Source organism: Notolepis coatsorum (genome assembly GCF_963971535.1).
Source record: "Notolepis coatsorum genome assembly, chromosome: 5".
Taxonomy (NCBI): domain Eukaryota; kingdom Metazoa; phylum Chordata; class Actinopteri; order Aulopiformes; family Paralepididae; genus Notolepis; species Notolepis coatsorum.
In genome coordinates this window covers 84,775,123-84,847,211 of record NC_140169.1, presented here as the reverse complement: position 1 = coordinate 84,847,211, position 72,089 = coordinate 84,775,123, and the positions used below count along the sequence as shown (strand labels likewise).

The window sequence follows — 72,089 nt, the reverse complement described above, 5'->3', positions numbered from 1 at the left end:
ACTCTGGCAGTCAAATAGCTGACACACGAATAAAAAAAGGTCTACATTAATAACCATAAATGGGAGACAAAAGGGAGTTTATTTACTTTGTGACACAATTGCCAAACAAATGCACTAGCCATCAATATCTTATGCCAAATGATTAGGGCCTATTACAAAATAAATCTAAAATAAATGACTGTATTTATCAATTAACAAGTCCGAGTCTGAATGCAGTCAATGCTCGAGTCCCAAGTTCAAGTCCGAGTCATGAGTGCTCAAGTCCAAGTCGAGTCACGAGCCCTGAAAATCAGTCCTGGACTCGAGTACTACAACACTGCCCACAGCACCCCATACTGACCCCCCCCAACCACCCTACTTCAACCACCCCCCCACCCCAGATAATTCCTATTTCTGAGTCTCTTCCGGAGAGAAAACAAGTGCACTTTCTGGGAAGAGTTAGATTGAAATACCATAGGTTGTTCTGTTTTGCACGTGTGAAACGCAATTTTACAGATCTGTCTGATTAAATCCTATGACTATTAGTCAACTAAGGACTTATTTAGTGTAGGACAGCTCTAAACACAAGTACTGCAAAATCATAATATGAGGCCTATGTAGAAAACGGCTGAGTAGAATATATTTTTTATTTGTGTTAACACTTTGACTGCCACTCACGGCTTTTCTCGGATTTACAATAGTTACGTTGAAAGCCACTCACGAGATTTCTCGGAATTCTTTTATTTTTATTTTTTTAGCGATCTGAAATCATATTAGCCTAGCCTACCCTAGCCTACCCAAAGGCCGCCGGCGATCAGATGTGAAAAAAGCGCCCCCTATCGTCTCCCAGATGACATCAGGGATTTTGGAATGGACTCAATGAAAATGGATGGGGGACAAAAATTATTCCAGTCCACATTTTCCAGTCCACTGATGCAGCCGGGGTTACCAGAGTTCATTCTGGAGACTCTGAGCCGCGGTAAGCATGAGATCTACTGTATACACGTTAGATCTATACACTTATCGATTTTTTCGAATGGTGATCAGGAATTGGAATATACCAGTTGGATACCATCTGATGTCAGGTAAGGAATCTATGTTATCAGTGTTAGGATAATCAGACTCGTTTTGATGAAGATATAAGCTTTTTTCTGATATGTGCTCCATCGGTTTCACTGTAAAATCCATGAGGAAATGAAAACGGCTATTATCAGCGCGTGCCTCGAATGTGCGTGCGTGTACGTATAATATTGATCATCTAGCGTTTATTTGAAAACGATTCATAAATAGGCCGACAAATATCAACGTTCTGGAATATTCCAGTAAAAGACGATTATCACAGAATGGCCCAGAATGGGCTGTTTTTTACCTCAAAACGGGTGCTTTTCAAAATGCTCTTAAACGGAAATGAAATGATAAAAAACCAATCTGCCTTGACAGCACTGACTGGAAAATGATTCTTTGATAAGCGACGGGCAGATTAGACACATAGCCATAATTTAAAACATAGATTAGGCGATATTAACGTTAACATTAGCGCCGATGGTGGCATTCATGCACTAAGTCGTGCGCCCCCTGGTGGCACTGAAAGTGTTAATAATTGATGCAATGCACAGAAGACCAATCATTTTCATTTATTTATAACTTTTATAAGGATGGAAAAACACCTATATAGTGGATTGCCAAATCTTGGATACACTACTACAGTATCACAATTCTGTCAACTGTCAACAACTGAACTCTAGCACTGAAGAACCAAATAACTCAAGTTTTTAAATATTCTGGACAACCCATGTATTTACAATTGTAAAGTCTATCCAAATGAATGTGATATATCAACAGAGTACTCAACCTCTTTAACTATGAATGAACACAACACTAACTTACCATCTTTAGATAATAAAGTACTCAACCTATAGTCTATGAATGATCACAACACTCTGACTCACCATTTTTCTGTTCTTCTGAAACTTAAAGAGGAGTTAAATGGTTTATTTACTAAGGCACTTGTAATAACTTGTAATAATGGTTTACTCTCGTAAATAGCTGGTCAAGCGTCTGCCAAAGAGTCGCTCTGGGAAGATAATGCATTGGGTTCTGCGGAAGGTGGATCAAGACACAGACAAAATTGGGGAATGGGAGAAAAGGTGAAAAGGCAAAAATATATATAATTTCTTAGTTTTTACCATATTATAACATAGATAATATAATTTGGTTTTCCAATATAATTCAGTCTGATATCACATCTTTTTATTCTCATCTTTCATCTTATTTTTTTTAATACAATTGTCATGCATACTACTTTATTCAAAATGGTCTTTTCTCATCCAATTTCCATTACATCTTTGTAATACTGCCACAATGTACAATTTATATATGTATATTCAATTGTATTTATTATACCTTTCAGTTTTGTTTTTCCAAATGTTTTCTCATAATTATATGATAGTATCACCCAATAGCTTTCAGCGGCCAATAGTCGAATCACCATCGGAATGTCGAATCAAATTTTTCTAAAATTCTAATGCAAGATTGTACACCTGAATGGGTTACATACACATGTATAGTTGATGACGGTAGCGAGTAGTTGGTTTTTTTATTAGCCACAAATTATCCATCCATTCCATTAAAGTAAAAAGAAGTATATTTAAATGTGACAAATGTGCCATTGCAACAACAATGACAAACATAACAAACTCTGTGACTTTTGTGTAATCAGTAAAAAGTGTTTACTGTGCAAAGGTAAAGGTGCACTATGTAGTTTTGGGAGAGTCAGAGAAGTGATAACGATTCGAAGGTATATTTTCATACTAAACAATTTTTCATACAAACATGGTCTAGGATGACGTTTGGTTGTTTCGATTTTTGATGGCATTAACATAAAATAATTTGATAAATTATATGTATGATAAAATGTGTTTTGTAAACTAGATGCAGGCTCTGCAGATACAAATCCCTATCCCCTGAAACTGCACAGTAAACCTTTAAGTTAAAAGGTGCTACAGATAACATTTAGCCACTAGATGTCGCTCTAGAGCACCAGCATGTCATTTATCCAATCAGGTGCATTCCACGTGGGGGAATGAGAAGTAGGGAGAGGATACATGCCTGAATGTAAACAACAACAATCATTTTGGGCCCACAAAAATAATTTAAATGATAAATGTATTAACTCAATCAGCACCAGATGGCGCTGTGTACCGTGTGGTAAGAAGGCCACCGCTTTAAAGTATAGGAATACATGGCAGTGTTTGCAGGGCTCAAACTATATTATATATAATAGCTATGGATATAATACTATTGCCCATTTGACATCGAGTATCTATCGTTCAATTTGTGAAAAAAAAAAAAAATGTCATCCCTACATTCCCGTTTTATACCGTGGTGAATATGAGTATAGTTTTAGAGTAATCCTGTCTAATCCCAGAAAACTACGCCATGCAGCAATACGTGCATTTCACTCAAAACCGTGCTTTTTCTCGCCTGTATCAACAATCAATCTGAAATCAAGGCTATATTATCGGTATTATGTTTCATCATGAATGCATGAAAGGGTTCTCTCTTTGATCGTCACCAACGGAATACGTTACACACACACATACGCTCGGATCGCAGTGAAGGGATTCTTGGATCAACGCAAGATTGATACCATGCCGGTTCCGCTCGGATCAGATGGCTGCTTGATCTTTTCGAGCTCTGTGCTCTGTGTGTGTGTGGAGAGGAGATAGTAAAGTACTGCAGTCTATGTTTTTGGGAAATGTCAGTGAAGCAGAAATCATGTCCATTGTATCAAAGTCAAAGAATAAGACATCCATTGACAGTGATGGGATAGATATGATTATAGTGAAGAAGACAATTGATTGTATGATCAAACCTCTCTGTTATATTTGTAATCTTTCTTTTCAGACAGGTATTTTTCCAGACAGGATGAAGGTAGCAAAAGTGATCCCACTTTACAAAGTAGGAGATAAGCACAGCTTCACTAACTATTGACCAGTGTCATTGCTATCACAGTTCTCGAAAGTGCTTGAAAAACTGTTTTCGCATAAGTTAGATGGTTTTGTGGAAAAGAACAAACTGCTGAGCGAAAGCCAGTATGGCTTTAGGCAAAACAGATCAACAGCGACTGCCTTAATGAATATTATTGAAGAAATAACAACAGCAACAGATAAAAGGAAATTAACAATAGGGGTGTTTATTGATTTAAAAAAGGCATTTGATACCTTAGATCAGGGGTGGCCAACCAGTCAGAGACTAAGAGCCACAAAAAAATGACTGTGGTACCACAAAGAGCCACACCATATACCAGCGTTTCTCAACCTTTTTTTTCAGTCACGGCACCCTTCATGTGTTTATAGGTCTCACCCTCTGGCCTCTGAAGTTGCTAATGTCTTTTTTATTTGGGCCTCACAGGGTTAAAAGTACCCTGTGAGACCCACGGTTGCAAAATTACAAAATCACTTTTAGCCATTTAAAAAAACAATGTTTATTTAAAAAATGTTAAAGGGGAACTATTTTACAATTTCTTTCACTATTTGGGCACTTTTACACAATTCCTGTGAGTCTATGGAACACATAGGTTTTTTTCAAAAAAAATGCATTGTTTTGTATTTCTAATCAAGTACTCAAAAACCGCATTTTTCTACCTCAAGATCTTAAGCCGTTTTGAGGCTGGGCTCCAACCACTGTGTGGCCTGGTGCCAACTGCCACATCAACTGCCACATTATTATGCAGCTGAGAAATCTCTGACATCACAGATATGCACATTTTCAGATGACTCAGTTCAGTGAGGGTGAATATTGTGAGAGGAGAATTGGAAGAATTCGCCAATATGAGAATTAGAGACATATATCCTATTAATATAAGTCCACATAGCTAAGAAACAATGGTAAACACTGAAAAAAGCCATTTATAAGATAGTTCCCCTTTAAGCACATGTATAGTCAATTGGTCCTGTTGTTCAGCCTCACAATGCTATTTGATAGTAAATGTGTTTATATGTTCCACCCTCTGGCCTCTGAAGTTGCTAATTTCTTTTTAATTTGGGCCTCACAGGGTTAACCTCTTAAGCCCGAGATATACAGTAAAAGTGTATATTTTCAGCATTATGTTTGTTTACCAATTATTTTAACTGTTATTAGTGAAATATAAGATTATAGAAATCTCAGGGCATTGAGTCGGAAACCGGCGCATATTGACAGGAGGAAGTGGCACAGCCAAAAGTGAGTGTAGTCTTTTGAAGGAAGAGACTCAGGGCTTTCAAATTTCGAAAAACTACCCTACCCAGCTCACACCAGCCCCTGTCAATCATCCGACTTCTGGATTTACTTTTTAATTACTCTTATTTTTTGGGATTATCTCCCACAAACCTGAACGTTATTGCCATAAAACAGAACGCAGTTAGTTTCTCTACCTTTCTGTGAACGTCTTGCAAAAAACGGTGTTGCAATATGATGAAAAATGGTGGAGAAATTTACATTATAAAAAAGATGGCAGAATTCAGTACTGTATCTACAAAACCTTCTGTTTAATCATCTTCCCTTTATTCATTTGCTTAGATTTTTCAGGTCTGGTCAATTTTAGCATGGTGTTATTTACAGTCAAAGATAATTTTTTTTTTTAAATAGAATTGATATTCTCCTTTGGTTCATTACAATTTACTCAAGCCTAGTAACAGACACACTATTTCTGACACTGATCCATATATGTCCCTAGATTCAGATACCAAGAACATGCAAATGGACCATTTAAAAAAAAATTGTAAATGTTTATTCTACGTCCTTATGGAATGAGTGACATAAAAAAAAAAAAGTAAAAGTAAAGTAAAAAAAAAAAAAAAAAAAAAAATCTTTAATTTTTTTTTTATATGGATGGAAGAGCCGCACATTGACGGGCAAAGAGCCGCATGCGGCTCGCGAGCCGCGGGTTGGCCACCCCTGCCTTAGATCATAATATTCTAATTTCTAAATTACGCACATATGGTGTGAGAGGAATGGTTCTAGAATGGTTGAGTAGTTATCTCCACAATAGGCAACAATATGTGCAGTTGGCAGATGTCAAATCTGAGCTCATGAAAATTGAATGTGGGGTACCGCAAGGTTCGGTTTTGGGGCCCAAACTCTTTCTTTTATATATTAATGATGTTTGTGATGTTTCAAAACTATTACTGTTGTGAAGGATCAGATTAAACCGAATATATATATTTATTTATGGATATATATTTAATAGTATTTGTATATCGTTTGATATCCCCTGTATATTCCTTGTACAATATGCACTGAATATCCCTTTAGTCTACTAAACAGCCCATAATAGTTTCATTCTACCATTGGACGAGAACCTGGCGCCAGCAGCCATACCCCTAGGTTCAAGTTCAATCGTGCCAACCAACATGTCGTGGCAAGCCCGGTTCCGCGTAGGAATACGTCTGGCGAAATACGAATGGTACTATTTGTTCACAGCGCATATATATATGGCGCAAGTAAAGTAGAACTTTCTTTTAGTCCATTAGTTCTTTACCCTCCAACCTAGTAACAGACGCGAAGCCTCACCCACGACGCACGTGTGGTGCAGTAAGGCCTACTTGGCCTCAGAATAGGCATTGAGATATCGTGTGGATTAATAGTTGAATTGTCATAGTTTGGCACTATACCGTCGAGTTGGACGTATTTCTATTAAGCTAATAATAGTCTATTATGTATGGTGCATCGTTCGGTTAGAGTTATAAAGTGAGCAGCACCCCCATCGTTCCTGACGTTATCTGGAGTCTTAACCAGGCTGGGCAGACCACTTGTGGTGCTTGCATCCGAGGAGCTCCGGGCCAGGACGAGTGGACCTGTACATTGGATTACTTTACCCGGACGACGGCGAGCCTTCCACGGCTTGGATTATCTACATGCTTTGGGTGCTTTGATTATTCCATGGATAACGGCCAACACTGCTGAGTGTTGGAACTACCCCCCGGAGAGGAGTTCAGGTGAGACGGCGCTCTACACCAGTGAGGTCGCCTCACGTCTCTCCGTTGTGGACCGGCAGCTACCGTCCACCAGAGGGTCCAGCTGTATTCATCTGCGGACCGAGGTTCTGTGGGCATCGTGTTCAGGACTCTGAATTCTCCCAAGAAATCGTCGGCCAGATGGGATACCGCCAGCGGCTCTTCTAACCCCCCCTCCTACTGTCTTACAACCAGCGGGACCCCCCCCCCCCTTAGTGTATCCAGCTATAATCATTTAAGTACCATCGCTATAGTTCCCTAAAGAACCGGGTTGTATACTTACTCCCTGCGTAACCAGAGATTGGACATTCAATGTTGATTTACTTACGAATACTCATTTGCCATACAAGTGCATTTCAAATCATAAATGTCATCAAGTGAACGTTGTATATACCCTTTGCTATATAAAATATTCGATTTGTACATTTGTGTGGACTTCGTTTCATCAGGTGGGAAAGTGTTCATCATATCTATATCATGTACTGGATGGCCAGAAGTTAAAGTACAAGAGGTAGTGGTTTAATAATACCATACTTATCAATACAGTCAGGGAATTGTACCCCTCAGTTACAATTGGTCCTTCGAGCCGGAGGGTAACTAATGTAATATTAATATAGTGTTATTAATATTAAAATGGCCTATGATGAACACTCCACGAAACGGTCCTCCTAACGTAGAACGCCCGCAGCGCAGACGACAGCCACCCCAGTACTTAGAGGATTACGCTGTCAGTCAACTACCTAGCCTTCGACAAACGGTAAACGCGGTAAAAGTAGAAAGTAAAATTATGTCTGACCTTAACGACCAGGTTTCCCCGACCACAGAGGCCCTAGTAGGTTCTAATGTAACTGACCAAGCTCACGGTGGGGACCAGGAGGGAGCTGACATGCCTTTACCCCCCGCCAATACCGAAGAAGTAGTCCCCGACCAGCCCCGGGAGGAAGACAACCCTACAGAGAGAGAACTCTGCACGGAAGAAGAGGAGGAGAGCGCCGAGGAAATAGAGCTCCAGGACTCCCCCACGAGCGGCTCACCCAGGAGCGGCTCACCTCTACAACCGTCTTCCCCCAGCGAAGCGGAGAGGATGCTACAACAGGCGTTCCTCGTCAGCCTGACAGCCTCTACCGAACGCGATCGACTTCAGGGTGAACGCGATCGACTTCAGGGCGAACGCGATCGACTCCAAGCACAGCAACGGAGCGAAGAAGAGCGCATACGCCTGGAGATGAGACGCCTTCAGACGGAAGAGAATATGGCAAGAGACCGGGCCGACGCCCAGCGCGCCGCTGCCGGTGCCCAAAGAGAAGCAGATCTCACCAAGCGCGAAGTCGAGCGCGACAAGTTACAAGTGCAGCTAATGGAGCAGCTGATCCTCAAGGCAACACCCTCTCCCTCCGCCAGGGGTTCAAGGAACTCGTCGAGACAACAGTCAAGGGCAGCGTCTCCTAACCGAGCAAGCGACCCTGAACTTGACCAACAGACCAAGCCTATACCCCCCGCAGACCCCCTTCCCAGACCGGTCCAAGCGAGACCCAGCTACAAGGAAGGAGCGGCATACACTGCGGAGAAGCTAAATAAACGACTACAGGATCTGGAAGACCTGATAGAGGAAGAAGAGGGAGAGGAGGAGAACCAAGCCCGACGACAGCACAGTACTCCACCGGACCAGGAGGTCCAGTACAGCCCAGGCTATACCCCCGCGGCGCTGCGCTACAGACCCCCGACTCTATTCACGGGTGAGCACGACGCACGACCAGCCCCGAGGAATAGCACCTGGACCAGCGGGCCATGGTACCCTGTCGGTACCAGCCCACAGAGAGGCGCAAGAGGGGACTCGCCTAGGAGGTCTCTCCCCCAACGCTCGCCGATGTATCAGCCATCCACGGCGTCATACATTGCCACGCCGTCGTTTCCAGACTTCACCTATGAGAATCGAGCACAGTACACGGAGCTCCGGATGTGCTTAGAGACAATGATGGTGGATGTCGCTGATGAACGCCACAAGTATGCAATATTACTGAAGCACCTGAAAGTACCGCGAGCGCACAATATAGCGCTAGCCTATGCCACCTCTACGACCCCATACACCGCGGCCCTAGCAGCGCTGGACCAGAGATATGGACGTATATGGGATTACGTAATCCAAGAGATAAGGCATATTGATCGCCTACCCCCAGCAACAGACAATCGCTCATTAGACGACCTGTCAATCAAAGTGCAGTCCCTGGTAGGGATGCTGGGAGCGCAACGGGAAAAGGGCATGCATGAGCTATACGCCAACTCTAACGTCGAGAGGATTTTGGAGAAGCTGCCACCCGCAAGACAAGAGCGTTTTAGGCGGCAGAGGGACTACCGGGATCCTAACGGCCCCGAACCATCCCTCCTTGATCTAGCCGACTTCCTGGCGAGAGAAGTCAGCAGCTTACGACTGGATACGTTCGGGCGGAGCACGCCAAGCTCCAGAGAGGGACCCAGGAGAATAAATGATGGAAGAAGATCGGTGACTGTCATGCACCAATCAGAGTCAGTACCGAGCAGTAAGAGCCACAGTACCCCCTCGAGAAAAGAGAAGTGGAAGATGGTGTGCCCCTACTGTGAGAAAGAACACTGGCTGTCACAATGTGACCTGTTCACAAAGATGAATGCAGAAGAAGTGAGTCAATGGATAAAGTCCAACAGGCGCTGTTACCGATGTGCGCGCAGTCACATGGCAGCCGAATGCCGCCTAAAGAAAAGGTGCAGTCGGTGCGACGGAGCCCATCTAGACATACTACACGACAGTAACAGAAGACGGCCTTCACCTGCACCATCGAGCGGCACCAAGGCAAGTGTCATGTACATTGACCCCGCCAGCAGCAGCGGCGCCCAAGTGCTCTTAAAGGTATTCCGTGTGACATTGAGCTACCAAGATAAAGTCATGGACACTTACGCCGTCCTTGATGACGGGTCAGAGAAGACCCTTCTGCTCGCGTCCGCTGCGGCCCAGCTGGGACTGCGGGGGAGCGAGAACCAAATGACGATTCGGACAATAAGAAGAGATTTAAAGACGATAAAGGGCGAGAATGTCTCCTTCACTATCGCAGCAAACGGGCAGCCAGAGCGACGGTATAGGATTACAAATGCTTTCACCAGCCAAGAAATAGGACTATCGCAGTACACCTACCCCATCGCCAAGTTGATGGATAAATATGTGCACCTGCGTCAACTACCTATCCCGCTCATAGACGGCGCTACCCCGACCCTGCTGATAGGCTCCGACCATGCAGAACTCATAGTCCCGATTGACCGGGTCCATACAGGACCCCGAGGCTGTCCTGCAGCAGTCGAGACCCGCCTAGGGTGGACACTACAAGGCCCCCTCGCTAAATCTCTCAACCGAACAGCAGCCACTAGCTGCCTCCACTCCAGAACGACAGAAGAAGACACCACTCTCCTGCAGCATGTCGAGAGGCTATGGACACTAGAGACAATGCCCTTTAAGAACGAAAAGAAAGATATTCGTTCTAAAGAAGACATTTACGCCATCAACCTACTCGAGCAAGGGACAAAGAGAGTCACAGTCGGCGGAGTGATGAGATACGCAACTCCACTCCTGAGGCGAGAGGGAATGCCCACCTTTCACGCAAAGAAAGACGCCATGGAGCGCTATCTATTGAACACGGAGCGGCGCCTAGCCAAAGACCCCGCTCAAGAGGGTGTGTACCGCGCTGAGATTGAGAAGCTAATCACAGCGGGACACGTGACAAAGATTGACATTAAAGAGGCCGATCAGACGACCGAATCATGGTACGTGCCGCATCACAAGGTCCACCACAACGGCAAGGATCGCATTGTGTTTAACTGCAGCTACCAGATCGGATCCCAAAATCTGAATAAAGAGCTCTTGCCCGGCCCCACACTCGGCCCCTCCCTACTAGGCGTGCTACTGCGCTTCCGCCAGGACAGGGTGGCTATCAGCGGGGATATCAAAGGGATGTTCCTGCAGGTGGGACTAGTGGAGGAGGACAAGCCCCTGCTGCGGTTCCTATGGAGAGAGAGGATCGGAGATGAGAACCCAGCCATCTACCAGTGGGAAGTACTCCCCTTCGGAACCACATGCAGCCCGTGCTGTGCTACATTTGCACTACAGAAACACGTCGCAGAGGACCCAGCAGCAGATGAAGAGGTCCGACAAAGTGTGAAGAACAGTTTCTACGTGGACAACTGTTTACAAAGCGTTTCGACTCAAGAAGAAGCCGAGGCTCTCCTAATCAAGCTACGCGCCTCCCTGATCAAAGGCGGCTTTGATCTCAGGCAGTGGGCCAGCAGTGACCCGCACGTATTGCGCAGCCTCTCCCCCGCGGACAAGGCTGCCAGCAGCGAAACCTGGATGGCGACCATCCCAGGAGAAGCCCAAGAAATGACACTAGGACTAGTCTGGCGCTTCAAAACAGACTCGCTCCACTATAGACACAAACCCCTGACTCCAGAGCAGGGAAGGTCGACGGCGACACCGACCACCAGACGGAGTGTGTACAGAACACTCGCCAGACAATATGACCCGTTGGGATGTATTCTACCTTACACCACCAGGGCAAAGATGATTGTACGAGCACTATGGGACAAGGACCAGGGCTGGGACGACCCCATACCCGCACACCTTGCCTCAACATGGAGAGAGTGGGAGACGGAACTCCGCTCACTCCCAGGCGTCAATATACGCCGCAGCTACTTCCCATCCACAGTGAGGCCAGAGACATGCAAGATTGATCTACACGTCTTCAGCGACGCCTCCGAAGTAGCCTATGGATCGGTGGCCTACTTGCGTGCCCAAGAGAAGGGAGGAAAGATACACACTGCTTTCATCCTGGCTCGCTCAAGAATAGCCCCACGAAAGCAACAATCTATCCCGCGTCTAGAGCTCTGCGCAGCCCTAGCAGGAGCGCATCTAGCCACGTTAATCCAACGTGAACTCACCATTCTGGTGCACAGAACAATCTTGTGGTCAGATTCCACGACAGTACTCACATGGATCAAGTCTGATTCATGCAGATACAAAGTCTTCGTGGGAGTCAGAGTCACCGAGATTCAAGAGTTAACAGAAGCAGCGAGCTGGCGGTATGTGGACACCAAACACAACCCAGCTGACGTCATCACCCGGGGAATGTCTCTGGATGACCTCACCCGTCGCAACATCTACAGTGACGGACCAGAATTCCTCAAGCTCCCGGAAGAAGAGTGGCCTACGCCCACCCCACGGGAAGCAAGTAACGAGGAGGCTGAGAACAAGAAACCTATGTTCTGTGGACTGAGCACAGTCGCCTCCACAGACCCCAACATAGATGACTGCATTACCCTAGAGAGTGCGCAGCAAACGACATTCCTGTGGCACTACCCAGAGATTCAGTCCACCACTGACATTTCAGCAGCTGACTACGAAGAAGCAGAACTTCTTCTACTACAACGAGCCCAGAGAGACTCGTTCCCCGATGAGCTAGACTGTCTACAGGGAGGAAAGCCCGTCCCATCAGACAGCAGACTGCTCCACCTGGCACCCGAGAGTGACGCCCATAATCTCATCAGAGTGGGTGGTCGCCTGCGGAGAGCCCCCGATCTACCGGATGACATTAAGTACCCGATAGTCTTGAACAGCCGACACAAGGTCACAGAGCTGATCATAAAGAAATACGACGAGGATGTACACCACGCAGGAGCAGAGAGAGTCTTCGCGGAGATCAGACGTCGCTATTGGATACTTCAAGGAAGAGAAGCGGTGCGACGCGTCCAGCGAACCTGTCTAGACTGCCGAAAGTGGCGCGCGCAGCCCAGCATACCACGGATGGCTGACTTACCCCCCTGTCGCCTCCGACTCGGCGACAAGCCATTCCACTCCACAGGCATGGACTGTTTTGGCCCGTTGTATATAAAGAGAGGAAGAGGAACCGAGAAGCGGTGGGGTATTGTATTCAAATGCATGACCACCAGAGCGATACATATCGAGCTCCTTCCGACCATGAGCACAGACTCATTCCTTATGGCCTTCCGAAGATTCACATCACGGAAAGGAAAACCGTCTACATTGTTGTCTGATCACGGGACAAACTTCAAAGGCGGAGAAAGAGAGCTGAGAGAGAGCTTCCAAGCTATGGGCCCAGAACTTAAGACCCACCTAGCTCCATCCCAGATTGACTTCCAGTTTAATCCCCCGAACGCACCCCACTTCGGTGGAACCTGGGAACGAGAAGTACGTTCTATAAAGACAGCCCTGTATGCCGTGCTTGGGGCCCAGACTGTGGCGGAGGAAGTCCTAATGACAGTCCTCACGGAGATCGAGGGAGTATTGAACTCAAAACCCCTCGGTTACGTCTCCAGTGATGTAGCAGATGTCGACCCAGTCACCCCCAACACACTCTTAATGGGGCGGCTGGACCCCGCGCTACCCCAGACAATGTACAGGCCTGAAGAAGCGAACGGCCGAAGAATGTGGAGGTACAGTCAAGTACTAGCTGACAAGTTTTGGAGCAGCTTCCTACTCCACTACCTACCGTCTCTACAGACCCGCCAGAAGTGGGTAAAAGAGAGAGACAATTTGACAGAAGGAACAGTCGTCATGATTATCGACCAGTCACTACCCAGAGCTATGTGGCCGGCTGGCCGCGTAAGCAAAGTGATCACCGGTGCCGATGGCAAGGTCCGAGCAGCTGAAGTACTCGTCCAAGGGCGAACTTACACACGACCCGTGGCGAGGCTAATAGAACTGCCCCGACTCCCAGATACTATCGATGATGACCATGACCCCATGACTTTGTGAGTTGACTGACCCTTACAGCGGACCTTGAGTGGTAGACAGTGCGGTTAATCTGTCTCTGCTTAGCTAATTAGGTGGGACTAATTAGGGGGCGGCTGTTGTGAAGGATCAGATTAAACCGAATATATATATTTATTTATGGATATATATTTAATAGTATTTGTATATCGTTTGATATCCCCTGTATATTCCTTGTACAATATGCACTGAATATCCATTTAGTCTACTAAACAGCCCATAATAGTTTCATTCTACCATTGGACGAGAACCTGGCGCCAGCAGCCATACCCCTAGGTTCAAGTTCAATCGTGCCGACCAACATGTCGTGGCAAGCCCGGTTCCGCGTAGGAATACGTCTGGCGAAATACGAATGGTACTATTTGTTCACAGCGCATATATATATGGCGCAAGTAAAGTAGAACTTTCTTTTAGTCCATTAGTTCTTTACCCTCCAACCTAGTAACAGACGCGAAGCCTCACCCACGACGCACGTGTGGTGCAGTAAGGCCTACTTGGCCTCAGAATAGGCATTGAGATATCGTGTGGATTAATAGTTGAATTGTCATAGTTTGGCACTATACCGTCGAGTTGGACGTATTTCTATTAAGCTAATAATAGTCTATTATGTATGGTGCATCGTTCGGTTAGAGTTATAAAGTGAGCAGCACCCCCATCGTTCCTGACGTTATCTGGAGTCTTAACCAGGCTGGGCAGACCACTTGTGGTGCTTGCATCCGAGGAGCTCCGGGCCAGGACGAGTGGACCTGTACATTGGATTACTTTACCCGGATGACGGCGAGCCTTCCACGGCTTGGATTATCTACATGCTTTGGGTGCTTTGATTATTCCATGGATAACGGCCAACACTGCTGAGTGTTGGAACTACCCCCCGGAGAGGAGTTCAGGTGAGACGGCGCTCTACACCAGTGAGGTCGCCTCACGTCTCTCCGTTGTGGACCGGCAGCTACCGTCCACCAGAGGGTCCAGCTGTATTCATCTGCGGACGAGGTTCTGTGGGCATCGTGTTCAGGACTCTGAATTCTCCCAAGAAATCATCGGCCAGATGGGATACCGCCAGCGGCTCTTCTAACCCCCCCTCCTACTGTCTTACAACCAGCGGGACCCCCCCCCCCCCTTAGTGTATCCAGCTATAATCATTTAAGTACCATCGCTATAGTTCCCTAAAGAACCGGGTTGTATACTTACTCCCTGCGTAACCAGAGATTGGACATTCAATGTTGATTTACCTACGAATACTCATTTGCCATACAAGTGCATTTCAAATCATAAATGTCATCAAGTGAACGTTGTATATACCCTTTGCTATATAAAATATTCGATTTGTACATTTGTGTGGACTTCGTTTCATCAGGTGGGAAAGTGTTCATCATATCTATATCATGTACTGGATGGCCAGAAGTTAAAGTACAAGAGGTAGTGGTTTAATAATACCATACTCAGTTACAATTACAGTTTGTCTTGTTTGCTGATACCAATTTTTTTTGCTCTGGAAATAATTTAAAGGAACTAGCAGAATATATTGTGTATGAAATGACAAAGCTAAAGAAATGGTTTGATGTAAATAAGAATCACTGAATCTGAAAAAAACGAAATTTATGATTTTTGGCAATTGAAAACTAGATGGAGTTGATATAGAGAGAGTTAATGAATTTCGTTTTCTTGGTGTGATTATGGATGATAAATTAACATGGAAATCGCACATAGCACACGTTAAAAAAAAGATGTCCAAGAGTATTTTTGTTATGAATAAAGTAAAGGATGTGTTAGACTCGGGGTGTCAAACTCATTTTCACAGAGGGCCACATCAGCATTATGGTTGCCCTCAAAGGGCCAAAGACCGTATAAATGTTAATGTAATATAAAATAAATGTAGCTACACATTTACATATTGTTAAACATGGTGTTTCTGTATTTATTACTTATTCAAGTTATACATATTGCATATTCATTTGCATAAATATAAAAATATATGTTAGCTTATGTTATTTTAACAAATTATTTTAGTTTATCAGAACCCCATATTACTCCACCAATCAATGATCAAACCATTCAAGTAAATAACAAAGAAGAATATCATCAAATACAAGCTATGACATTAAGTTTGTTCAAAACCTTTTTGTCACAGTCAAGAGGGGCAGAACTAACAAGTGTGAGCTGCAAAGAACACGTGGGACAGATGTAGCAGATGTTACAAAATCAAATGGCTGCACACAACCTTGCAGAGGCCATACATCCAACTAATGGAAGATTTACATCTTGTTTACATCAGGGTCCCCCATTTTCAATTCGTAATGAAATTGCTATTATGTGTCTGCATGAACACACAACTGTAACTGTACTCAAAAATAACAAAATAAGGGTTGTCTCAGTTCACAACTATATTGGTCAAGTTTTGGGTGGGACTTGTTTGCATCCCTACAGCTTCTTATTCAATTGAGCGAGATGCTCGGTTATGTCACACAGCCAGCTTGCATCTGACAGTTCAGACAATATTTCTTCAACCCTTTGTTACCTATTCCGCCTGGATCTTTTTTGTATTTTGGGCTGTAAAATTGTCAAAGAATGTCTGAGGAGTAAGTGCTTTTGGCTTTTTTCCTTTGTTACCTCAGATGTTCAACATACATGTATGTGTAAGAATGTGTAATAACTAAAGCTGTCAAAGTTAAAGCTTTATTAACGCATTAACCCACAATTATTTTAACACTGCTATTTTTTAACCCAATATTAATGTACAAAAAAAAAAAAAAAAAAAAATTATCTGAGCTCTTGGGGGGCCACATCAAATGACGTGGCGGGCCGGATTTGGCCCGCGGGCCGTGAGTTTGACACCTATGTGTTAGAGTATGAGGCAATGAGAACACTCTACTGTTCACTCATCTCACCTTATATCAGTTATTGTATTGAAGTGTGGGGGAATACTTATAGGACCAATATAAAACCATTATATATACTACAGAAGAGGGCCATAAGAATCACACATAAAGTAAGTTATCGAGAACACACAAATACATTATTTATTAAATCTAGAATAATTAAACTTGAAGATATGGTTAAGTTACAAACAATGTTAATTATGTTTAGGGCAAGAAATAATACACTGCCAGAAAAACTACAAAATCTTTTTCATTTAGAAAGTGAGTTTAGTAGGAGAAAATACAATTTTAAACATCAGTTTGCACGTACCACACTTAAACAGATGTGTCCATCAGTTATTGGTGTAAAGTTGTGGAATTCTCTCCATAGCGAGCTTAAGGGAAGTAATAGTGTTTATCAATTAAAAAAAAATTATAAAAAATAAATATTTAGTCAGTATGAAAATCAAATGTGATATGAATAGTGAAATCTTTTCTTTTTTTTCTCTCTTTCTTTTATTCTTTATTATTATTATTATTATTTAATTTTTTCTTTGTTTAACTGTGGATTGTGAGTTTCTGTATAATGGTATAAATTATTATTTGTATAAATTAGGTTGTACGCCGACCATTAAAAAAATACTTTTTTAGTTTAGGAATAAGGGGTAGGTAACTATAAGATTTATTCTTCTTCCTGCTCCTTTTGTCCATGGAATGTTATTTATGATTGTGTAATGAACTCTGATTGTATGATTCCATGTGGCAAATAAAAACTCTGAATCTGAAAAAACTTAACATTAATATTGATAACGACGTTAATTTCACGCCATACGCTCACAGTATACATCGTAATTATGACCAAACAGATACCGAACCAGATTGGAACGTTAAATTAGGTGGACAGAGACTTTATCAGGGGTCTATTCCGAGTTGAACTAGAAGCTAGCACGCTGAAGCTAACTAATAGACTGGACTCGCTCCAAGAAGAAATAGCTAGCGCAACCATGCGGCTCTCGGGAGTGGAAGAGGAGATGGCCACGGTGAAGGCTAGCGCTGAGACCAACTCCACCGAAATCTCGGTTATATAAGAGAAGCTGCTTGGTTATGAACATAAGATGGCTGACCAGGGGGAGCTCCAGTAGCTCACCGCGTACCGCGAGTGCTATTTCGGCGCCGTGGACAACCGTGCTCGTCACGGATCTGGGGCTGAGCGCGTTCGAATCCCGGACGGCAGCCGTGCCTTTCCCAGAGTGTCTTCCCCCCCATCTGAACCCTTTCAGCCTGCTTCTGTCGGTCGAACTTGACCAAGTATGAATGCGATGAAAAAAGTGATAAACGCTAAAAAGAACCAGCTGACTGGTCAAAGTTTAAAAAAAAAAGATGGCTGACCAGACGACCGGAATAGAAGGTGCAACATCAGAATATGCGGCTTGCGCGAAAACTTCGAGGATGATGCGCCGATTCATTACCTAGAACGGATGATCCCCCATTGGTTTCCGACCGTCATCCTCCCGGAGATTGAGCGGGCGCATAGAATATACAGGAATGGTCCCCCGGAGAAGGGCAAACGTCCACGCGCCTTTATATTCTGCTGCCTGCGGTTCACTACACGCCAGACTATTCTCCAAGAGGCCAGGAAACACCCTCCAACTTAGATTCTCTGCAGATTTCAGCGACTACACCGCCGGGCGTCGCAGGGCCTTCTCTAAGGCTATGGGATTCGCTCGTGAGAAGGGCATCAAGGTTTACTTACTATACCCTGCAACTCTGAAAGTCAAGATGGGCCGCGGAGTTGTTTCCTGCAACCGCCTGTTCACGTCGCCGACCGAGGCGGAGAGTTTCCTTCGACGTGGCACGACGGCCCCCCCGGCCGAGGGAGGCGAGCTGGCCCCGGTGGAGCAGGCTACGGGCATCGGGGAATAACAGGCCCCGGAGCCTTGGTATGCTAAGTACGAGCTGTGCTTATTTTACGGCTCTCCAAGCTAACACTAACGTTACCACTCGCCTACCGCAGCTTTTCGGACCAACAGAACGGTAACACTCAAGGTTTATCTACGCTGTATTATTCCAGGAACGGGTATGCATACTGACTATTTTCAAGTGTAATTCAGACGACCTGTGTTTTTAACGTATCTGCTTTTTTATTGTCTGAACATTGAACTTCGCATAGATTGTTATGCATATTGTCTTTTTTCAAGTTTCACTCAGACAAACTGTGTTTCACAAGTTTCATTATTGTATTTATTATTTTATAATTCTTTGAGGAACAGAGGAGTAAACAAGTGACTCACTTGTTTACTCCTCTGTTCCTCAAAAAATTATAAATAGAATAATCCAAAGGCAGCTCTTCTCCTCTGGTCTGGTCTTACTTCTTACTTAGTCCTTTCCGTTAGTCTGTGTGCACACTGCACATCAGAACACCTGCACATCAGAACACTGAACATCAGAACACTGCACAACAGAAAAGAGTAACTTGTTTACTCCTGTTCCTCAAAAAAATTATTAAATAATAAATAGAATAATCCAAAGGCAGCTCTTCTCCTCTGGTCTGGTCTTATAGGCTCTTAGCTCTTAGTCATTTCTGTTAGTCTGTGTGCACACTGCACATCAGAAAATAATCACGTTTACTATCTGCTCCTCAAAAAAATTAAAGAATAAATAAAGGTATCCAAAGTCAGCAGAAGCCACTTCTCCTCTGGTCTGGTCCGCTTCTTCTGGGAAACAACAGAGTAGAATAGAATAGAGTAATTAGTCATTAATCTTCTAACATCAGATTTTTGCCAAGTTCAAAACACACATGTTTGTGTTACGGTTAATACTGTAGTCTTGAAACTGTCTTGGTCTAGAAAATACAAACACGACTAAACAAAATTATGTTAATATTAGCAGTTCTACAACTGATAAAAACAAGCTCTTAATGATTTAGATGATAATTCCTAATGAGTGACAGACAGTATAACACGTACATATCTGATCAGGAACATATCGGATATGTTACCTTATCTTTCCCATCTGTCCTTCTCAGTTCTCCAGTGGTTGTACACCTTGTCCAGGCTGATGGTGGTGGCACCGTCTGTGTCTGCTTGCAGCCTTGACTTGATTCGCATCAACTCGTCCGTCTATTTGCACAAACTGCACCAGCCATTCAGTCTTAACACATTCCCTGCCACCACTTTGATCATCTTATACCATTCTCTGCCAGTACTGTAAGTCTATGGAGATGTTCACCTTCTTTGCAGGGCTATAACTTTTTAAATTGTATTGCTAAATTGACATTACTATGGCCCATTCAACATCGATTATCTATCGTTCAGGATGTAGGAACGTTTTACTTTTTCATTCACACATTCATACGAAAATACCGTCTAGAGTATAAATATGTTTTTATCGTTTTCTGCAGTAATTCCTAGATTAGATTATCAAATGCCGTTTGATACCGATCAACGCTATATTAAAAATGTCAACTGTACATGGTCCTAAACGTTATGACTGATCATGCGCGGGTGAACGGGGGGGGGGGGGGGTCGTTTATAATTCCGTGATCGTCGTTAAATGCTTCATGTAGTATAGGTGATATATAGATCAGAGCAGTTTGTATGGATAATAATAATCAAAAACGTTGAAACTCACGGCAGCTTCCTCTTAGCGATGGGGGATGATACTGGAGCAAACAGATCCCAGTTATGTGATGGGGATCGAGGCGATCCATTTCCGGTTTGTATAATACTAATATACGCCCAAATCATGTGGATTATTGAGTTATGGCAACGATCCATATCCACGGTGTGTGTCTTGAGTCCCGCGACGATAAACGAGTGGCCTGACGGATTTAGGGGACGGACCGAGCTCCAACGAGCATATCCGGTTTGGCAACTCGCCGATCAGCCACCAGGTGGCAGTATTGAAGCGTTGCAGAGTTGTGCTGGCTCAGACAGCATCTGACAAGGCTCCGTGAGTGAAATATGAATACCATGGCGAAAATATGAAATATGATCAGAATAACGTTGTACGCCGTGATCTGGCAGAATTCGCATGAACTTGAAACCCGTTGTATGACGTTTCTGGCGGAGAAAGTGTTAAAAGAGAGCACTTTCCTCTCCTTACTTTGGCTGGGTTTGCGGTGTGAGTCGTGTAGGAGGCTGACTGACTAGTCGTCATTATTATTTTACTGTCTCGCACTCGCCCGTCCACTACGCTGCGGATTCAGGATGCGCCAAACGTTTAGGCAAATCACAGATGGCGATACTAAAACGTCTCTGTGGTGCCACGCAATAGGTTGGATCGTGTGAATTACGTGCATCCAAACAAACGTCTTTTATTTTTTTTACACAAACGTTTGTGCGCGACAGATTTCAGATGTGCACGGGAGCGTTTGGCCATGTGCGCGCACGCACAGCTTAGAGGGAACATTGCTCAAGACAGAGTTTCAAATGATGTGCAATACCGACCGCAAGGCGGCGGTATTGGATGTTTGCGATCTCAGACTCATTCCCAATGATAACACAGGCTCCCTCGATGGATTATGAATGGGAATATCGAATAAAAGAAATAACGATAGAAAACCTGACTTTTCTTGGGGTTGGCGAGTTAACCCGACTTTATTCGTGAGTGGCGTCCAATGAGTTAATCAATCATTTTGGAACATGGAGTGTTTTATTATAACAATGAGTGAGACATAGTGCAGTAACAACATCTTATGTAGCGATTGAAAAAAAATTTATAAAAAAAAGGATAATACACCATTTTAGTATACAGTATAGGCACATAAGAAAAAAACATTTTATCTTAAGATTTTCTATTTGAAATGAGGACCGTGTAGAGACTCAACCACACACACAATTATATGAAATAAACACATGTAGTGGTTGATTCTACAAGGTCTTCATTTGACACCACCCTGCAAATGAGGACCTTGTAGACCCAAGCGCTAAATTACATGTTTGTTCCATGTAATTGTACAGTATGTGGTTGAGTCTACATGGTCCACATTTCAAATGATCAGAAATCTGATGTTAGTGCATCAGTTCAACCAAAATTGTATTATATATATTCCCCCCCTTATCCAGAGTGCCATCTATCCATCCAGATACAGGGTTCCCGCAGGGTATTAAAAAGTCTTACATTTAATAATCCAAATTTTTGGCTTTAAAAAAGTCTTAAAATATGATTTTGATCAGGTCCTAATAATGTATTGGAATAGGAAGTTATTTCTATGTAGCGACAACTTCTCTGTAGAGTTTAAATGCGTTTGGGGGAATTGTCCAGGCTGCAAAGTAAACATTAAAATAAGATTAATATGGAAATAAATCAACATTATACAGCAGCCCCTGGTGAGAACTTATCAGAGAACACCCAGCTATAGCAACTGTGCCTAGCAACCAAACTTGAGCTAGCGTCAGTCAGAGCCTGAGGTAAAGAGAAATTCTGTTAGTGTGTTGCGATCATAAAACCTTAAAACCTTTACTTTTGTAACTATGGGGAAGTATTATTTGTAACATAGTAATTTTCCAGTATGGTCATGAAATAGGCATTACAAATGTCTCATGTATGAACTATTTTCTACTAAAATACACCCCAGTTCATTATTAACTCTAACATGCACTAATAATTCACCGTCCACCTCCTCCCACACTGTGCAACATCCTACCCCTCAAGTGCAATATCCACAGTGCAATACCCACTGTGATTATTTGTGTATTGTTATTTTGTATATTGTACAGTATTGTAACATTGTCTTATTGTATAGTATTTTATGTTTCTTGTATATTATTTTATGTTTCTGTATAGTATTTTATGTTTCTTTTATTACTTGCACCTTAAGTTTGAGTCCCAAATCTTGTTGTATGCAAATATAATGACAATAAAGTACAATCTAATCGAATCTAATTATGGCGGGTGTACTTCGGTAGAAAATAGTTCCAACATAAAACTGCTCACAAGAAAGTTTGTGTATTATCTGTAACCAGATCATGATTTCTGGACAGAGACATTGCTTTTGAGTTTTTCAAAATGTTGTGCCGTTTTGAGCTCCACAAACCGTGTGCCGTTCAGCTCCATTGTATTGGAGTGATGGCAGGTATCTCTACGGCAGATCTCTCCAAAACTAGGCAAATCACACCGAAACGATCTGGATGGATAGATAAGCACTCTAGGTAAGGGCCCTCTAACATTCAGGTCACAGGCAAAATTTTTGTTTGCTCCAGGGTTCAGCTCAGATACACTTCCCACAACCCTGATCCAAACAATATTTCACTGACGTTTCTATTTAAACAGAACGTTTCATGGAGGGGGTTAACGAGTCAAAATTAACAAGGTATTTTCATTGCAACATCGGTATTGTAAATTAATACAATAGATATACAGTACTTAGATACAATACTTAGATATTAGGTTTATCAGTTGATTTTACACTTACTGCAGCTGAAATACGGAAAATGTGCTATTTGCCGATTTATAAAAAGGTAAATTCAATAAAGCTCTTGTTTTAAATGAAAGCAAACAGGATTTACCCTCTCACACACAACAGCAATATGCGTTCTGTACATAGCAACATCATTGCAACATCATTTCAACATGACAACATAGACATTCTAAAAGTGTATTTCCCCTTGCAATGTTTGCCAATACAATAGTTAGTTAGTAGATCCTATATCAGCATCAAAAGGGGACACTACATCAATCCTCCTGGTTTGGTTCATGGACACACTAGATGGGTCATGTCATTTAGACCAAAAGCTCCCTCCTCCTGTTTAACCCTTACTTAACCAGGCATCTTGACACAGAACACATTGTTATTTGCAGTAATAGCCTGGGCAGGGTTACATTATACTGTAAATTCACACCTGGGAACTGCCCGCTCAGTGCAACCACACTCTGTTGGCCACTGAGCAGCTCCACTGGAGCAGTTGAGGGTTAAGTGCCTTGCTCAAAGGCACTTTAACATTTACATTTTCCATGGACAATGTTTTCCCAACAGCTCTGGGGGGGTTCCACCAGCGACCTTCCCGTCACAATGCGTCACATGCTGGCTTCTCTAATAATGAGGCTGCCGCCACTATTTCTTAACTTGGAGAGCTCCCAGCGCCCCTCTCCACACAGCTTCAACACGATGTCATGGTACTGGTAGGAACACAAACACACAGTATTCAAACTTAATTCAGACAAAATACATTATTTCTAACGCTTTTTCACATGCAGTAAAGACCCCATAAGCAAAACCACAAGTGTAAAAACGAGTTACAAATACAAGTTTTAGCACCGCTCTGTGCCTCCTCACGCAGCTTGTAACCAATGAAGTTGGACGACGTGACAAACGAGATAGTCGTGAGAGATGTTCAGTAATACATTTAGTCTCACAGCTATAGCGCTCTTCAACGTCTTTGAATGAAATGTGTGAACTACTGTGCGTTTAAGAACTGACCCAGGTTCAGTATGTACGAGTGCTTAGCGTACCTTCTCTAAGCTGCTGCGGTGTCCTAAACTGACCAGGGTCATCCCCTGCTGTTTACAGGCTCGGTACAGCTGGCCTTCTGTCTCCTCTGTTAGTGCACTGGTGGCCTCGTCCAACACTGGGGGAGACACCAACAACAACAACAACAACACCGTACAAATATTATACAAGAACGACACCGACACACAATGGTTGAAGGGAGCGAGGAGACGCAGAGATCTAAAATAAAGGCTCTTAAATGTTTTCATATCCTCTAAAACAGTGCTGGTGTTGTACACGATCAGGAGAACGTTCATCTACACATACAGTCGTCTACTACAGTGTGTGAAGGGAATTAGACGGATGTAGAACAGACCTGCGTATTTGGGCTGGAGGTAGAAGAGACGAGCAAAGCAGAGCCGCTGCATCTCCCCAGGAGACAAAACATCATACCTGCAATCAATCAATCAATCAATAAATCAAGCTGCATCTCCACAGGAGACAAGACATCATACCTGCAATCAATCAATCAATAAATCAAGCTGCATCTCCCCAGGAGACAAAATATCATACCTGCAAACAATCAATAAATCAATAAATCAAGCTGCATCTCCCCAGGGAGACAAAACATCATACCTGCAAACAATCAATAAATCAATAAATCAAGCTGCATCTCCCCAGGGAGACAAAACATCATACCTGAAAACAATCAATAAATCAAGCTGCATCTCCCCAGGGAGACAAAACATCATACCTGCAAACAATCAATAAATCAATAAATAAAGCTGCATCTCCCCAGGGAGACAAAACATCATACCTGCAAACAATCAATAAATCAAGCTGCATCTCCCCAGGGAGACAAAACATGATACCTGCAATCAATCAATCAATAAATCAAGCTGCATCTCCCCAGGGAGACAAAACATCATACCTGCAAGAAGCAATCAATCAATAAATCAAGCTGCATCTCCCCCATATGTATATTTCTCTCCCACCCACCCACCCCCTCCTAATGTACAGTCCCCTCCCCATTATGTATATACTCTGTCAGGATCTATGGGTAACAGTACTGTATATTTGAATACCGTTTATGTCACAAATGTATCAGTACTAAATACCTGTATGTCCCTATGCCATAAATGTATGTTGTGTATGTCATAATGTCAATATGAATTGAAAATGGGGGACCCTGATGTAAACAAGACAAACGTCTTTCTCTGGTCTGCATCCCCTTAACAATTGTGTGTATTGAGCCGTACTGTATTGTACCCATTCTGTAATCTGTTAAATAAAGTTTTCATTCATTCCCCAGGAGACAAAACATCATACCTGCAATCAATCAATCAACCAACCAACCAACAAACCAATCAAGCTTTATTTATATAGCTTATACAAATCTGCAATGCCACACACTTTACAAGCATCAAAATAAGGTATTTAAAATAAATTACAAGATCATGTAAAGTGTGTAAAATATACAATTAATGGAGGGTAAAGCCAGCGTATGAATATAATATATATTATAGTCTTACCAGTTCCAGTCCACTTTCTCATCCAGTCCTCCTGTCCTCTTCAGGAGACCAGACTGGAACAGAGGACAGATGTTACAGGTCTTCAGAATACACTTTCTTCTCCAAAGGACATGAAACAGACTTTGTTTTGCCACTTGGCCACATCAGTAAGAAGTTAATTCAGAATTTCATCTACTAATTTAACTTGTATGCAACGAAAGTAACTTTTTTTTTATCCACTTTTTCTCCTTATTTTTCTCCCATCCCAATTTCATGTTTCCAATTGTCCCCTCCTCTGTCTTGAACATTGCTCGACTATGCCCCCCACTGGTCGGTTGTAGAGAGGATAGAAGCCTTGCATCACGTGTCCCCTCCGGTACACGAGGAGGCAGCCTGTCACATCTTTTCACCTGCCAGCACGGACTCTCAGTGGCGAGGTGTAACGCGTGGGAGGCTCACACTACCCCCGCTACTTCCCGTCTCTGCTGTGCAGGCGTCCCCCAACCGACCTGTAGGAGTCGCTGTCCACAACGTCCAAATCCCCACCCATCGACTTCCACCCTCTAACGCTGCCAATTGAGTTAGTATGACGGCTGGGCCAAGCCGGAGGCAACGCTGACACCCGACGAACTGGCTACTTGTTAAAGTAATTTCATTTAAAACCTTTATTTATTCTCGAAGAGACATTGAGGTTTCCCTCCTTTCCAAAGCTGTCGAGATTATAGGCAAAAAAAACACAAAATAAAAGATAAAGGAAAATGTTATCAGTTTAGATAATTAGACATTGAATAAATAGGACAAAAACAGATGGAAAAAAACATCAAAATGAAAAACAGTTATGGTACGAGTATTGATTTTTAGTGTGAGTTGAAGATCATTCCAAGAAGATTAAACCTTAACCCTTTCACTGCCACACGACAGCCGGTTAACCCTTTCACTGTGCCACTACAGAAGGTTAGCCCTTTACTATCACACAACCGACGGCGATGCTCCATTATTAGCATCATTAGCTCCTGATGCTAATGATGGAGCATCGCCGTCGGTTGTGTGATAGTAAAGGGTTAACCTTCTGTCGTGTGGCAGTGACAGAGTTAATGGCTGACTTTCCAAGTTCCGTCTATCGCCAGTAATACATCTGAGAGCAGTGTCTAGACTAGAGCTTTAAGAGTAAATAGAGCAGCATTTCTATAAATCACATCTCCATAATCCAAGACAGCTTGAATGGCCCTCTTTCTGCTAATCATTGGGAAGCTGGTTCCGTTTCTGTACAAGAAGCACATTTTTCACCGCAGTTTACTGGCAAGATTGTCTATAATATATGGTATTAAATGTACGTTTCTCATTAAGCCAGATGCCAAGATAGTACTAACTAGTACAATTGATGGTAGACTTACAAGACAAAGAGATGTTTTATAAGCATTTGCCTAGTGGCTGGTAATAATTCCAAACACTTTGTCCCAGATACTACATAAATACATAGTACAACATATATACTAGGGCTGTCCCCGACTAATGATTTGGATGGTCGACTATGATTGGCCAAAATTTGCCGATAGTATATATTATAGAATATATACCGGTAATATTTTTAATATTTCTTTTAAATTTCTTTTAAATTTGTTATCATTCCATTTGGGCTGTGGGGGTGCTTAATGTCTGAAGGAGTCGACTGAAGGCTTCTTGTTCTCTGCAAAAGCATGAAATTGGTCCACTGATGGATACATCTTGATATTTGTCTAGTCGTGTGTTCATGATTAGATGGGTGAAATCCTCTTTCAGTGCCTCTGTGCCTGTTTTCGTAGGCAGTTAGCCTCTGGTATGCGTGCCATTAGCGTTAGCCACGCTTCTAGGCCTCTTTTCTTTTGGAAAGAATGATAATTTTTTTTATTTATTTTTTAATATTTTTTTTTTTTTTAATGTTATATTCGACTAAGAGGTTGGCCAGTCGACTACGGCTCATTTCGACCGATTAGTCGACTAATCGACTAATAGGGGTCAGCCCTAATACATATGTATTATTTTTTGCAATATATTTATAATAGAAGCAATATTCAACACATTTACTCACCACTCCTGCGAGTTCCAGGCATTGTATGATTCTCTCATCATCCACCGACCCTAGACGGGTCAATTAATGGTCAGTAGCAGCTCTTCCAGTAGTACAGTACTATTGTTAACCCTTTCACTACCACACTACCAAAGGGTTAACCCTTTCGCTGCCACACGACAAAGGGTTAACCCTTTCACTACCACACTACAGAAGGTTAACCCTTTCACTACCACACTACAGACGGTTAGTGAAAGGGTTAACACACATATCATTTAACATCCAGGCCCCAGTTTCCCAAAGAAACACATTTTGGCACCATTTTATGTTTGTCCATCAATGGCCCCAAGGTCATCTTAGCACTTAAACAGACACTGTAATGAAGGCTTTTGATGTGTGCCTGAATAAAAAGTGCAATGAAAGTATTTTGTAATTTTTTGCATTAAAAAAGGTGCATTTGATAACATTTGTATGTAGAGTAATCATAACAAATTTAATAAAAAAATATACATCCACAGAGATTTTAGAAAGGTACAGAATAAAAGTATTGCCCCCCCCCCCCTCCCAAATGATTGATTAATAAATTTATAATTTAAAATGTTTTGCCGGTCCAAAAATAATGTTGTTTACATTTTGCATGCATGCATCCCCACATGGAATGCACCTGATTGGATAAATTACATGCTGCTACTCTAGTGTGACATCTAGTGATGTCACCTCTAGCACATTTAACTTTAGAATGTTGCTTATTTCACTTTAGTAGAACTCGTCTCAGTCTTACCTCTATCTAAAGTCACCTACAAGTAAAGCTAATGACCACTGCTGCCCCTGTTGTTCGCTGTCAACGCCACCATTCCTCCCAGGTGGCAGGCTCCTCATTCACTTCCATTCATTTTGGGGACCACGTCTAAATATCATACTTCTGAAGTATAAACATACTACTGCTGTGCAGGTTTTAATAAAACACAATTCTGAGTCAAATATGTATTACTTTTGAAAAATAAAAGCAGGTTTTGAGTGTGCTGTGTATCTTTGCCTTGCATGGAATATTTGGAGAGTGGTTACCATGGTTACGTGATGCCTTTATGAAATAAAGATTCTAAACAGTCTGTGAAAAGTTGACACTTGGTCAAACTACACCTTAAGTGAGAAATAGTTCCTGATCATTTGAAAATGACAACATTACTTAAAAAAAACAAGTACCTTAGACACAGAAAAATATATTACACAGAATAATATTGCTGTATAGTTTGTTTATACTTCAGACATATTATAATTTAGACATGGTCCCCAAAATTAATGGCAGTGAATGAGGAGCCTGACATCTGGGAGGAATGATGGTGTTGACAGCAGTGGTGACTAGTTTACTATGTACAGTAGATTACTTTAGATGGAGGTAGGACTGCGGAAAGTAAGTTCTACTAAAGTAAAATATCCCTTTAACCCTTTCAAGTGAAAATGCCTTGGAACATTATCTCTGCATTCCATATTGAAATGATCGAAGTCTGTTGCTTTCAATGACCAGTAGCCATTGTTACTGTAAATCATCATTAGATGTAAACTTTATCTCTCATGTGAGATTGTACAGCTGGTGCTTCTGGGAAACCTGTGCCACTGATAAAAAACAATGATCCATATGCATGAGCCAAACATCAAACCCAGAGCATCACTACTATTCAAACACACTTCATGAATAAGCTCTGGAAGACCTCCTGCATCGTCCCGGTGCCCAAGAAGGGACGACCCAGCACCCTCAACGACTACAGGCCAGTCGCTCTGACGTCACACATCATGAAGACGTTCGAGAGACTGGTCCTGCAACACCTCAAGCCCCTGGTGTGTGACTCCCTCGACCCCCTGCAGTTTGCATACCAGGCAAACATCGGTATGCACACCTGGAGAAGCCGCGCAGCTCAGTGAGGATTATGTTCTTTGATTTCTCCAGTGCCTTCAACACCATCCAGCCGTCACTGCTAGCGGAGAAGCTCTCTGTGATGCAGCTGGAGCACGGCTTGGTGGCCTGGATCAAGGACTACCTCACTGAGAGACCGCAGTATGTCAGACTAAAGGACAGTCAGTCTGACGTACTGGTGAGCAACACCGGTGCCCCCCCCCAAGGAACTGTGCGGTCACCCTTCCTCTTCACCCTCTATACCTCAGACTTCTGTCACAACTCAAGTGGGTGCAACCCTGCAGAAGTTCTCTGACGACTCCTCCATCGTAAGCTACATCACCAACGATGATGAGGAGGAGTATAGAGCCCTGGTGGAGAGCTTTGTGGGGTGGAGCGACAGCAACCACCTCCAACTCAACACCAGTAAGACCAAGGAGCTGGTGGTGGACTTCCGGAGGGGCAATAAGAGGCCCCCCCCCCGATTCCCATCACCATCCGAGGGGAGGAGGTGGAGACATATAAGTTCCTTGGGGTACACCTGAACAATAAACTGGACTGGTCAGACAACACAGAGGCCCTCTACAGTAAGGGACAGAGCAGGCTGTTCTTCCTGAGGAGACTCAGGTCCTTCAATGTTTGCAATAGACTGCTGCAGTAATTTTACCAGTCTGTAGTGGCCAGCGTCCTCTTCTATGCTGTGGCATGCTGGGGGGGCTACACCAACTCGAGGGACACCAACAAGCTAAACAAGCTGGTGTGGAAGCCTAGCTCCGTGGTGGGAGTCGAGCTGGTCAGACTAGACGTGATGGCAGAGAGTGGGATGAGAAGGAAGTTGGCTGCCATCCTGGAGAATCCCTCCCACCCCCTCTACGACGAGCTAGTCAAGATGAGAAGCACATTCAGCCACAGACTCATACCCCCCCCCCCCCCGACACACAACTAACCGCCTCGGACAGTCCTTCATACCAGCGGCCATCAGGCTCCACAACAGACATCCAACTAGAACTAATAGGAACCCAAGGAGGACAATAACACTACCGTATGCATACTGCACCTTATGTGAATACTGCACCTTATGTGAATACTGTGATACTGTGAATACTGTATATTTCAGTTAGTTAGATAGTAAATTATAACACTAACTTATGCATACTGCACCTTATGTGACACTGTGAATACTGTATTTTTTCAGTTAGTTAGATAGTAAATTATATTGACTTATTTGTTTACACTGCTTGTGTTGTTTTTACTACCTGTACCCCCCATCCCCCATGCTGCTATGATGCCTGAATTTCCCCAAGGGAATCAATAAAGGAATATCTTATCTTATAAGGCCTGTGGGACCATTAGACTGGTATCATTATTATAAAGTGCATTCCCAGTGAGCCACTGCACCTCTTACCTGATACAGGGTAAATATCCTTCAATGGATAAATCACCTGTTGGAAAGAAACAACAGAGTTAAGTATAAGTCTTATTTGTCATCAGATTAATACACACACACACACATGCAATGGGCAACCCACAGGAACACACACACATGCACTGAGTCGCTGACTAAATGTTCTCTGCACCTCCCATCCCGTCGTCCTTCCCCCCAAGGGCAGCCGGGAGCAGACAAGGGCTGTGGCGAGCACCGCGCCCGGGGACCAATCCAAGTGCTCCTGTCCGTCTTCGTCAGGGACGCGACAGCGTTAGCAATCTGTTGTGCATGTTTTTCCATTGGGTTTATCTTATCGGGAGGGGTAACCCTTGCGAGCACGGGGAGAACATGTAAACTCCACACAGAAAGGCCCGGAGATACACCCCCCCCCCCCCCCCCCCCCCCCCCACCCCACCTGGGTACCTGGCAACGCAGCAACCTGGTCCCCAAGCGGGAATCAAACCCAGAACCTTCTAGCTGTGAGGTGACAGTGTTAACCCCTACACCACCGTGCCGCCAATAATTATATTTTTTTAAGCTTTACTCAAGTGCTCTTATTTGCGTTTTTGGAAAATGTGAAAGCCTCGACACAGTAAGTAAACTACAGTAGGGTAAACTACTTCTATGGAAGAACTACTTTGTTGTGCGGAAGGCTACCTGCTCGCGGAGTGTTCCGTCCGTCAGGTAGGGCTTCTGGGGGAGGAAGAGGATCCCTCTGGGGCCGAAGCACGTGACCATCTGAACGAAACCTGAAGAAGAGAACGGTATGGATGTTGTTTAGCAGGAATCACAAGTCACCCTGCCATCATCTCTCTCTCTCACTTATTCGACGTCCGTAAAGCTTTTCAACACCACGGGTCTTTCCATTCTTTTGAAGTCTAAATTCAAGAATTCAGTGCTTTGGAATAAAAAAGGCCCTGTACACGGTCTTCACTCTTTATTAACCCTTTCATTACCACACTACCAAAGGGCTAACCCTTTCACTGCGACACGACAAAGTATGAACCCTTTTAAGTGAAAGGGTTAAGATCAATGTTTACAAGGACTTTGGTCAGGTTATCTCTACAGGACTCATTAGGTGAATTAGTTATGATCAGCTAAGGCCTTGTAACGTGCCTAAAAGAAGTGATGATCTCAATCTTAATGTCCTTCTGGGCGATGGGATCTAGCGGAGTGTCTCCTCCTGCTCTCTCTGTTCCCTCTCTGTGTGTCTCCTCCTACTCTCTCTGTTCCCTCTCTGTGTGTCTCCTCCTACTCTCTCTGTTCCCTCTCTGTCTCCTCCTACTCTCTCTGTTCCCTCCTGTGTGTCTCCTCCTACTCTCTCTGTGTGTCTCCTCCTACTCTCTCTGTGTGTCTCCTCCTGCTCTCTCTGTTCCCTCCCTGTCTCCTCCTACTCTCTCTCTGTTCCCTCCCTGTCTCCTCCTACTCTCTCTGTTCCCTCCCTGTCTCCTCCTACTCTCTCTGTTCCCTCCCTGTCTCCTCCTACTCTCTCTGTTCCCTCCCTGTCTCCTCCTACTCTCTCTGTTCCCTCCCTGTCTCCTCCTACTCTCTCTGTTCCCTCCCTGTCTCCTCCTACTCTCTCTGTTCCCTCCCTGTGTGTCTCCTCCTACTCTCTCTGTTCCCTCCCTGTCTCCTCCTACTCTCTCTGTTCCCTCCCTGTGTGTCTCCTCCTACTCTCTCTGTTCCCTCCCTGTGTGTCTCATCCTACTCTCTCTGTTCCCTCCCTGTGTGTCTCCTCCTACTCTCTCTGTTCCCTCCCTGTGTGTCTCCTCCTACTCTCTCTGTTCCCTCCCTGTCTCCTCCTACTCTCTCTGTTCCCTCCCTGTGTGTCTCCTCCTACTCTCTCTGTTCCCTCCCTGTCTCCTCCTGCTCTCTCTGTTCCCTCTCTGTGTGTCTCCTCCTACTCTCTCTGTTCCCTCCCTGTCTCCTCCTACTCTCTCTGTTCCCTCCCTGTCTCCTCCTACTCTCTCTGTTCCCTCCCTGTGTGTCTCCTCCTACTCTCTCTGTTCCCTCCCTGTCTCCTCCTGCTCTCTCTGTTCCCTCTCTGTGTGTCTCCTCCTACTCGCTCTGTTCCCTCCCTGTCTCCTCCTACTCTCTCTATTCCCTCCCTGTCTCCTCCTACTCTCTCTGTTCCCTCCCTGTGTGTCTCCTCCTACTCTCTCTGTTCCCTCCCTGTGTGTCTCCTCCTACTCTCTCTATTCCCTCCCTGTCTCCTCCTACTCTCTCTGTTCCCTCTCTGTGTGTCTCCTCCTGCTCTCTCTATTCCCTCCCTGTCTCCTCCTACTCTCTCTGTTCCCTCCCTGTCTCCTCCTACTCTCTCTGTTCCCTCCCTGTCTCCTCCTACTCTCTCTGTTCCCTCCCTGTGTCTCCTCCTACTCTCTCTGTTCCCTCCCTGTGTGTCTCCTCCTACTCTCTCTGTTCCCTCCCTGTGTGTCTCCTCCTACTCTCTCTGTTCCCTCCCTGTCTCCTCCTACTCTCTCTGTTCCCTCCCTGTGTGTCTCCTCCTACTCTCTCTATTCCCTCCCTGTCTCCTCCTGCTCTCTCTGTTCCCTCCCTGTGTGTCTCCTCCTACTCTCTCTATTCCCTCCCTGTCTCCTCCTACTCTCTCTGTTCCCTCTCTGTGTGTCTCCTCCTGCTCTCTCTGTTCCCTCCCTGTCTCCTCCTACTCTCTCTGTTCCCTCTCTGTGTGTCTCCTCCTGCTCTCTCTGTTCCCTCCCTGTCTCCTCCTACTCTCTCTGTTCCCTCCCTGTCTCCTCCTACTCTCTCTGTTCCCTCCCTGTGTGTCTCCTCCTGCTCTCTCTGTTCCCTCCCTGTCTCCTCCTACTCTCTCTGTTCCCTCCCTGTCTCCTCCTACTCTCTCTGTTCCCTCTCTGTGTGTCTCCTCCGCGTGAATACCAAACCAAGCCGCATTTCTCGGAGACGCTCTCTGATTGGCCGACGCCCGTTTCTACACTGGTTAAGCTTAGGCACTCTTCGAAGTTGGTTAAGGTTAGAGTTTGTCTTAGAGCGTGACGGCAAGTTCTTTCGATGGTTAAGCTTAGGCACTCTTTCGAAGTTGGTTAAGGTTAGAGTTTGTCTTAGAGCATGGCGATAGAACGCCAGGTAGTTTGCAGGCTGTTTGACGAGGAAATATGCAAAGACACAGCTCGTCACGGATTGGGCAAACGCGTTAGTGGCCAATCAGAGAGCGTCAGTTAGGGTGCCCACCTGTCCCACGATTCGCAGGACAGTCCCGATATTGGGACGTTTGTCCCGCGTCCCGCTACAACAAAACAATGTCCCGCAATTCAAAGATAAAAAAATAAAAAATAAAATAAAAAAATTATCTTTCAAAGATTATTATTAAAATTTTTTTTTAAATGTTGTTAATTGAATGCCTCGTTCCAATACCCTCTTATATTTAAAATAAAAAAATCGGGCGACGTCACAAACCAATGTATTGCGCAGCCGAGCAATAGTATCCAGCTGCAGGACCACAGCACCGACACACTCAGGACCGCGACACTTTGCGGACCCACACTCTCCAGACCCTCGCTCCCATTGGCTGATTTGGGTCACGTGACCGTCCCACCCAATGGCTGAATTGTGGGTGCTGTGGTCCTGCAGCTGGATGCATCTCCAGCCGAGGCTGCAGAGCGGAGCAGCTCACTCGAGTCTCGCGAGTCGCGCTGTCTGTCACCTGTCCGAGCGAGGCCAGGGTAGCTGTATGTGTGACGTCAGTCACTCGAGTAGTCAGAAGAAAGACCGCCAATATTACTGATACAAGTTGTTTAGCTAGATAAGAAAAACAAGGAAATGGAGGCAAAAAAAAGAGACTGCTCATATAACAGAGACTGGGACAAGCAGTATACGTGGCTGAGATCCGTTTCAGATGATCCCCAAACTGGAGGAGAGGGGGACGTCACGTATAGTTGTTCAGAGGAGCGCCTCTTCAGCAAGTCTGGCCCGGCTATTATTGAGAACTGAATCAGAGGGTCGGTTTGTTATAATAACAGAATACACGGGGAGTATCGCCGGGACACTGTCCAGAGGGAAGGGGGCAATAGAATCCGGAGGCTAATATCCCCAAAACCGGAGGTGAGTTTAATAAGATTAATAACAAAATGAGCTATATATAGCCTACCGTCTGCGTCGAATATGATATAAAGGCATTTAAATAATAAATACATTTCTTTAATTTTAATTAGCAATAAAAAAAAAATTAAATACTTTTTTTGCCACTCCCCCCCCCCCCCCCCCCCCCCCCCCCCTACGTGTCCCGCATTGTCCCGCAAAAGCAGTGCTGCTGTCCTGCGACTGAGCCATTTTGACCTGGTCACCCTAGCGTCAGTCAGTGCCAATCAGAGAGCGTCTCCGAGAAATGCGGCTTGGTTTGGTATTCACGTGTCTCCTCCTGCTCTCTCTGTTCCCTCCCTGAGTGTCTCCTCCTGCTCTCTCTGTCCCCTCCCTGTGTGTCTCCTCCTGCTCTCTCTGTTCCCTCCCTGAGTGTCTCCTCCTACTCTCTCTGTTCCCTCCCTGTGTGTCTCCTCCTGCTCTCTCTGTTCCCTCCCTGTGTGTCTCCTCCTACTCTCTCTGTTCCCTCCCTGTGTGTCTCCTCCTGCTCTCTCTGTTCCCTCCCTGAGTGTCTCCTCCTGCTCTCTCTGTCCCCTCCCTGTGTGTCTCCTCCTGCTCTCTCTGTTCCCTCCCTGTGTGTCTCCTCCTACTCTCTCTGTTCCCTCCCTGTGTGTCTCCTCCTACTCTCTGTTCCCTCCCTGTGTGTCTCCTCCTACTCTCTCTGTCCCCTCCCTGTGTGTCTCCTCCTGCTCTCTCTGTTCCCTCCCTGAGTGTCTCCTCCTGCTCTCTCTGTCCCCTCCCTGTGTGTCTCCTCCTGCTCTCTCTGTTCCCTCCCTGAGTGTCTCCTCCTGCTCTCTCTGTCCCCTCCCTGTGTGTCTCCTCCTGCTCTCTCTGTTCCCTCCCTGTGTGTCTCCTCCTACTCTCTGTCCCCTCCCTGTGTGTCTCCTCCTGCTCTCTCTGTTCCCTCCCTGAGTGTCTCCTCCTACTCTCTCTGTTCCCTCCCTGTGTGTCTCCTCCTACTCTCTCTGTTCCCTCCCTGTGTGTCTCCTCCTACTCTCTCTGTTCCCTACCTGTCTCCTCCTACTCGCTCTGTTCCCTCCCTGTCTCCTCCTACTCTCTCTCTGTTCCCTCTCTGTGTGTCTCCTCCTACTCTCTCTCTGTTCCCTCCCTGTGTGTCTCCTCCTACTCTCTCTGTTCCCTCTCTGTGTGTCTCCTCCTACTCTCTCTCTGTTCCCTCCCTGAGTGTCTCCTCCTACTCTCTCTGTTCCCTCCCCGAGTGTCTCCTCCTGCTCTCTCTGTTCCCTCCCTGTGTGTCTCCTCCTACTCTCTCTGTTCCCTACCTGTCTCCTCCTACTCGCTCTGTTCCCTCTCTGTGTGTCTCCTCCTACTCTCTCTCTGTTCCCTCCCTGAGTGTCTCCTCCTGCTCTCTCTGTCCCCTCCCTGTATGTCTCCTCCTGCTCTCTCTGTTCCCTACCTGTCTCCTCCTACTCGCTCTGTTCCCTCCCTGTCTCCTCCTACTCTCTCTGTTCCCTCTCTGTGTGTCTCCTCCTACTCTCTCTCTGTTCCCTCCCTGTGTGTCTCCTCCTGCTCTCTCTGTTCCCTCCTGTGTCTCCTCCTCCTGCTCCCTGCTCTCTCACCACTATGCGCCTCCCACAGGCGGTTGAGCACCCTGAGCAGGGAGGTCTTCCCGGTGCCCGTGTTCCCCACCACCAGCAGGTGGCAGCCCTGCTTGATGGTCAGACTGAGATCCTCCACTAACAGCTTGTCTGAGTCGGGGGACTTGTACGACAGCCGGTCCAGGATGAAGGCCGTCTCCACTGGGCCCCCGTGGATATCCAGGTCACTGTGTGGGGGAGAGAGAGGGAGAGAGAGAGGGAGAGAGAGAGGGAAGAGAGAGAAGGGAAGAGAGAGAGGAGAGAGAGAAAGAGAAAGAGAGAGAGAGAGAGAGAGAGAGAGAGAGAGAGAGAGAGAGAGGGGAGGGAAGGGAGAGAGAGAGGTGAAGGGAGAGAGATAGAGGTAGAGGAAGGGAGAGAGAGAGGGGAGAGAGAGAGGGCGGAGGGAGAGAGGGAGGGAAGGGAGAGAGAGGGGAGAGAGAGAGAGAGGGAAGAGAGAGAGGGCGGAGGGAGAGAGGGAGGGAAGGGAGAGAGAGGGGAGAGAGAGGGATAGGAAGGAAGGGAAAGAGAGAGGGAGGTAAGGGAGAGAGAGGGGAAGGGAGGGAGAGAGGGGGAGAAATACACGTCAGTCACATCATTGACTGAGATGTTATTACGATGTCGATGACATTTCAAGAGCTGAAATATTCAATAACAGAACACTCATGATTACAAAATACAATACTTTTATTCTGCACCTTTCTAAAAAGCTCTGTGGATGTATTCTTTTATTTTATTAATTAATATCTTATTAAAGTTGAGTTTTTAAACACACACCCTCACACACCTTTTCTTATAAGAGTGTTCACAGATCAGATCATATGAATCGACTATACATTTGAAATGATGTCAATGACTAGTAAAGGATTTTCTAAAATGGACTCGGGCTTCGAATAACATCTCTTGTGCTCCAGGTGAAATGTCTGCTTCTATGCCGCATTGCCGTTTCACTGATTTGTCAAATCCCGTATGAGATCCTCCCGAGAGTGACAACACAGACTTCACAGAGAGTCCAGAACCTCCCCCACCTGTCGAAGTCGTAGGTGTCTCCCGAGGCCGGGTCGTAGTCACACTGCCTCCTCAAGACGTCATCCATCACCTCCCTCAGCTCCCCGATCCTGACGGGAACCAACGAAGAAGAAGAAGGAGGCGGGACCACATTCATCACCAAGAAGCGTTGTCACACACACACACACACCACACACCACACACACACACACACACACAGCAGAGTGACAGGACTCAGGTGCTACTGTACCTGTGGGTGTATCCTGCCACGTCTGACAGAGTGGTGGACAGGTCTATGAGCTGACTGAAGCCGTTGATCAGGTAGATACACACAAAGGCATTCTGGCGGAGAGATGGAGAGAAACACAAAGACACAGGAAAGAAGAGAAAGAGTTAGTGAAAGAGGAGAGGGGGGGGGGGGTAGTGAGAGAGAGAAAGTGACACTGAATTCCAACATTTTAAAAATATTGCCCAGGCTTCTAAAATCTGATAGACAGGGAGAAATGGACCCTCATCAGTGTTGGCTGATAAAGACGTCACTTTCTGCCACAACAAAAGGGACAACCAGTAAGACACAGACAGAGGCCTGGGCCCTCATTCATCAACGTGACGTAGAAAATGTTCTATTTCCATACTTAAGCACAGATCTTAGAATGTGTGCACGCACAAAAGAAACGGGATTCATCACACGTGCGTACACAGGTCCTACGCACACCTGTCATGATAAATATCACCGTGGTCCTACGCCGCGGCTCGTGCACACTTTCACGTATTTGCATACCAGAACCGCCCCGATTAACCATATACGGTAATGGACCACCCCCATGAAATGTGGAAAAGTGGACTAAGCCGAGGGTGTTGTACACTGTCGGATATTATATCTATTAACTTCCTAAAAGACCATTGCTGCCTGGACACCACAAACACTAATAAAGACCATTAACCACTGTTTTGCCGTTGCCCGTTAGTGTCATTAATGCACGCTGGAATAAGAATGCCTTTCTTAATTTATTTTTAATATTAATAATTATTATAATACAATAAAAGACAGCTCCGTCTTTTAATACACATATATTGTACAGTAACGTCAAATAAATACTACAGTCCCCGCTGAAATAAAGGTTCTGCACGCACATACCAGCAGTGATCTACAGCATAAAAGATAGCCACTTTATAATACTATTCTGAGTAGATAATTCATCTGTATCGCAACAGAGTCACGGATCTGGTCGGGGCAGGTAGCATTATGTCGGGAAAATCTTTATGAAATAAACAAAAGTGAATTAAAGAATTTAAAAACAAAGTTTAGCATATTAAATCGTTTTATAAGCTTTCTGAGTAGATAATTCATCTGTATCGCAACAGAGTCACGGATCTGGTCGGGGCAGGTAGCATTATGTCGGGAAAATCTTTATGAAATAAACAAAAGTGAATTAAAGAATTTAAAACGAAGTTTAGCATATTAAATAGTTTTATAAGCTTATAGCTTTTTTCGTGCTGATTTGAGAAGGGTCCAGCTGCAGAGCCGGAGAGCAACTCTCAGGGCCAAGATAGCACTTATACTATTTTGAGAGAGACAGCAGAGAGACAGACAGCAGACTGAGCAGAGAGACAGACAGACAGACAGACAGACACTGTTCCACAGTGTGTGTGTGTGTGTGTGTGTGTGTGTGTGCGTGCGTGTGTGTGACTACTAGTCTAATAGTAGAGACTCAGCCCCCCCCCCCCCCTCTGGACCACCTCCTAGTAGAGACTTCTCTAGGAAGAAGACGAAGATGAGGATTAAGGCGAGACACTGCAGGTGAATAGGCAAATATACTTTTTTTGTTGATTTTGAGATTGTTATATTTTGCTTCCTAAACATGTCTTCTATGAAACTAGTGACAATAAAACGTCAATAACACACATTTAGTTGTTTATTTGACTTCATTTAGCCTTATTGCATCCATAAATGTCCACATATTTAATGGGGAAGTGCCTCATTTGCATATATAAACATAAATTTCAGAAAACTTGTCTCTACTAGGAGGTGGTCCAGAGGGGGAGGGGGGTCTCTACTGGGAGGTGGTCCAGAGGGGGGGGGGGTCTCTACTAGGAGACTAGTGGTCACACACACACACACTGTGGAACAGTGTCTATCTGTATGTCTGTCTGTCTGTCTCTCTGCTGTCTGTCTCTCCGGCTCTGCAGCTGGACCTTCTCAAATAAGCACGGAAAAGCTTTTAAGCTTATAGCTCCAATTTGGGTCCCAAATTGCGGTACAAATGAAGGAGGTGTCTCGGGTAGTGGACTCTAGTTAATATTATGTTCTCTCTGCAATTAGACTGCCCCGCATTCATTCATTCATCCCTATCTGATGCTATCTCTGAAAACAGTTCCTGCGAGCGCAGTCAGTGCACCCGATAACGCTATATATATAAACCTGCATTCATTCGGAGAGAAATACCTATTCCACATGCTATTTAGGGTTTGACAATAATTACACTAATATCGCTATTTCACAATGAACTATAATGAATTACGGGGGTCATACAGAACACGTCAGTCAAGCTTATTTCCGCATTGAAACTAATGCATGCAACTGATCTATGCCGTCCGTCTGCAGTCCCCATATTCTACCACAGGGCGTCAGCTAAGCATGGTCCGACCTGTGCTTAAATATACGCACAAAGTCAAGCACAAGTTCAAATAGATAAATCCCACACTTTGCTTAGGAAGGGTCGTACGCACGGCTTAAGCACATATCTGTGCGTAAGTCAGGTTGATACATGAGGGCCCTGGTCTACTGTAAACAAATACACTGAAATATGTCCATCTCCTTTAGGTATTTATGTATTTCTTCTTTATTATTAATGAATGTATTGTACAGTACTTGTATTATCCTGCTATCGGTAGATTTAACAGTTGATTGTTATTTATTAATAGACTAATGAATGTCTTGTACAGTATTATCCTACTATCAGTAGACACACACACACACACACACACACACACACACACACACACACACACACACACACACACACACACACACACACACACACACACACACACACACACAGTGATAAATGGTAAATAAAATGGTAAATGGTGCATTTACTGTATATAGAGCCTTTATCCAAAGAGCTTTACAATTTTCAAAAAGTTTACAATCTTCACCCATTCACACAACGACAGCGGAGGCGACCATACAAGGTGCTCATCGGGAGCGATGTCTTGCTCAAGGACAATTCGACACGCTGCCCGGGGAGGAGTGGGAATCGAACCGGGAACCTTTCCGATTACCAGATGACTGCTCTGCCTCCTGAGCCACTGTCACCCACTGTCGGACTCTGCGTGCTACCTGTGGGTGTATCGTTTAACATTTTATATTCATAACTACATTTTATGGAAGGATAATGTCACATCAGTAAAATATAGTTTTCAAGTTTTATTGAAATGTATTTATTGTATATACTTCATACAGTGAATATAGTAGAAGTTGGATGTAGGTTTATGGCACAATCAACTTTAATTGGGAGAGTTGGGGATTCCTGGGTGGAGTTTTTGCGAAAAGGCTTTAAAATGAGATGCCAGAAGAAGCATTGAATTCAGTCAGTGGATTTGGTTGAGGAGAAATTATGTCAGCTGGGGGGCCAAAGTAAACAAAGGGTAAGAGTAGGGATGCTCGATGTTGGCTTTTTTACCGATACCGATATTGTCCAACTCTTAATTTCCGATACCGATATCAACCGATACCGATATATGCAGCCCCCCCCCCCCCCCCGCCCAAAACTGAATAATTTCAGGTAATTAACATTACATATGTCTTGTTGTGGAATTAACATAACATTATGCATACTTTTGACAATAAATAAAATCAGAATTTGTTCTTACTTGCTTGCCTGGGTAAATAAAGGTTATAGAAATGTAAAAATAATATATATATATATATTTTTTTTTATTGGAAAACCGATACCGATATTTTCCGATATCACATTTTAATGCCAATATCGGCCGATAATATCGGTAGGCCGATAATATCGGACATCCCTAGGTAAGAGTATTCCTTTTCTTCTCGGTTCTTGCCATTTCATGTGTGATATTGTTATCAGGAATAACTCTGTTTTCTACATACTGTAAGGACAGGATAACACAAGGACGTTCTGCATATGGGTGTCATGGAAAATGACCACTAGCATGGAGCGGGGTGGTTCTGGAACTAACTGTTGAGCCTTCCCAAGGTGTCGTGGGCCTGACTTGACAAAACACCACCAGTGAAGGGAGGTCCCCCCTGCGTGAACACTTTCGGCAACCAACATGCACTTCCGCGTTTCTCTAATTGGCCGAGCGCGCGCATGAGCCGCAACGCGCTCCTCAGAGGCAGGAATACTAAGCTCCCCCTTAAGCTCCAGGAGAGAGGAGAGAGGCTGAAAACCCGCAGTTCTTGCCCGACTGATGGGAGCCGAATCCCGGATCCGATTTTTCTGATGAATACCCCCAAAACATGGAGGTCCCGAACACAAGTTATACAAATGGAAGTATTGATTGTGCCGTAACGAATCATTAAAAAAAGATACCGTTAACTGGAATATGTTGTGCCTTTACACATATGTTGGATTATGTAATTGGTTTGTCATGACAAACAAATAAAAAAATCGCGATTATGCATGTAGTCACTGTGTGTTGTTGTAGCCACCGGGTAAATCGAGATTTTTTTATTTGTTTGTCATGACAAACCAATTACATAATCCAACATATGTGTAAAGGCACAACATATTCCAGTTAACGGTATCTTTTTTTAATGATTCGTTACGGCGCAATCAATACTTCCATTTGTATAAATTGCGTTTGGGACCTCCATGTTTTGGGGGTATTCATCAGAAAATTCGGATTCCGGGATTCGGCTCCCATCAGTCGGGCAAGAACTGCGGGTTCTCAGCCTCTCTCCTCTCTCTTGGAGCTTAGCGCTCGGCCAATCAGAGAAACGCGGAAGGCGCTCGGCCAATCATAGAAATGCGGAAGTGCATGTTGGTTGCCGAAAGTGTTCACGCGTCCCCCCTTGATAACCCTGGTGATGTGCTGGCTCTCACTGCCTAGTGGGTTTCTTTATTGAGTGCTTATCTTTAGAATTAGGGCACAAGCATCTTGTGTTTTGTTACAACTATACTGTATATTTCTTAGGAACTGTAATAAAAAAACTCTAAAAAAAATAATTTAAATCTAAAGACCAAAGGAATCAGAGGAATGATCTATTTCAATTAATCAAAATAGCATTCCTGCGTATTTAGGTGAAATGTCCCTTTAATAGTTTGTCATGATGATACTTATGAAGGGCTAAATCAGGCAGTTGTAAAGTTACTGTAATTGTCATACAGTCACTGAGGTTGGAGATACTGTATACCCTGCATGATCTCCCATGGCAGAGAGACAGCCTTGACATACAATGTAACAGATGGACTGTCTTGTCAAAATAGAAGTCGTTGCTGCCACCCAGTGGCCAAATGCAGTAACGGTTGACATTTTAATGGAACAGCACGGGCAGCCTGTAGCTGTTCCGCAACCGTTGCTATTTCCGGGGGAGGCCTGATTGGCCCCGACAGGCACGTGACCCGCCGCGGCCACGCCCCGCGGCAGCCTCAGGACGCGGCAACGAGGCTGCTGTGGTTCACAGGCGCTTTCCGCCTTCAACGCCGCCCGCAGCATTAGGAAAGAGTTTGCGGCGCCTTTCACATCGCAGTCATCAGTCATAATAATCGCGCCGCAGTCGGCAGTCATGCAATCATTTATCATTTAACATTTGAAAGGCATACATTGTTGTATGAAATAAAATAGTATAGAGACATATGTACAGCGTCGCGCCGCAGTCGGCAGTCATGCAATCATTTATCATTTAACATTTGAAAGGCATACATTGTTGTATGAAATAAAATAGTATAGAGACATATGTACAGCGTCGCGCTGCAGTCGGCAGTCATGCAATCATTTATCATTTAACATTTGAAAGGCATACATTGTTGTATGAAATAAAATAGCGGGGAGAATATGCTCACGCGAGCGGCATCGCTGAGCTCTGGTGACGGTCTTATTGGGGCTTATGCCGAGAACAGCAGTAACACAACATTGCAACTGTTGTGTTACTGCTTTCTGACCGAATTAGTCATTCATTTGTAGCTATAAAGACATATTCATAATCCAACATATGTGTAAAGAAACAACATATTCCGATTGGAAGGACTCCCAGCTCCTTCCTGCTGCATCTCACAGGGCTGAGCTGTGCACGGCTTTAGTCTCACACGAGTGAGGAGGAGCGGAACTTCGGAAGACCGCTGGTTCTCCAACATACAGCGGTGTGCTCTTCAGAATGTACCGGGAGAAACGTTTACTGTACCCCGCAGACATAATAAGCATATAAGCAGTGCTTACTAACGTTATTAGTTACGTTATTTCTGACCGAATTAGTCATTCATTTGTCTAGCACAGTCTCTAACAGTGTAACAGTAAGAAGCATTTTGGATAAAAGTATTCTGTACTTCTGTATGACAACAATGTATGCCTTTCAAATGTTAAATGATTAAATGATACACAGCTAAATCTACGCTCTCGCCTCTCATCCTGCTTTCGCCAACGGCAGCGATGTGAAAGGCGAAGCGAACTCCAGGAGTAGCGCGCTTGCCGCTGGGGCTGCCGCGGGGCGTGGCCGCGGCGGGTCACGTGCCTGTCGGGGCCAATCAGGCCTACCCCGGAAATAGCAACGGTTGCGGAACAGCTACAGGCGCACGGGCAAGCCACCATACGTATAATGACCATTTCCCATCGACTGTGTGTGTTGTTGACTGGCGGATCGTTGGGTTAAAAAAAGTGATGGTTTGGAATTATTCTCATCAGGGTTCCCACAGACATTGCAAAATGAAATTCAAGGACTTTTAAGTACTTTTCCAAGCACTATTTTTCATTGTCAATGATGTCACTCGAAGGATACAATACAAATAAAAAATAAAAAATTTAACCATCTTCTTGGCCTGCTTGCCAGCAAGCTAGAGCATCACGCGCGAAGAAATGAGGAAAAGCAGTTGGAGCGCACGAGACAGCGACTCGTCTGAATTGATTATAACAGAACAAAAAAATAGATTTTTGATTCAGAACAATTTGATCATGGTCATGGATGAACAAAACATTCAATGCTTGATGGTTGATTTGAATTTCATGGACTTTTTAAGCACCTTGTTAAAAAAATTGCCTCGACTTCTTTTTGTAAAACAATCAAGCACTTCAATGACCTTGTGCGAACCCTGTCTCATGACCATCGTGGGAGGAAAAACCACAACCCTTCCTTTTTCTCCATCCCCTTTAGAGCCCTATTCGAATTGACCCATCTCAACCCTATCTTCCCTTGGACAGAGTGACAGTTGTGATTGGAGGGTCAAGAAGAGAGGGCAGGGTTTCAGATCAAGGTCAATTACAATGTGGTTGTGGACAGGAAGTAAACCAGTTTTCTATGAGGGGGTTTTACTGCGTAGAATAAGCAGCATTGGGACAGGCTGTGAGCCTTATAGAACACTGACCCCATTCCTAGGTAGATGCATTCATTTACATTTAAATTTAGTAATTTAGCTGACGCTTTTATCCAAAACGACTTACAAGTTCTGTACGACAAGTCATCAGGAAGGGTACAACTCTATCAGCTGAGTAACAATGTTCATCAAAGTGTTGAGTGCTACAGTGTAGGTTCGTTTATTAGGACAGGTGCATGACAGTAAGGTTAGTTAGGGTTAGATTTTCAAGAACTAAACATTCTAAAAGCTACAGAAAAAACTACAAAACCCATGAAGCTGAATGCCTACCCTACTGATGAGAGCACTGAGCTCGCCAGGGCTGAGACCGTCATAGATACCAGTGAAGATCGGGATGGCAATGATGATGTAGCTGAGAAAACCACCCAGGTAGTCAAAGGTGTTCACTCCAACTAGGAGAAGAGAGGAGAAGAGAAGAGAAGAGAAGAGAAGAGAAGAGAAGAGAAGAGAAGAGAAGAGAAGAGAAGAGAAGAGAAGAGAAGAGAAGAGAAGAGAGGAGAGGTAGGGAGAGGAGAGGAGAGAGACGGGAGAGGAGAGATATGAGGAGAAGAGAGGAGAGATACAAGGAGAGGAAAGGAGAGAGGAGATAATGAGGAAAAGGGGAGAGAAAGAGAGGATTGTGGAGAGGAGTGATAAGGGGAGCAAGGAGGAGAGGAGAGAGGAAGTGAATATATCCAAAGAGTTTAGTCAAATACATCTGGCTTGTTTGTACAGGGTTCCCACAGACATTGCACAATGAAAATCAAGGACTTTCAAGTACTTTCCCAAGCACTATTTTTCATTTTAAAGGGGCATTTAAAAGGATAAATGGGTTATGGGTTCCAACAATTAGTTACACTTTAGATTAAAAAAATAAATAAAAAATCTTGATTCAGAACCATTTTATCATGGATGAACAAAACTTTCAATGTGAATGGTTGATTTGAATTTCAAGGAACTTTTAAGCACCTTGTTAACCCTTTCTCTGCCACGCTTATATCCATCCTTGTAGCCAGTCTGCCAGCTCCATTTGTCTATGGAGATGTTCACCTACTTTGCAGGGCTATAACTTTTTAAATTGTATTGCTAAATTGACATTACTATGGCCCATTCAACATCGATTAGCTATCGTTCAGGGTGTAGGAACGTTTTTCTTTTTCATTCACACATTCATACAAAAATATGGTCTAGAGTATAAATATGTTTTTATCGTTTTCTGCAGTATTTCATAGAACGTGAGTTATAGCCATTTATGCATATATTAGATCATCAAATGCAGTTTGATAGCGATTGACGCCAGATTAAAATTTTCAATTGTACAAGGTCCTAAACGTCATGACTCATCATCTGCTGGTGACCGGAGGGGGGGGGGGGTCGTTTATAATGCAATGACTGACGTTAAATGTTTCATGTAGTATGGGTGATATATTGATCATAGCAGTTTGTATGGATAATAATAATCAAAAATGCTGAAACTCACCGCAGCTTCCTCGTAGCGATGGGGGATGATACTGGAGCAAAAAGATCGCTATTATAGGATGTTGATCTAGGTGAACCATTTCCGGGTTGTATAATACTATATACGTCCAAATAATGTTGTTTATCGAGTTATGGCAACGGATCGATTATCCAGTGTGTCCAGATGGAGTCCCGCAAGCGATAGCGAGTGGCGGACGGAATAGGGGTGACACCAAGCACTTCCGGCCCCACTTCCGGTTTGGCAACTCGCCGATTGGCCACCAGGTGGCGGTATTGAAGCGCTGGAGAGTTGAGCGGAGTCCTACAGCACCAGTCAAGGATCCGTGGGTGAAATATGAATACCATGACAGAAATTTGAAATATTGATCTCAAAGACGCTGTAAAACGTCATTGGCAGATTAAGCATGGCGAGGAATGACGTCTTAAAACGTCATCGGCGGAGAAAGGGTTAAAAATGGGCTGTTTTCAAGGAATTCCAGGCCTTGACTTTTTTTCCCCGTAAAAATTCAAGCACTTCAAGGACCTTGTGCGAACCCTGTTGTTTGTAGCACAGAAACACCTAACGACAGATGGAGAGTGTGAGTGAGTGAGTGAGTGAGTGAGTGAGTGAGTGAGTGAGTGAGTGAGTGAGTGAGTGAGTGAGTCTTACTATAAAGCCAGAGCTCCTTGTTCATCAGGCTCTTCTGAGTAAACAGTAGACTCTGTAACCTCCTGTCGGTCCTCATGTGCTCCACCTTACCAGCCCTGCACACAACACACACACACACACACACACACACACATGTTACATGTATGAGGAGAGAACAGAACAGTTATACATGACACCAGTATATTTGGGCAGCAACCTAATCACCTGTAAACCACCTATTGGAAAAACTATATTCAGAGGGTGTGACTGTAAACATAGTAAACATATATTCTGTGTGTGTGTGTGTGTGTGTGTGTGTGTGTGTGTGTGTGTAAACGTCATACTCGAAAAAAAACATATTCTGTGTGTGTCTGTAAACAACCTATTAGAAAACCTATTCAGTGTGTCTGTAAACAACCTATTAGAAAAACTATATTTTGAGTATGTGTTTGTAAACAACCTATTGGAAAAACTATATTATGTGTGTCTGTAAACAACCTATTAGAAAAACTATATTCAGTGTGTGTCTGTAAACAACCTATTAGAAAAACTATATTCAGTGTGTGTGTCTGTAAATGATCTATTAGGAAAACTATATTCAGAGTGTGTGTCTGTAAACGATCTATTAGGAAAACTATATTCAGAGTGTGTGTCTGTAAACGATCTATTAGGAAAACTATATTCAGAGTGTGTCTGTAAACGATCTATTAGGAAAACTATATTCAGAGTGTGTGTCTGTAAACTATCTATTATAAAAACGATATGCTGTGAGTCTGACCTGAAAAACGCTGCAGACTCTGCGTTGACTCTGATCTGCATGTGTTTGAACCTGGAAACAAAAGAACAACATCATTTTCAGGCATGAAAATCACTATCAATCAAAGGAGCACGCCAACATTATGGAAAACCATCTTCTCCAGAGTCAGACAAGAAGATAAGATACCAATTTCCTCTCTTGTGCATTCAGTAGAAACTAGAAAGCTATCTGGCTGCAAGCCTAGTTTAGCACAAATGAATGGAAGTGGATACGGACCACTAGCCTAGCTTAAAACTCCGGGTGAGGTGTTGTTGGCCAACAGCTAAGCTAGCTGGTCCATATCCGCTTCCACTTTATTCCGTTTATTGTCATATATACCAACTCTGAAAGTGGCACCAGCCGTGGTCATGGACCCAGGTGCCTGTGGCAACCCCCTTTTTTCAGCTATTTCAGGAGTAGCTAAACCTAAGAATTTGAGGAGGAGAAGGGGGTGGTGTTGGGCTGGGATATGGCGGCTGAAGTGTTCGACCGCTGTCAAAACACTGTAAAAGACGGGAGGAGGAATCCGATTGGAAGACGGGAGGAGGAATCCGATTGGAAGACGAGAGGAAGGTAAGATGATTGCAATTGGCTTTAGACGTGAATGAACGTCAGCTGATAGGAGGGGTGGAGTCAATTGATTACTACAGTACATCATAGACTTTGATAGATGCTTCTTTCTTGTGAAATACTGAATATTTGAAGTCTAAAGCTCCTCCTCCAATCATTAACCAAAGTGAAATGGCCTTGAAAATGTCTCTTTAATAACATTTTGGGAAATTAGCTTATTTGCCATCTACCCTGGAGTTAGACAAGAAGATACATACCTTTTTTCTTCTCTGTGCATGCAGTAGGAGTAGGAAGACACGCACCGTTAGCCTAGCTTAGCGTCAGTCACTGGAAGTAGGTTCCTCCATTAGCCTAGTTCCCAACGTCTTCCTACTCCTACTGCATGCACAGAGAAGAAAAGGGTATGTATCTTTTTGTCTAACTCCAGGGTAGATGGGAAATAAGCTAATTTCCCAAAATGTTGGAGTGTTCCTTTTAAGGCATAAAGAATCGATAATCGGAATCGAATCTGAAAATGTGTGTATCGTTACGCTCCCTAGTTCTCGGCAGTTGCGTGAAAGTAGTATTTACCTGAAGTCCCCCTCCAGTTTCTCCTGTTCATACAGTGTCGTCACGATGGGTCCCATGAGCATCTTGTTGGCGATGGTCCCGATCACAAAGTAGACAAAGATACTAACGGGACCAAGCCAGCCAGTGCTGCCGGGGAGAGACAAGTTCATCTATATCATCCACTTTCATTTCCTACAAAGACTTCACATTAGATGAAGCTTCAAGCCGACATCAAACACCAAAAAAACTGTTCCAGAAAGTGTCACTTTAGGTTTAGGTTTACTTTATTTGTTCAAGGGGGACAGTGTACATTAATAAAACATTTTACAAATGTAAATGCACCCAATTTGAGCCAAAAGGCAAATTTCCATTGGCAGTCCCCCTGCCAGAAGGTACAGGCTAAAATCCTGTGTAAAAAAAGGGTTAGCAATAAAAACAGAATAAAATCAAGATGAATAACATTAGAATAAAAACACAACAAAAGCACATAGACATAGTAGGGATACAGGTCACAATACAGTCATGGACACAAGGACAGAGCACATCATGATATATTAAGAGACCCAGACATAGACAGACGCACCATATCCACACACACACCTACATACACCATAGCTGTCAACATTGGGATTTGAAAATACGTGATGAATGAATGAATGAATGAATGAATGAATTAAAACCTGCAAGTTACCAGTAACTGTATTTGTCATACCATGACAATTCACGACAACTTTTAAAACGGATCAATTTATATGTATAAATCGCATTCAGGAAATTGGGCGTCAGTGAAGGCATGCTCTCCGTGGAGGAATGGCAGGAGGGGACAGTGGAGGCGCAGAGCAAACGGCTGTTCACCAACCAACACATTTACACATTCCTGCAGACACATACAGTAACTTTGTATTGTTTTATCCACAGAAGATTTGCAAACCTTTTGTTCCAGAGACAAAAGCCACAGAGTGGGCAATCAAGAGACACTGGCTAAGTTGATTTGACACCCTCGGTCCGCCTCGGTGCATCAGTCTACTCTCTCCCCTGAGCTCTGAGCTTTATCCGGTCGCGTCGCTGTTATTCTTCTTCGGGTCGCACCGGTCTGACTTCCTGTGATAACGGTCTAATCTACACTGCTGCCACCTGTCGTCACGGAGGAGAATTGCAGCCATTTTGTAAAAAATAATAAGTACAAAATACGTACCAATCCGTGAGCCGTGAACAGCGCATGAAGAGGGTTGAAAAAACAGGAGAATACCGGAAAAACCGGTAGGGTTGACAGCTATACACCTCAGTGTTGACAGTTCTGGTTAGACATGATTGATCACCGATCATACCATCGATCTCTTTGCATGTTCAATAATTTTTATAGCTTATTCATTCATTTCCAAAGTGGAGGACAGTGTGGTGGTCTCTCCGCCTCTTCAGCGGTACACAGTATAATGTGATCGGTTTCAATTCCTTTATCTCCACCAGGTGGAGCTAGAGACCACACCTAACCAAGTCAAATGATATTATTATATGTATAATCAAATTAAAATATCTATGATGCTGTGTCCAGTGACATGCCCGTTCTCTGCACTTCAGCACCTGCTCTTCCTAACAGCACAAGGTAATTTACACCGGACTGGGCCCTACAGATGTTCTCACTCTGGTATATGGCGCGAGGGATGAATTACATCATATCCTGGGTGTTATTAGGTGCATCTCAAGGGCACTGAGCTGTACATCTTATTGTGAACAGTGATCATCAAACTACAGTCTCTGTACCTGTGGTAGCACTGGTAGGTGTAGTAAGTGAGGGTGAAAGGTGACACGATCAGCCTGCTGGCCATGACACTCATCTGTTTACACAGCCGCTCTGCATCCTGACTGATTCGCTGGTCACTGGAAAAACAAACACGTGTAAATTACTGGCACCGAGTGAGTAAATAGTGTTTTACTGTAGTATAGGATCTTGTGTAATCACACTGAAATGGTCTTATAACATTTTAGATTTCAATATAATGTAATTTGACTGTTAAGACAGTGCTTCTCAAACTTTTTCTGTCAGGCCCCCCTTTGGCGGACCAAAATATTTTGCCCCCCCCCCCCCAACAAAATAGTCATGAAATGGGCCATGTTTAAATTTATTGAAATAACACCAATATCGTGACCTTTCAAATTGGCCCTATATTTTGTTTTCAGAGCTGTCATGGATGAAAAGCCAGCTTAACACAGATACTGTATGTGGTGCTGAATGGTATCAACACCTTAACTGCTGCATCATGAGATACTTGGTGGGCCATGAGATGAGATACTTGGTACTCAGCACCACACTCTGAAACTAGCTCTCCAGGTGGTATCAGATGAGATTTCAAAGAGTTCTTCCAAGAGTTTGGATGGAGATGTGTCAGGAAGCTTTGTCTCAATGTTGTCTGTAAAGTTTTTTTTTATCCAGAGTAACTTGGTGATCCTTTTCTGTGTTTCATTAAATAATGATTTTCAGATTTTGAGAAATGGTATTTTCATGGAGAACAGTGCAGCTGCAACAGATAGCACTTTAGTGATAATTTTCTGGAATCCAAAGGCGCGCCCCCCACTTTGAGAAACACTGTGTTAAGACATTATAAATTTTATGAACCCAAAAGTAAGGTTTTGTATTTTGCGTATGTGGGAGAAATACTCCAGCCACCAACACAGCTGATTGCCCACGGCTGTCATTTAATGATGATCATTTAATTAATTAATTTGATTACAATCACATGCTGTAATGGAATACTATGAATAGAGGTCTTTCACAGAATGTGAAACACTTTTATAATTATGTGTCTTATTAGTGTTATCTTGTAATCAAGTCTCACAGGAACAGTAATATCATGCTTACCCACTGCACAGAAATTAGGCATTTTATTTTGAAAGTGGTCACGAGCGGTTAAAGGCAGCCATGTTGGAAGAGAAAGAAAAACGAGCCAAGCATTCTGTGAAAGGCCTCTCTAATTGTACAAGTCAGCGGAGAGAAAAGGTTGTAAAAGGAACATAGTTACGGGTTGTCTATGTCCTGCCTGAGCACGTTGAGGGTGTAATACACCCGACCCTGGAAGTACGACGAATGGAGACTCTCCGTCAACGACCGCCTCCAGCTAACGTACATCTGACTGCATATGTACTGGTCCAAACTCTTCAACTGAGAGAGAGACACAAACACACAGAGAGAGAGAGAGACAGGGACGCAGAGGTAGAGAGGGGGGGGGGGGTGAGGGAAGAGAGGTGAGGGTATATATTGAGTCAGTTCAAATTGCAGCAATAATAATAATACATCACATTTATATAGCGCTTTTACAGTGCTCAAAGACACTTTGCAATGTAAGCAACAAAAGACAAAAAAAGACAAACAAAGGGTTAATGGTCGAAAGCAAGAGTGAAAAGGTGGGTTTTGAGGCTGTTTTAAAGGACAGTAGGGTGTTGGCAGGTGTGTTTTGAGGCTGTTTTAAAGGACAGTAGGGTGTTGGCAGGTGTGTTTTGAGGGCTGTTTTAAAGGACAGTAGGGTGTTGGCAGGTGTGTTTTGAGGGCTGTTTTAAAGGACAGTAGGGTGTTGGCAGGTGTGTTTTGAGGCTGTTTTAAAGGACAGTAGGGTGTTGGCAGGTGTGTTTTGAGGGCTGTTTTAAAGGACAGTAGGGTGTTGGCAGGTGTGTTTTGAGGGCTGTTTTAAAGGACAGTAGGGTGTTGGCAGGTGTGTTTTGAGGCTGTTTTAAAGGACAGTAGGGTGTTGGCAGGTGTGTTTTGAGGGCTGTTTTAAAGGACAGTAGGGTGTTGGCAGGTGTGTTTTGAGGGCTGTTTTAAAGGACAGTAGGGTGTTGGCAGGTGTGTTTTGAGGGCTGTTTTAAAGGACAGTAGGGTGTTGGCAGGTGTGTTTTGAGGCTGTTTTAAAGGACAGTAGGGTGTTGGCAGGTGTGTTTTGAGGGCTGTTTTAAAGGACAGTAGGGTGTTGGCAGGTGTGTTTTGAGGGCTGTTTTAAAGGACAGTAGGGTGTTGGCAGGTGTGTTTTGAGGCTGTTTTAAAGGACAGTAGGGTGTTGGCAGGTGTGTTTTGAGGGCTGTTTTAAAGCAGGGGTTCCCAAACTTTTCAGGCCGGGGCCCAGAAAATAAGGCGTCAGAGAGCCGCGGCCCAATGCACATCGTCTGGCTTTTTTTTTTTTTTTTTTTGTCAGGTGACCGATTTTTTAAGCCAAATATCACTTCAATCCTATTAAGTTAGTTCAAGTTAGTTATTCATTTATATGTGCTATTTATGAGAGGGCTAACTTGTTGCAAAATAATAATGATAATAATAATAGCCTCATTAAAATACTATTGTTGCTTAGGTTGTTTTCAGCGTTTTATGTGCATAATCTGTTATTTAGTTTGAAATGTTCGTTGAAATAAGTAGATTTTTCGTTTTTGTTTATTTATTAAGTTAATATAAAACCATATAGTCACATTTTAGAATACAATAGAATAGAATTTTAGAATACAACTAGAAACACTGTCCTGGCCTGCTTCTAAGTTCAGTGGCCTGACAAAAAAAAAAAAAAAAAAAAAAAATTTTTTTTTTTTTTTTTTAATAATTTTTTTTTAAATCATCTCGCGGCCCACCCGTGGCTGCTCGCGGCCCACCTTTGGGTCGCGACCCCGACTTTGGGAACCACTGTTTTAAAGGACAGTAGGGTGTTGGCAGGTGTGTTTTGAGGCTGTTTTAAAGGACAGTAGGGTGTTGGCAGGTGTGTTTTGAGGCTGTTTTAAAGGACAGTAGGGTGTTGGCAGGTGTGTTTTGAGGGCTGTTTTAAAGGACAGTAGGGTGTTGGCAGTCTGGATGTGGCCGGGGAGGGCATTCCAGAGGGAAGCAAAATACCTGCAGCCGGAGCTTGGTGTTGATGGGAGTCAGTAGGTTTGCATCAGCAGACATGAGGCGATGGGTAGGTGGTCAGAGAGGTAGGGTGTGGTGGTGGAGGAGGTCAGAGAGGTAGGGTGTGGTGATGGAGGAGGTCAGAGAGGTAGGGTGTGGAGGAGGTCAGAGAGGTAGGGTGTGGTGGTTGGGGAGGTCAGAGAGGTAGGGTGTGGCGGTGGAGGTCAGAGAGGTAGGGTGTGGTGATAGAGGAGGTCAGAGAGGTAGGGTGTGGAGGTGGAGGAGGTCAGAGAGGTAGGGTGTGGAGGTGGAGGAGGTCAGAGATGTAGGGGTGAGGCGGTGGAGGAGGTCAGAGGTAGGGGTGTGACGGTGGAGGAGGTCAGAGAGGTATCTGGTGGTGTTGTAATAGGGCTCTCATTTGATTTGTGTTTGGGCTCATGTTTGTTACATGAGCCAGTTAAAGCTCTGTTGGGCTCGTATTTGTGAGAGAGCTAGTTAAAGCTCTGTGGGGCTCATGTTTGTTACATGAGCCAGTTACAGCTCTGTTGAGCTACCGATTGTGTGAGAGCTGGGCAAGGCTCTGGTGGTTTAGCCATTTGTCATAGTATTGTATCTTGTGTGAACCTGCCTGTTGTACATTCTTCTGTTACCCATAACCTGTATTATGTATTTGTGTATTAATTCATCACCCAGTTTATGGTGATTGTTTTTCTTGTTGATAACCTTTTGTTTCGCACACAGGGACATTGAGGGCAGGAAGATACCCTGGGTCTACATTCTGCATCACGTAGGCGACCTACTGTTAAAGACACCAGCTTTAGAGTGAGCACCACCACCTGTACTTTGGGGCGTCCGCGCCTGTAAAGGGGGGGGTGGGTTTTTGTTTCCTTTTGATATTTGATTTGGTGCTCACTGGTAGGTCCTCTTTGCTCTCTGTGTTGCTGATCTTTATTTGTGAAATAAATATTATTATTTTGCAATTTGTCTCTGGCGTTTTGTGTCACTGCACCCTCACCTACCCTGTCTGTGGCCTTGTGTTGCGTCTCCCCACGGGGGTACGTAACATAAATGGGGGCTCGGTAGGGGGCAACAGACAGTAGGTGTTGGTGTGCAGTGGGCACGTTGGTTGGTTTGGGTTTTGGTGGTAGTTTGGTCAGTGGGTTTTTGGTGTGTGTTTGCGCTAGTGTCTGGGTAGGCATGTCGTCTTTTGGGGTGGAGGAGTTTCTGAGTGATCCCTCAGTTGATCGTTTGGATCAATGTAGGAGGGAAGACTTATTTGCTATCGCCTCGCATTTTCAGGTCGCCCTTGCTAAAAGTTTGGCTAAGGCTGACCTGAGAGAAGAGGTGGTACGCATATTGGTGTGGAATAAGGTGCTCAGTGTCGGTGAGGGGGCGTCTTTTGTTTCTTCCCCTCCAGTCTCAGACGAGGAGCGGGAGGGCGAGGTACCTCAGATGGTAGACCCGGTTAAAGACGGGGTATAGGATAAGCCTCCCCTTTCGGGTGTCACGTCTCCCGTGCCCGGACATGCTTCACCTTTCCCTAGTGGGAGTACTGAGGAGAGCAGTCTTAAGTTAAGTTTGGCACGGTTGCAATTCGAGGCGCAGAAGGAGGAGAATAGTCACAGGTTAGCTGTCAGGAAGATGGAGTTGGAGGCTGAGGCCCGCCGGCTAGAGTTGGAGGCTGAGGCCCGCCGGCTAGAGGCTGACAGCCACCGGATGGACGCTGAAATTAAAATGAAGCAGCTGGAGCTTGAAGCTGCTAAAATTGGGAGTCCTGCTCAACCCTCTTTCACGGCTGTGGGGGCTTACGATGTGAGTAGACTGACTTCTCTTGTACCTCAATTTCGTGAGGCGGAGGTAGACTCCTATTTTAATGCTTTTGAGCGAGTTGCTACATCTTTAAAGTGGCCTAAAGAGGTCTGGGCTCTCTTACTGCAATGTAAGCTCACAGGAAAAGCCCAGGAAATTTTGTCTGCCCTCCCTCTCAGCGAGTTTGTCTTATGACTTAATCAAGACGGCTGTACTTAGAGCCTACGAGTTAGTGCCAGAGGCGTACAGGCAGAAATTTCGAACTCACAGAAAGTTGCCTGGCCGGACTTTTGTGGAGTTTGCTCGGGAGAAGGAATCCCCATTTCATCTGTGGTGTAGGGCTTGTGATGTAGCTGATTTTAATTCTCTGTCTGAGTTGATGTTACTGGAGGAGTTTAAAAATAGTCTAAATGACCGTTTAGTAACGTATCTCAATGAGCAAAAAGTTGAGACGTTGGCACAGGCGGCGGTGCTCGCTGATGAGTTTGTGCTTACTCATAGACAGTCATTTGGTACTTTAAGACAGGAGGATAGAGGTTTTTATCCCTCTGCTCAGACTCCAGCTAAGGTGCACACTAGCCCACCACGTTTGTTATCTCCCCGCTACAGGGAGGAGCGGGAATGTTATCATTGTCATCGGGTGGGTCATATTAGGGAGGACTGTCAGACGTTCAAACGCAAGCAGTCTACGCCAATTAGACGACCAAAGGAGGTTGGTTTGGTGCAGACGGTGATAGTTCCACAGTCAGTAGTCCCCACAAAAATGTGTGATGGCCTAGAGCCCAGTTACGAACCGTTTATGTTGGATGGCATGGTTTCTCTCAGTGGTAGTGAGTTGGACCAGCGTCCGGTGCGCATACTGAGAGATACTGGGGCAGCACAGTCTTTTATCTTGTCAGACGTGCTACCGTTTAATCATGAGTCGTCAAATGGCTCAAGTGTGTTGGTGCAGGGGATCGAGATGGGTTTTGTGTCGGTGCCCCTCCATCTGATACACTTAAACTGTGGTTTAGCACAGGGGGTGTTCAAAGTGGGCATTCGCCCGTCGTTACCGGTACGAGGTGTCACTTTCCTGTTGGGTAATGACATCGCTGGTGGCAGAGTTATGCCCATTTTGGAGGTTTTAGAGCGCCCTGAGGTTTTGCGTCCAGATGTGTTGGCGCAACAGTTCCCTGAGGTGTTTGCAGTTTGTGCAGTCACCCGTGCTCAAGCACGTAAGTTGGGTGAGGTAGTTGACCTGTCGGAGACTGTGCTAGCTACTAAGTTGTCTGGCGCACCTATTTCCCCACTTATGTTTGCTCCACCTGCTGTTGAGACGAGTGACAGTAATGCGCTTCAGCAGGATACGCTCACCTCTGAGACAACGCATTTACCCATGACTAGAGGTAATCTGATCGTTGCTCAGAAGGAGGATGCTAGTTTAGCCACATGTTTTGCTGCTGCTCTTGCCCCAGAGACAGCTAAGAACAAGGGAGTGGCCTATTTTGTTGAGGGTGGTGTGCTAATGCGGAGGTGGAGATTGCGGATGGATTTTGGTAATGAATGGAGTTATGTTACACAGATTGTTGTGCCTACACAGTATCGACAGTCTGTTTTGTCTTTAGCTCACGATCATCCTTGGTCGGGACATCTAGGCATCACCAAGTCCTATGACAGGGTTTTGAAGCATTTTTTTTGGCCTGGGTTAAAGGGGGATGTGACCAGATTCTGTAATACTTGTCATGCGTGTCAAGTTACAGGGAAGCCTAATCAGGTTATTAAACCTGCCCCGCTTCACCCAATCCCAGCGATGGGGGAGCCGTTTGAGCATGTGCTAGTGGATTGTGTTGGTCCCATGCCGAGAACGAAGTCTGGTAACGAGTTCCTTTTAACAATTATGTGTGTATCGACACGGTACCCTGAGGCTATTCCTCTTAGAAAGATAACATCTCAGTCTGTAGTGAAAGCTCTGATCAAGTTTTTTTCTACGTTCGGGCTGCCAAAGGTCGTACAAACCGACCAAGGTACTAACTTCCTTTCAGGAATATTTGAACAGGTGTTATCGTCATTGTCTATTTCTCACAGGATCTCAAGTGCGTATCACCCTGAGTCGCAAGGTGCCCTGGAGAGGTGGCATCAGACCTTCAAGTCGGTGTTGCGCAAGTATTGTATGGAGAGCGGTAGAGACTGGGATGAAGGTGTTCCCCTAGCTCTGTTTGCTGTGCGAGAAACGGTTCAGGAGTCACTGGGTTTTAGCCCAGCAGAGCTGGTGTTTGGGCATTCAGTGAGGGGTCCTTTAAGGGTATTAAAGGATCAACTTATGGGGGAGGCTCTGCACACCATACCTCCAAAGAGAGGGGTTTTGAACTATGTGTGTAGGTTTAAGGAGCGGCTGCATGAGGCGTGTAGTATCGCTAGGGAGAGTCTCTCTGCTGCTCAGGGTTCAATGAAACGGCAGTTTGACAAAAAAGCGCTTCCACGTTCTTTCCAGTCTGATGACTTGGTTTTAGTTCTGTTGCCCATCCCAGGCTCTTCTTTGAGTGCTTGTTTTTTTGGCCCTTATGCTATCGAGCAGAAGTTGAGTGATACTGACTATGTTGTCAGGACGCCTGACAGGCGAAAGAAGACCTGTGTTTGTCACATTAATATGTTGAAGCGTTATCTTCCCAGGGACAACCTGCAGCTGGAGAAACAAAGTACGCCCCCAGGGGCCGCTGTGAGAGCTGCAGTACCGGTGACTGTGATTTCTGTTCCTTCTACTCTGCCAATGGGTGATGAGGATGGTTTGAATGGTTGTGAGGTCCAGCAACAGACTCCTCGTTTATGCAACTCGGAGATGTTGTTGATCCTTCCCTCCCTGATGCCACACTTGGGTAAGGAGCAGGAAGCTGACATGGTGGCGCTCATTCGCAGTTATCCTATTTTGTTTGGAGATGTCCAGGGAGCGAAATTAACTTTTTGACTCACCGGCCAGTGGCGGGTAGATGGGAAGAATCTACCCGCCAAGCATATTTCTTACCTGCCAACTTTTTTTTGATAACATTTTTTTTTATTATTATTTTATATAAAAAAAAATTGAATAAAATATATATATTATATAATCATACTTGTGATTGTGTTATCTGCGAGACATCGCCACCTCGCTGTCTGCAAACAGCTCCACTGTCTGTGTGTATACTCGAGTGGCCTCCAGCTCCAGCAAGGATTCTCCGGGGGTGCAGCTGGACCCTAAACGCTACATTCAGCATGCAAAAGGATTCTCCTGAGCTACAGCTGGACCCTATTCAGCAGCCCGCCCCTCACTCATGCGATGTAAACCAGGGACTCGAATACGCATGTTGTTGTTGTAGGACATTGATGTCGGGAGCTTTCTGTAGCTACTGCTGGATGGCGTTGGGACAACGCCTCAGTGAACTATTTAGTTTACTGCGACATTTCGTAGTGACTAGTTACCTAGCCAACGGAGGTATTATGCACTGGACTATTGCTGGAGGATTTGTTGATGTCTGGAGCTATCAGTAGCTAGCCGGCTGGATAACGTTACACAATGCCTCATGTATTAAACTAAGTGAATAGTTGACTGGGTCATTTTGTAACGGTAGCTAACGTTATCTCACGAAGGTCCCACACTGACTAGACTAACGTCACGGTGACTCGGAGGCAATAGCCTCTGTTTACATGCAGGCATACAGGGGTATGAGCAGCAGCAGCAGTGCTAACTAACGTCACGGTGACTCGGAGGCAATAGCCTCTGTTTACATGCAGCAGCAGCAGTGTGCGGTGCGCGCTGCATGTCTGTGCTGAGACAGCGAGTGAGAACTCCGCTAAAGAATTGGATCATGATTTTCGGTTTTCACATGACTATTTGATTGCCCGCAACACGGCACTCAGACGTCTCAGTGGGAGGCGCCAAGCGTAAAAACTGAGCGCAAATGGCGGGTGGCGCTCTCTAGTTTCGGTCCCTGGAGATGTCCCAACCCGCACTACCGTTCTGGAACACGACATTGATGTCGGTAATGCAAGGCCAGTCAAACAGCATCCTTATAGGGTAAATGCGGTGAAAAGGGAGATAATGACGCAGGAGGTGGCATATTTATTGGAGCATGATTTGGCTCATCACAGTTTGAGCCCATGGAGCTCACCATGCCTGTTGGTTCCGAAACCAGACACCACTCATCGGTTTTGCACTGATTATCGAAAAAAGTAAATGCAGTAACCATTCCTGATTCTTTTCCTATGCCACGCATCGACGATTGTGTGGATACCATTGGGTCAGCCCGGTATGTGACAAAATTGGATCTTTTAAAGGGTTACTGGCAGGTGCCACTCTCGCCGAGGGCCTCTGAAATATCTGCGTTTGCTAAGCCTGATGCTTTCCTGCAGTATTCTGTGATGGCGTTCGGGATGCGTAACGCACCGGCTACGTTTCAGAGACTGGTCAACATAGTGTTGGGAGATGTGCCCAACTGTACAGCATATCTGGACGATGTGGTGGTGCATTCGTTGAGTTGGTCTGCTCACGTGAGCTCGCTGGGAACAGTGTTCCAGCGGTTGGCAGACGCTTCTCTGACACTGAACTTGGCAAAATGCGAGTTCGGAAAGGCGACAGTGACCTACCTGGGAAAACAGGTGGGCGGTGGTAAGGTGCGTCCTCTTGGAGCCAAGATAGAGGCCATAACCTTGTTCCCAGTACCGACCACACGGCGGGAGCTACGTCGTTTTCTCGGGATGACAGGTTACTACAGGGGGTTCTGTAAGAATTTCTCCTTAGTTGCAGCCCCTCTGACTGACCTGATCAGTCCCTTGGTGTCATATGTGTGGACAGCCAAGTGTCAAGCGGCTTTCGAAAGCTGTAAGGCCCTTTTGTGTAGTGCTCCAGTCCTTAATGCTCCTGATTTCAGTAGACCTTTCTCTGTTGAGGTTGATGCGAGTTGTGTTGGTGCTGGTGCGGTTCTGACGCAGGTGGATTCGGAGGGTTTGGTCCATCCTGTGGGCTACTTCTCAAAGAAGTTTAGTGGCAGCCAGACACGCTACTCTACAATAGAGCAGGAGACGTTGGCATTGCTGCTTGCGCTCCAATTTTTTGAGGTTTATGTGGGGTCCAGTGTGGAGCCTGTGGTGGTCCACACAGACCACAACCCACTTGTTTTTTTGCACCGCATGTATAACCACAACCAGCGGTTGATGCGGTGGTCTCTGCTTATGCAGGGGTATAACGTTGTGGTCCGTCACAAGAAGGGCACAGAGAATGTGTTTGCCGATGCCCTTTCTCGAGGTTAGCTCGTTGGACAGGTGTTTTGCTGTTCGGGACGGTTGGGTGTTTGTTTCTATGGTGTTATGTTTTAGTCGGCAATGGGCTGACTCCTTGGGGGTGGAAGTGTTACGGACTCTGTCCTTATATCATTATGTATGCATGTAATTATATTGTATGGGGGATTATATGTATATAATATGTGTTATGTATGTAGGCAGGTTGTATTGTTGTTTTTTTTGTCTCCCTCCTGTATAACCTATCTATCTCTCAGGGTCAATCACCATCCCACTCCAAACAGCAGAAGCAGCAGCAACAGCAGCTGAGGCTCATCAGACTAATTGCCTCCACATCCCTTCATATAATCCCTGTGTATGCAATGTTAGCCAGAGCCCGGTCGGTGTATGTTGGTAACTATCTGGTGGTGTTGTAATAGGGCTCTCATTTGATTTGTGTTTGGGCTCATGTTTGTTACATGAGCCAGTTAAAGCTCTGTTGGGCTCGTATTTGTGAGAGAGCTAGTTAAAGCTCTGTGGGGCTCATGTTTGTTACATGAGCCAGTTACAGCTCTGTTGAGCTACCGATTGTGTGAGAGCTGGGCAAGGCTCTGGTGGTTTAGCCATTTGTCATAGTATTGTATCTTGTGTGAACCTGCCTGTTGTACATTCTTCTGTTACCCATAACCTGTATTGTGTATTTGTGTATTAATTCATCACCCAGTTTATGGTGATTGTTTTTCTTGTTGATAACCTTTTGTTTCGCACACAGGCACAATGAGGGCAGGAAGATACCCTGGGTCTACATTCTGCATCACGTAGGCGACCTACTGTTAAAGACACCAGCTTTAGAGTGAGCACCACCACATGTACTTTGGGGCGTCCGCGCCTGTAAAGGGGGGGGTGGGTTTTTGTTTCCTTTTGATATTTGATTTGGTGCTCACTGGTAGGTCCTCTTTGCTCTATGTGTTGCTGATCTTTATTTGTGAAATAAATATTATTATTTTGCAATTTGTCTCTGGCGTTTTGTGTCACTGCACCCTCACCTACCCTGTCTGTGGCCTTGTGTTGCGTCTCCCCACGGGGGTACGTAACACAGGCCAACAGGTCGACGAGAACGAGTCCGGACCTGGGCCCGGCGGACCGGGACGTACACAGGGATGCCAGAGGGGTACAATAGAACCACCTCGACAGCCCCCTCCCAGCCCCACCAAGCAGGGGAAGAGAGGGGCGAAAAAGAATGGAGAAGGACCAGGCTCCTTAGCACAGTGCAAGGTACAACACAATATGGACCAAGCAACAGCAAAGGATAACTCGTATTGACGTAACCACAAACACACCTCCATAACATCAAACCCTACGATGCCCGGGCCAACCCGGCATTTTCCCCCTGAAAAAGTACAGGGTACCAGAACAGCAGATCTGCGCCCCGGCGGACAACGGGTTAACTGACCTGGTCCGGGGCGACCAGACCAGTCCTGTGTCCTAATCACGCCCCCATCCCCAGTCCTAAGAGGGGGGTAGGTACGCGTGTCAAGCTAAAACATCACAGAGGGCGCCACTAAGACAGCTAGGCTCTGAGTCGCGGCGATGTACACCTGGTCACTCCAATTAGCCATCTGCCTAGTTGATTTCCCTTGGGGAACCGGCTTTCGCAACGGCTCCCACACCCTTTCGGGACAAAGTATGGATGCCATCGGGCTATCAAGCCGAGGCACCCCGTCCTTTAGCCCCTGGACCAAACCCGCCACCCGCGTGACTGGCACGTAGGCGGGGGTAAGGCCAACAATGCGGGAGATTACCTGTCCCTGTTTCACGTAGGCCTCCATTGATGGGAAGAATGGGCAGACAACGCCCGTCTCTCTCACAGGACGACGTTGCCAGAGATGACCTATCATGTCATCAGGAACAGGTGCAGGCAGAGGCTGCGGCGGCCGCCATGAGCTGGAGGAACAAGGCAAGCAACTCCCCTTGCGTACCTCCCTCCACGTCACTCGCGTCCCTCACGTACGGGAGGCTGCCACGGGCGCCACCATCCGACGCGGCAGATAGCTGGGCATCTTGTCTCAGGGTCGGAGGTTCTAACCCAACACCGGAGAACAAGGGACCCCAAGGAGACGCAACACTCCCTGCCACTCCCCGAGGGGGAGAGTGATACGTCTCCACTGGGGCTTGGAACAAGAGAGCTCTCGCCCCCTCCATATGATCCTCAGTCTCCATCGGAAATGGAGATGAGGCAAGAGAACTCTCGTCCGGCTCCAGCACAACATCAAAGCCCGGCCGTTCGCCCCTGCTGCTCGCCGCCTTACGACGAGAGCAAGCAGAGGCGAACAAGCAGCAGAGAGCAAGCAGAGGCGTCACAAATCCCCTGCCACCAGAGGAGCTGTCGACTGTCCACTGACGGGGGAACCAGGGCCGGAACCAGGCCATCTCACGGGAGATGGAGGCTCAACGGCCCCTCGGAGAGGCAAACTCACCACCGGGCGCCGCCCGGGCATATCTGACCGCAACGACCGCGGAGCCAGAGACGCCCCACGGAGGACGCAGAAATGGAGAAGCGCTGGTGAAGGGTGACGTTGTGAGCGTCCAAACCCTCCGAAGGTGCAAACATTATGTCTTAGCTTTTCTCGTAAATTGGCGAGAGAGAGAAAAATAAGATACAATGTCCACGTAGCTCCTTTTCCAATAACTATTTCGGCACTAAACTCAAGTGGTGTATACAGACACTTGTCAGTGGTGAAAATAGGGAAGGAGCTGTTAGTATGGCCACGTCCCCACTTATGTAGAGGAGCGGATGTGGGTGTGGCCAGGCGGATGGGTGTGTACATGTGAAGAAATTGTATTCAGAATTAGATTGAAAGGGATAGGGTTCCACTACGAGCAGAGCGTAAGCTGTACGATAATATAACTAACCCGGAACGAGGAGTGGTACAGCCCGTTTCGCCTCATCTCATTGTTAAACTGACATAACCATTATGTTATGCCAAGTTCTGCACAAAACCGTACGACAGAAACGTAAGACCTTCACTAGTTCACTTCCTTCTACCCTCCGTTTGGAGTCAGCGTCTTCTACCCTCCGTTTGGAGTCGGCGTCTGAACACTTGAAACGTTTGTAGTCGGCGTCTCTGAACACGATTCAAGATTCAAGATTGTTTATTGTCATATGCACAGTTAACCCTTTCACTGCCACACGACAGCCGGTTAACCCTTTCACTGTGACAATACAGAAGGTTAGCCCTTTACTATCACACAACCGACGGCGATGCTCCATCATTAGCATCATTAGCTCCACATTTGCGGAGCTAATAATGCTAATGATGGAGCATCGCCGTCGGTTGTGTGATAGTAAAGGGCTAACCTTCTGTCGTGTGGCAGTGAAAGGGTTAAACAGACAGTTTGCCATACAATGAAAATCTTACTTTGCTAGTCCACCCTTCACACAAAATCACACACTACTTAACTTAAACATATTTAAATACAAGCGAGTGCTAGAAAATAAGGTAAAATAGATCAAATATATATATATATATATATATATACACAAGGCACAGTGAGTTATATTGCACGTTCCGATCAGTATTTACATGTGAATGGAGGTGACAGTGGGTCACAGCAGCAGTTAAAGTTAAACACTTGAAACGTTTGGAGTCAGCGTCTCTGAACACTTGAAACGTTTGGAGTCAGTCAGCGACTGAACACACTTGAAACGTTTGGAAGGCCAGTTGGAGCTACATCAACACTACCCATAGATCCACACTGCGGCCACGCCCCGAAGCGGAGGGGTAGGGCCAAGGGGTAGGGCCAAGCGGGGGGATTGGGATTGGGCTTTAGTAGCACCACATGGTACTTTACACGACGAAACTGTGGAACACTGACTCTACCCAAAGAAATTAGAGATGGGCTCAGTGGTCCTTTTTAAACAGCATTTGAAAACACATCTTTTTAACTGTATTTAGTATATTCCTTTTGTTTTAATAATTTTATTTAACTCTTTTATTTTTTCTACTTATTTTATTGCTTGTGATATGCAATTTGTCTACTGAGTCATGCATTTGAAATTATTTAAATTATATTATTATTAATTTGTAAATTGAATTCTTTGTGTTGTCAAAGCACTCTGGGCTGCTTGCTATTGCATGAAGTGTGCTTTATAAATAAAGTTTATTATTATTATTACACAAATAATGGCATTTGAACCACAGACATGGCGTGAGGAGGAAAGCGTATGGTTTGATCTTTAATTATTTAAAAAAAAAAAATTATTTATTTACCGGTATATATATATTTTTTTAAATGGTGTCCCTCAGATTGTCACATCCTGACGGCTCTGTCAGCTTACCATGGAGTTGAGGAGGATGAGGATCCCGGCGAAGCCCAGCAGGCTCTGGAAGGCGAGGTAATCCTTGTCCGCCAACACCTCGTAAAACTGGCTTGGGATCAGTCCAACCTGGAAAATGATTAGCTGCTCTGATGGGGGGAGGGGGGGGGGGAGAGACGAGTTAGCACATTGAAAAGAGAGATGACTCGCATACAAAAGAGAATGTGGCTCAATCACTGCGACAAGGAAGTGTTTGGTATTGATATGAGGTGAAAGGTCAGCTGGAAAATCACCCACCACGATGACAGCCCCACCCCCATACAGTGTAAAACTCTGAACCCCATTGCCGACAGTATACTCTAGGCTCTGTTACTCCTTACTGTACGGACTCTGAATGCTGTTGCCTATACTCAATTTATACCTGCCTATACTGCCTTCACTGTCTACAACTGTCCTACACTGGAATCATAACTACCTACCTCAACCTAGTACTGTATATATATATATATATATATATATATATATATATATATATATATATATATATATATATATATATATATACCTGTCTGAATATGCCTGCATATATTCCTGTTTGCATACAGTACCTGTATATACTATATCTATAAATATACTTTACCTACTCTTACTAGTTATACCACTGGCCAGTATGACTTACTTACTACCATAGTGTATTTATACCTGTAACAGTGTACATACATCAGATTAGCATTCTTACTCAGTATTACTCATTATATAATATAATCCAGTTTAATCACTTGTACATTGGATATTGATATAGCACTTTACTGTCTGTTACCTTTGCACTCTGGTTAGATGCCAACTTATTTTCATTGTACTTGTGACGTACGACGATGACAATACATTTCACAATCAAAGTATTTACATTTATATATTTCTCATATATCAACACATAGCAACCGTTGTTTCTTCTAACATTGAGGACAAGTGGGTGTTCTAGACCTTCCATCTATTCTATTGAGGATGTAAACAAGAAATGAAAATAAATTAAAAAAAAAAAGAAAAAAGGCTTTATTTCCATTGTGGTTTTCCTTCCTTCACATGGAGTTATTATTTATACACCATGGGAATGGGGGAATACAATTTAAACTTTCTGTACGTCTTGCACAAATAGAAAATGTACAATAAAGTTAATTCAGCAGTCATGCATTCTACCAGTGCTCATATGGATAGTGGCAACAATAACATTATTTTAGGACCAAAGTTTGTTTCCTGTTTCAATGTTAGCTAATGCAATAGAATGAAATAGTGGAACAAAACTATTCCCAATTTTTCTGGGGACCCCCTGAAGTACCCCTGGAGGTCTCCAGACCCCACGTTGAGAACCTCTGGCCTAGTCTACACACTGAATGAACTGTCAGCCTGTGCGCTATTTGTGGATCCTGTATGTCCTTGTAGTATTTGACCCTGGTCAAGAAGGCCCACGCCACGAGCGCCTCTTCCTCCTGAGGAAGTTGGCCAAACTCCACCTACCCCCTCCCCCCGTGCTGGCAAACTTCTATCGATGTACGATTGAGAGCATCCTCGCCACCTGCATCTCAGTCTGGTACCGCCGGTACGGCAATTGCACTGCAAAGGAGTAAGGACCGGAAATCACTGCAGAGGGTAGTGAACATAGCCCAACAACGCATCACCAAAATCTCATCAGTCTACGACAAGCGGTGCTCACGGAGAGCACGGATCATCATCAGAGACGCTTCTCACCCCAACCATGGACTGTTCACCCGCCTGCGGGATACTCGCTCAGACGCTCTGGGGCACGCTACCGCAGCCTACAGGCAGAACCAACAGGACCACAAATAGCTTCTTCGCCTCAGCTGTCAGACTACTGAATCAAAACACTACTCTATATATCAAATACATCTACTGTATTTACTGCACATAATATCCCTATAGCTTAGAGCTGTAGTACATTGCACTGAGCTTACCATTGCACTACTCTGCATATTTCTGTTTACATAGCCCACTGCACCTCACTGTATATCCTGTGTATATAGCCCATAGCTTGTGTAGATTTTTCTTACCATTGCACATTGTGCTAGCATTGCACTTTACTGTACAGATTGCTCTATACTGTGTTTCATTGCAACTAATTGTTGATTGTCACATCCTGGTTATACACACACAATTTCGTTGCACTTGTCTTGTACTGTGTAATGACAATAAAGTGAATATAATCTACTGTCTCTCACGGTTGGTGCATCACTGCACTATGTGCAAAAGCAAATTCCTTGTGTGCAATATAGGCAATAAAGTGTTATTCTGGTGGACTGGTGCGACTTGTACCTGTGAGAGTGACAACCAGCAGCGTTCCAAACATCAGAACATTCTGATTGGTCCATGATGGAAACAGAACCTTCTGAATACTGCAGAACCTCTGAACGAACCTCCAGTCCAACTTTGGTCTGAGAGAGAGAGAAGAGACAGAAATATTTACTAAATAATTGACATTATATGATCTGGATTCTGGAGTAACACCACTGCCACAGGGCAATTGGGTCTATTTTGAAGTAGCCCCTGGCTTGCACATCGCAGTCACGAAAGGGGCTCATTTTGAAGGTACCTTTCTGTATATTTATATATTTTGTACCCAGTTTAATCACCGGTACATTGTATATTGCTGTTGCACTTTTGCACTCTGGTTGGATGCCAAACTTCTGTTCGTTGTACTCTACTTGTGCAGTATAATGACAACACATTTTAAATTAATCTAATCTAATCTAATACATACACTAGGAATTATGCTCATCCGTCTCCGTGCAGAACTAGTTCAGACTTACCTTTTGGACACTCTCTTTGGAGGCATGTCTGTACTAATGGATAGTGCAAAGTAAATAGCTTCTTTATATAATTCACTTGTTCTACCTCCAGCTAACCTTCAGTTCACATGACTGTCAGTCAACTGAAGCCCCACATTACCACAGATAGACAGAGTTAGTATACTATAATAATAGGCAGCTGCTGCTGCTGCTGCTGCTGCTGCTGTTGTTGTTGCTGCACGAGATCTTCTGCTGGCGGCGCACAATAGTTCCAATCTCCGTAAACTCTGCGTGTTCAGAGGCGTCGTGTTCAGAGGCGTCATGTGGGAACTCATCTGCGCATTTAGCAACGAGTAGGGTCCAGCTGCAGCGCCGGAGAATCCTCTCAAGGGGCAAGCCTGTGGCAGCCACAGAGAGAGCGCGCCGATTGGCGTAAAGTACGGAAGTTTCTCGAAGTACTCTGAGGTGCATGCCATCTAAGAATGAAGTGAGTGTGTGTTATTGGAATGATTGATTGATTGATTGAACATTTTATTAACACTTTGATTGCCTAAGGCTAAATTCATGATATACCATCCCTTGCCAGCTCTATTTGTCTATGGAAAAGTTCCCCTTCTTTGCAGGGCTATAACTTTTTAAATTCTATTGCTAAATTGCCATTATTAGGGCCCATTCAAGGTCCTATATGTATTGTTCATTGTGTAGCAACGTTAAACTTTTTCATTCACATATTCATAGTAAAATATGGTCTAAAGTATGTTTTCATCTCTTTCTGCATCTTTCTCCAGAACGTGATTTATATCCCCAAATGCATTATATTGATGATGAAATACAGTTTGGTAGGAATCTGTGCGAGATAAAAAATTTCAATTGGACGTACTTCTAGAAGTTTCTACGTATCATCTGATGATGACCGGATGGGCGGGGGATAGTTTATAATTCCGTGGGCAGCGTTATATCATTCATCTAGTGTGGGTGATACGATCATCAGAGCAGTTTATATCGAACACGTTCAAAAATAACGCTGAATCTTACCGTATCTTCCTCGCGCCGTTGGACGATGAGCGTGGAACTGAAATATTCCTATTATGGGATGTAGAAATACGCGATCTATTTCCAGGTTGTATAATAGTATATACGTCCAAATCATGTTGTTTATCGAGTTATTGGCAACGGATCGCTATGTATTGTGTCGAGATCGAGTCCCGGGACCTATAGAGAGTGCCCGGAAGTAATATGGACGATCAGCACTTCAACCACATAACTTCCTGTTTGGCGCTTCTGCCGATCGGCCACCAGATGGCGCTCTTGAACCGCTAGAGGTTTGAGAGGAGCTCAGAACTGTGTGTGAAGGCTGCGGATGGAAAATATGATTCCGATCACAGATTTTTGAAATATTGATATTAAAGAAGAGTTACGGCGTCCTCGGCAACTTGAGCATGGCGGGGAAGGACGCCTAAACACGTTTTCGGCACTTAAAGTGTTAATGTCTGCCTTGTTTCGAACTGATTATTATGCTTAGGCCCTCTTTCGAAGTCGGTTATGCTTAGAGTTAACACTGTCGCCTCACAGCAAGAAGGTCCAGGGTTCGATTCCCCCTTGGGGACCAGGTTTCCATGATGCCAGGTACCCAGGTGGCGTGAATATTAAAGGCAACCAACTTGTGTTCAGCTTTTCGTTCAGCGTTTCTCTGATTGGCCGCACGGCCAATCAATCAATCCACTAGCACACGCCCTCGCGCAAAGAGAGACGCGGCAAAAGCGCTGGTCGAACCAGCGGTGTTCTGTTGTGTGACTGTACTACAGCGGTGTTCTGTTGTGTGACTGTGCTAAACACTTCCACCACATGACCGACATTTGACATACAGTACACCTCCTATCTATGTTGGGATTATGTTTGGTCATGACAAAACAATAAAAATCGCTACTGTTAGTAAGCTGCCACCACCCACTTCAATGACAGAGCTCTCATATTTGCGAATGCATAAACTATATCTTAAATTATGGCGATGTGTCTAATATGGCTGTCGCGAAGTCATTGATAAGCGACAGCCATATTAGACACATAGCCATAATTTAAGATATAGTTTATGCATTCGCAAAATATGAGAGCTCTGTCATTGAAGGGCTTCGTTCTACAACGGAGCACGGCCGCTGCTGCTGGAGCTGGACCGAGTAGAGCCGGCGGCGGTGCACGGAAGCGGGGACTAACCACCGCATCGCCCCGCTGACGTTAAAAACGCGAAATAACGTTACTGATGTACAGTGACACCCAGAGTTTCTAGTTACAGTAGTGACGCGTGAATCGAGATAGTCCTAACACTAGTCTGTAACAGTGTTTATTATTAAGAGTCAGATAGTCCTAACAGTGTTTATAGTCCTAACACAGTGTTTATTGGTAAGAGTCAGATAGTCAGTGTTTATTATTTCATAACTGTATGGGCTTTGTTTATACATGTACAGTGATGAGTGAATCTAACTTTGGTTGTTAAAAACGCGAAACATAATAATCAGTCAGCAGCGCTCCACTGCTACCGCAGCCCAACACAAGTGCGTTGGAACAGCAGCCCAAGCTGCCGCGCTGCCGCGCTTGCTCTTTGGATTTCATTTGGGACGGCTGCGCTTGCCTGCGCGTGGGGGCGGGGGGGCGCGGCCAATCAGAGAAAAGCCGAACACAAGTTGGTTGCCTTTAATATTCACGCACCCAGGTGGGGTATCTCCCAGGCCTTTCTGTGTGGAGTTTGCATGTTCTCCCCGTGCTCGCAAGGGTTTCCCCCGATAAGATAAACCCAATGGAAAAACATGCACAACAACAGATCGCTAACGCTGTGGCGTCCTTGACGAAGACGGACAGGAGCACTTGGATTGGTCCCCTGGCACGGCTCACGTTGACGCCTGTCTGCTCCCGGCTGCCCTTGGGGGGGAAGGACGACGGGATGGGTTAATCGCAGAGACGAATAGCATCGGCGATTCTAAAGAGACAATGTATGCGTGTGTGTGTTCCGGTGTGTGTGCTAAAAACTAACCGCTGTGTGTACCGCTAAAAAACATTGAGTGTCGTTGCATGCCGAATAAAGACCTCTGCAACAGGTCCTGCATTATTATTATTATATTAGTTTATCTTTAGAGCAGGGCGATAGACCACCAGCCCTGATTCCAAACTCTAAGCATAACCGACTTCGAAAGAGGGCGACTTCGAAAGAGGGCCTAAGCATAACGAAAGGTTATTTCATAACCTAGTTATATGAATACTGGCTGAGCGTCTCGCTCTGCCAATGAGATATCCTCTTATCTCCACGCACATATTGTGCACACGAAACAAACAAATGCACCCACTTGCACGTGACCAAGCCACTCCCATGCGTTTCCCTATATGACGCCGGAAATGGTCACGCTCCACCTTCCTCTGAACGATTTCCATAAGCGGAAACCCATCCAAGGGACCTCAGGGCGCTAAGAGCGAGACGCTCAGCCAGTATTCATATAACTAGGTTATGAAATAACCTTTCGTTATATAGCATGCTTGGCTATCGCGTCTTGCTCTGCCAATGAGATATGGGGAAGAGCGGACGCGTGGCCCGACAAGTGTACCCCCTGAGGCCCTGTAAGCCCCAGCCAGGGAGGAGGGGAGTCCCGTCCACCCGCCCGTCCTAACGAAGGGGGGGAGGCAGTCAACTCCACCAAAGTGCGAAAAAGGGGGAACCAGGTACCCCTGAACGCACATCACAGGCGGGACCACGTGTGACACAACACTCTGTGGCCCACACCCACACACCCCTGCTAGCCCACCAAATGGCGGGACGCAGGAGAGGTCCCAGACCCCAGAACCGCCTGGGAGACAGAACCCCCAGTCATGTCCATGAGGTAAAACCTAAC

General features: G+C 44.9%; 1 protein-coding gene across 1 annotated transcript; it reads right to left on the bottom strand.

The window, feature by feature from the left end:
* Window positions 1–21,308: 21,308 nt before the first annotated feature.
* Window positions 21,309–68,434, bottom strand: abcd4 (ATP-binding cassette, sub-family D (ALD), member 4). Its single transcript, XM_084314576.1, has 19 exons — window positions 68,236–68,434; window positions 67,742–67,860; window positions 65,435–65,562; window positions 52,223–52,362; window positions 50,967–51,083; window positions 49,227–49,352; window positions 48,069–48,119; window positions 47,312–47,406; window positions 45,475–45,596; window positions 37,902–37,993; window positions 37,672–37,761; window positions 36,629–36,834; window positions 31,596–31,687; window positions 30,918–30,954; window positions 27,643–27,692; window positions 25,596–25,648; window positions 24,440–24,516; window positions 24,087–24,202; window positions 21,309–23,753 (listed from the first exon to the last, which is right to left on the bottom strand). Exons 1-19 carry the CDS (start codon window positions 68,259–68,261, stop codon window positions 23,652–23,654), a joined length of 1,839 nt encoding a protein of 612 aa, XP_084170702.1. The 5' UTR covers window positions 68,262–68,434; the 3' UTR covers window positions 21,309–23,651.
* Window positions 68,435–72,089: the final 3,655 nt, after the last annotated feature.

What these genes read in the sequence shown, in the direction of transcription:
- abcd4 (XM_084314576.1), bottom strand. Translation starts at nt 68,261, where the DNA reads ATGCCTCCAAAGAGAGTGTCCAAAAG. An exon ending in CAAGGAGCTCTGGCTTTATA is followed by an intron (nt 45,597 to 47,311) that starts GTAAGACTCACT and finishes CTCTTCTCCTAG; the next exon opens with TTGGAGTGAACACCTTTGAC. An exon ending in ACGGAACACTCCGCGAGCAG is followed by an intron (nt 30,955 to 31,595) that starts GTAGCCTTCCGC and finishes TCTTTCCAACAG; the next exon opens with GTGATTTATCCATTGAAGGA.